General features: G+C 39.9%; 1 protein-coding gene across 1 annotated transcript; it reads left to right on the forward strand.

Annotated features, from left to right (window-relative positions):
* Positions 1-8,564: 8,564 nt before the first annotated feature.
* On the forward strand, positions 8,565-47,929 carry LOC140467344 (calcium/calmodulin-dependent protein kinase type 1B-like). Its single transcript, XM_072563643.1, has 13 exons — positions 8,565-8,697; positions 8,947-9,062; positions 14,629-14,754; positions 14,960-15,034; positions 18,042-18,180; positions 21,075-21,198; positions 24,581-24,656; positions 26,404-26,516; positions 33,841-33,919; positions 34,577-34,664; positions 37,184-37,617; positions 44,366-44,496; positions 47,060-47,929. Exons 2-12 carry the CDS (start codon positions 8,977-8,979, stop codon positions 44,454-44,456), a joined length of 1,431 nt encoding a protein of 476 aa, XP_072419744.1. The 5' UTR covers positions 8,565-8,697; positions 8,947-8,976; the 3' UTR covers positions 44,457-44,496; positions 47,060-47,929.
* The last annotated feature ends 4,109 nt before the right edge of the window (positions 47,930-52,038 follow it).

Consider the following 52,038-nt stretch of genomic DNA (forward strand, 5'->3'; position numbering starts at 1 on the left):
GCTGAACAAAGAGACCTTGAAGTGCAGGTTCATAGCTCCTTGAAAGTGAAGCCGCAGGTAGATAGGATAGTGAAGAAGGTGTTTGGTATGCTTTCCTTTATTGGACAGAGTATTGAGTACAGGAGTTGGGAGGTCATGTTGCGGCTGTACAGGACATTAGTTAGACCACTGTTGGAATATTGCATGCAATTCTGGTCTCCTTCCTATCGGAAATATGTTGTGAAACTTGAAAGGGTTCAGAAAAGATTTACAAGGATGTTGCCAGGATTGGAAGATTTGAGCTATAGGGAGAGGCTGAACAGGCTGGGGCTGTTTTCCCTGGAATGTCGGAGGCTGAGGGGTGACCTTATAGATATTTACAAAATTATGAGGGGCATGGATAGGGTAAATAGGCAAAGTCTTTTCCCTGGGGTCAGGGAGTCCAGAACTAGAGGGGAAAGATATAAAAGAGACCTACGGGCAATTTTTTCACACAGAGGGTGGTACGTGTATGGAATGAGCTGCCAGAGGAAGTGGTGGAGGCTGGTACAATTGCAAAATTTAAGAGGCATTTGGATGGGTATATGAATAGGAAGGGTTTGGAGGGATATGGGTTGGGTGCTGGCAGCTGGGACTAGATTGGGTTGGGATATCTGGTCGGCATGGACGGGTTGGACCGAAGTGTCTGTTTCCATGCTGTACATCTCTATGACTCTAATCAAGTGTGTCCCATAATGTTGTGGGAAGCTCAGGAAGAAATTGTGAGGCCCTAGCAGAGACATTTGTATCATCTATAGTTATGGCTGATGTACCAGAAAACTGAAAAGTGGCTAATCTCTGTAGCATGGGAACAGACCATTAGGTCCATTGAGTCCACACTCACCCCTCTGAAGGGCACCCCAACAGACCCACCTTACCCATGTAACTGCATTTCCCATGGCTAATCCATATAGCCTGCACATCCCTGGACACAACAGGCAATTTAACATGGCCAATCCACCGATCATGGACATCCTTGGACTATAGGACGAAACTGTAGCACCAAGCAGAAATCCTCATAGACTTGGGGAGAATATGTGAACTCCACACAGCCAGTCACCTGAGGCTGAAATTCAACCCAGGTCCTTGGTGATGTGAGGCAGTAGTGCTTAACACTGAACCCTGTGCCACTCCTGCTGTTGTGTCTTTACTTAAGAAACGCTCTAAGGAGATTCTTGGGAACTATAGACCAGTGAGTCTGATGTTAGTGATGAGTAAGTTGTTGGAGGGGATTCTGAGAGGCAAGATTATATGCATTTGGAGATACAAGGACTAATTAGGGATAGTCAGCAATGGCTTTGTGCTTGGAAAATCATGTCTCACAAACTTGATTGAGTTTTTGAGGATATGACCAAGAAGTTAGATGAGGGCATGAGTTATAAGGAGAAGTTGGATAGGCTGATACATTTTTTTCACTGGAGCATAGGAGATTAAGGGGTGACCTTCTTGAGGTTTATAAAATCATGAGGGGATTAGCAAAGGCCTTTTTCCAAGGGTAGGGGAGTTTAAAACTAGAAGGTATAATTTTAAGGTGAGAGGAGAAAAATTTAAAAGGGACCTGAGGGGCAACATTTTCACACAAGTGGTAGATGAAAGTAAGTTCACAACATTTAAAATACATTTGGACAGGTACATGAATAGGTAATGTTTAGAGGGAAATTGGATAAAATGCAGGCAAATAGAACTATTTTAGATTGAGAAACTTGATCGACATGGACAAGTTGGACCAAATGGTCTGTTTCTGTGCTGTATGACTCGATGAGTCTAAGTGAAGAAATCTTTCTTTCTTGAACACTTCAAGGTCAATGTTATGTATGCACTCATTCACCACTGGGCCTTGCCATTTTGAGAATGCATACAAGATTTGGTTTTGTTCACTGTTGGCTTTTAAGCCATAATAACAAGCTGCTTACAGTAATGAGCTGTTAAGGATACCCTTGCAGAAGTCAATGATTACAGGTTCACAACTTACTTTCGAGTCTCACAGCGTTGCAAAAAATACACTTGTGTAGTAAAACAGAAGTTGGTGGAATTATGAAGCAGGTGTCTAGCAGCATCTGTGAGAAATAAAATATAGTTATCGGCCAAATTTTCCTGGCCCATGAAGCCAGGTTTGGGAACATAGTGGGGAACCCCCAGCAGGATGGTTCCTGAAGACTGAGCTGCCTCTGGGTGACTTTACGGGGAACAGGCTGCTTTGGGAATTAACAGTCTGCTGCATGGAAGCCAATTAAAGCCTCAATTAACTTCCATTGTTTCAACTTCTGCGACGCCACATGCCTCCATTTCTCCATCACAGCACGACCATGATGCATCAGGAGTCCAAAAATATTGCTTTTGTAGAATGTCAGCCAAGCATGACTGGCTCGAATTAATTGGCAGCAGAGGGGTCATCACTTTTAGAGGGGTTCTTGTGATGCAGTAGTAGCATTCTTCCCTCTAAGCCCAGAAGGTCTGGGTTCAAATCCATGCTATCATGATGTGTCCAAACAGGTTGATTTATTTTTAGAAAAGCATTAATGCTTTCACAGGTTCATGATTTGAAGGTGTCAGTGTTGGACTGGGATGAGCAAAAGTAAAAATTGCACATCACCAGGGTATAGTTCAACAGGTTTATTTGGAAGCACTATCTTTCAGAGCACTGCTCCTTCATCAGGAGTATAAGATCGTAAGACAAAGAATTTAAGGCAAAAGTTTACAGTGTTTTGCAACTGAAATGATATATTGAAAAAGACCTGGATTGTTTGCTAAGTCTCCCATCTAATGATATGATCATTCTAAAAGATCCAGGTCTTTTTCAATATATCATTTCGGTTGCATCACACTGTAAACCTCTGTTATAAATTCTGTGTCTTTATGATCTTATACTCCACAACCACCTGATGATGGAGCAGCGCTCCGAAAGTTAGTGCTTCCAAATAAGCCTGTTGGACTATAACCTAGTGTTGTGTGACTTTTAACTTCACAGCTTCAGGAATGTATACAGGCAATCTTCTGGAAGAGTCACTCTCTTCCTGGAAACCCCACACTGTACCTTGTTCAACACTGAAGAGGAAGGCTTTTCTTAGCACCTTTATTTCGAGGTTTTCCTCAGCTCTCAGCCTTCTCAAACATCATTCAGTTCTCCCAATGAATCATAGAATCATAGAACCCCTACAGTGTGGAAACAGGCTATTTGGTCCAGCAGTTTTGAAAGTTCACAAAACTAAGCTGTTAACTCTGTTTCTATCTCCACAGATGCTATCTGACCTGCTGAGTTTCTCCAGCATTTTCTGTTTGTATTCCTACTGTATACTGTTTGTTATGATTTTTGCAAAGTCAAGGCAATAGTAGTAAAAGGCACTTCTGACTTTATGGATCATTTCACGTTGGAGGATTATCACTCATGCAGTCTCGTGCTCCGTCATCAAATATCATGAGTCTTTTCACTTCATTGTTGTCCAGTTTTTAAAAATCTCCAGACTTTTTAACTCTCAATGATTCCAAGGGTTTTACTTGTTCAAATTTAAATCGGCTGTGTTAAATTAAGCATGTCCAAGCTGAAAGTTTGTAAATTCCAAACTGGTTTTCCCCATTCTAGATAATTCTCAGTCCTCCTAGTTTTTCCCCACACACCCTGCAAGCATTTGTTTTGTGTGAGTGGTTCAACTCCCAGGATTTCCAAACAACCTTGGGCCAAGTGGCTATTCTTAATTATGCAGCATAAATGTTCTGTAGTTGTTCAGTTACTTGGGCATCACAGTGAAATATTTTTAAGGTTTTCTTTCACAGTCTTCCACAAAACCTCATTATGTTTAATGAGTAGCAGACCATGGACTTTCTGGGTTTGGAGGGTAGGATTTGCAATGTTATCAGAATTCAATATTTTTCTCTATTTAATTGCCTTGCTTTAAGGTAATTGAAACCCAGTTGTTATTTTAACCCAGACCTGCTAAAAGAAATTCATGTGGTCTCCTTCCCAAGACCAGAAGTCATGAATGAGAAACCTGGTAAAAAGTAGTGACATTTTTGCTGTTTCAGGCACTGCAAGGAATCCTTGGGTCTCCCATGCAATGAACAGTACCCTCCACGCCATTCTTGCCAGCTTTGAGCAGAAATCCATCCTGCAGGGTATTACTTAGAATCATAGAGTCATAGAAATGTTCAGCACAGAAACAGATTCTTTGGTCCAACTTGTCCATGTCGACCAGATATCTTAAATTAATCTAGTCCCTTTTACCAGCACTTGGCCCACATCCCTCTGAACCTTTCCTATTCATGTTTCCATCCAGGTGCCTTTTAATTATTGTAATTGTACCAGTCTCCACCATTTTGTCTGGCAGCTCATTCCATATACACACCACCCTATGCATGAAAATGTTGCCCCTTAGGACCCTTTTAAATTTTTCCCCTTTCACCCCAAAGCTATGCCCTCTAGTTCTGGACTCCCCCACCCCAGGGAAAAGACCTTGTCTAATTACTCTATCCAAGCCTCTCATGATATTAAAACCTCTATCAGGTCATCCCTCACGCTTCGATGCCCCAGGGAAAACAACCCCAGCTTATTCAGCCTCTCCATATAGCACACACCCTCCAAACCTGGCAACATCCTTGTCAATGTTTTCTGAACCTTGCTACTTCCAGTTGCTTCCAAACTGTTGCTAAGCCATGTGCCTCACAGTCCAGCCCATTCCACATTCCAGGATAATTAAAACAAGCCCCAGATTGCTGAGAGCTTTACTTTAAAGTCTTCTACCTAATCAACACTATTTTGTTCAGTGTATCGCAATCACTGCTGTTTATTATACTTCCCTGGTTTCCCTATTTGACTCTGAAAATTGCTGCTGCATAAAATCTGAACTATGGCCTAAGCAGCTCCAATGATTATTGCTGCTCTGTGCAACAAAAGCTGTTTGTAGGACAATTAAGATTATAAGGAATTTAGTAGCTTATGCTCACTGCTGCAAGCTTGGCACATCAGATTTAGAGATAAATCTGGTTCAGATTTTAACTAAACCAAAATATTGCAAGTGAATGTCTGCTTTATTTTCTGATTCATTTCACATTTATATCTATAGTAGTAATGAGCATTATGAGTAATTGTGAAACGTTGCCTTTTTTATTTAACTGAACATTATTGTTTTTGTTTGGTCAGCACTGCAAAAATGATGCATGTACTTTTGTTTTGGTAAAACTTGATTTCACACTTGTGCACCCTTTAAAATGAGCCCCCAAAGTTTCCTCAAACTTTTTGACCATTTCTGTAAACTGTCACCTGTCCTTTGCCTGTAGTGAAGTGAGAGCCAGTCAGTTGTGGAAGTGTTTCTTGGAGGATGGTGGGCATGCTCAGGGTGGTCAAGGGAGAAATGGTAAGTGTGCCAAATGTACTAGCCTCTGTGTCACACACCTTTGCTGGTGGCATTGATTTTTTTTTCTGACACCATTTGGCTGCACAGGGATTGAGGCGATAGGCTGGGGAACTTCCTGATGAAGGGCTTTTGCCCGAAACGTCAATTTCGAAGCTACTTGGATGCTGCCTGAACTGCTGTGCTCTTCCAGCGCCACTAATCCAGAATGGGGAACCTCCTCTCTGTGACACAAGTGACACACCTGAGTGACTTAATGGAATTGCATTCAGATTTCTGTACTTTCCGTCTTCTCTCTCCTCCAGGAGGATATGGAGTTCTACACTTGTAACATTTGATATTCTTCTCCTAGATGGTACCCCAAACTGTTGTCCCTATGTAGAAAGAGTGCTTGGTTGCATTAATTCTATTCCATTTTCATAAAACAAAAGATGTATAGTGCAGTGAGGTTTCTAAGAGTGAAAGAGCCAAGCATCATTCCTCTTGTCCATTTATCTCCCCATAGTTGCTGAGATGAGTGCATAAAACTTTTCTTATAGCTGCACAGCTCTGACGTGTACCCACTTCCCATGAATTTATACATGATCTACGTAAATAGCAATGCAAAAAAAAAACATTGACCTATACAGCATAAATAGAGCTGATGTCTTTTGAAAGAGCTCTCCAATTAGTCCCACTCCCCTGCTCTTGCCGTGTGACATTGGGAGCCTTGTTTAAATGCATCTGTTGGGCAAAAAGCTTGTTTTAATGAGACAGACGTGTCATAAATCAAAGTGTGGAAATTCTAGGCTTACGTCTATGCATATTTGTGCATTGATATCCACTTGAGGTTTCCACCTGTTGCTGAATAATTGTTTTGTTAGTACTTGCCTTCTATTTATTTATACAATGTAATGAGTTGTAAAAACATCAGTACTGCCATGTCACAAGGGAACTATTACCAAAAATTGCATTGAAACTGATAGCTTATTCTTGACCTTAAAACAGACAAAATTCTTCAACTATCAGATGATATGCATAATTGTAATAAAGACATTTTCCCTTTAATCATACACAGCAAACACTGTAAGTGACTACTAATTTGCCAATTTGAATGAGACTTTTTTCAGGTGAGCGCAGTGAATAAACGCCTGAAATTATATTTAACTTATGTGAGATCATACCTGACACAAAGATAAATAATTAATCCCATTAGCCTTCATATTACAAAATTCCTGACCCAGATCCGCAAGTGTATTAATTTAAATATAATCCTAAATATAAATCTTACGCAAGTATTTCTGGACATGCTAATCTTAGCAACCTCATAAATATAAAAATAAACACACCATGCTTTCGATCTATTTTGAGTTAGTTTGGACAATATATAATGTGAAAGGATCCATGCCTATGATTTGCATGTCAGTCACTTCCAGCTTGTAAACAATTGACACCAACAATTGACATGGTCTCTAATTTTCCTTTGGAATTCCACAGGATATGTGTCCCCAGCACATGTGGGTGGGTGGAATTGGAATGAGAGTCTTTCTTGGCAAAATTAGCTTTGTCACACCTGATCTAAGGTAATCAATAAGGATTAAGCCAGTTTTGCCAGTTTTGTTTATATGTCAAACGGTTGGAATTACATTCTGGGGGACAATTTCCATACCATCAGCTGACAGCTATTATCTTCTTTGGTGCAATCTACAATCTGATTGCAGTGTCTAAATATAATATTTCAGACCTTAATTCAATTTTTTTTAAACAGAGAACTGCTACAGAGACAAAATAACTGCAAGTGTAAATTCAGTGGCTGACTAGCAAAATGTTTGTGTGGAGTCAATGGGGTATCATACCTAGAGGTATCAAAGAAATTTCAAACTGATGGGAGGTGATCTCTTGTCATTATTATGAGGGGCTGATTACACCCCTGCTGAAAAAAATGACCACACCCTGCAGATTATCTCCCAAAGTGCAGGTACAGTTTGAGTTCTATCCTTTGGAGAATACACAAGGAGACGTATTAGGAAAGGTTTAGAGGGATATGGGCCAGGAGCAGGCAGGTGGGACCAGTTTAGTTTGGGATTATGTTTGGCATGAACTGGTTGGACCCAAAGCTCTGTTTTTGTATTGTATGACTCAAGGAGATGAATGAAATAGAGACATAGAGTCATAGAGATGTACAGCATGGAAACAGACCCTTCGGTCCAACCTCTCCATGCTGACCAGATATCCCAACCCAATCTAGTCCCACTTGCCAGCACCCAGCCCATATCCCTCCAAACCCTTCCTATTCATATACCCATCGAAATGCCTTTTAAATGTTGAAATTGTACCAACCTCCACCACTTCTTCTGGCAGCTCATTCCATACACATACCACCCTCTGCATGAAAAAGTTGCCCCTTAGGTCTCTTTTATATCTTTCCCCTCTCACCCTAAACCTATGCCTCTAGTTCTGGACTCCCTGACCCCATGGAAAAGACTTTGTTGATTTATCCTATGCATGCCCCTCATAATTTTGTAAACCTCTATAAGGTCACCCCTCAGCCTCCTACGCTCCAGGGAAAACAGCCCCAGCCTGTTCAGCCTCTCCCTATAGCTTAAATCCTCCAACCTTAGCAACATCCTTGTAAATCTTTTCTGAACCCTTTCAAGTTTCAAATGTTTTCTTTTTACAAGGATCTGGTGAGATCCAACACGCAACAAGTCCATTACACGGACTTTCCACACAAATATGCAGAAACTCTAACTATGGTAAGTTTCCAAGCGGATGTCCTGTTTCATTGAAATTTGGATTGGGACTGCCATCTGTACAATGTTGAAGATTGGGAGTACTGTCATGTTTGGGAGCAGGGAATCTCAGAAAAGATTCCTGATTAGAAAACGGAGGCTGTTCCACGTATCTCTGGGGGTTCTCCTATAGTTCCATTGCTTAGAGATAATCAGCAAAAAATCAGAAGATTGGTAGAATTAATTGCGGAAATCAGAAAACAAAGACGTTTTAAAAGATAGAGCTAGGATACTTTAACGCTTAGGGCAATCTGTTACTAAGACCCTGAATGATCCACACTAGGAAAAGCAGGAGAGGGCGTGAGTTTGTCATAGTTTATGAGCTATTGGGACTTTTCTCAATATCTCCTTCTCCTCCAGTTGTGCGTTTAGCGTGACCTTAACCCCCTCCTTTAAGGCGCTGATCTGTAACTTAGTGGCTTGGATTTGTTTTGTAATCTTTTTTATTGGAATTAATACTCAGCAGGGACACAGAAGGAGCTGGATTCGAAGCGAGGGACCATAGCAGACAAATTGCGAGTAGCATATTTATTGTCCTGTTCCATTTTTATGCAATATCTTTAGTAAGTATCCCAACGCTTGAAATTCCAAGTTATTAAATTTCACTGTCTCCTAGAATTCAAACAGGCGAACTGACTCCTGCTCCGAACAGACGGAGATTTCTTTGCTATTCAGCAGTTGATAACAAATTTTAAAACGTCTGGTTTTAGTTTCGAGTGTTAGCTTTTCATGGTTCATATCACGTGGAATTTTGTTTTCTCTCCTGGGAATTGTTGTGTCAGTTTATATCTGCCCCATTTCTATTTCGCCAGAGGTGCCCAGTCTGACGATTGGCAGAAACGATGGGCCGTAAGGAGGAGTGTATTTGCTGGAGGAAACAGACTCTGAACATCACCGACAGTTTCCAGTTAATGGAACAACTGGGGTCGTAAGTAGCTCTGCTTTGAGACATGTTTTGGGACTGCACACTATTCTGCAATTAAAATGGAAGCACTCAGTAGGTCAAAGCTGTGGAGAGAGAAACGTTGCAGGTGGACGAACCTTCCCGAAGTAACATCAAATATAAATTCCATTGAAGGTGGACAAAAGCCGCCAAGTAGTCAGTCTGAATTCACTGAGTACAGCTCGGGTACAATGACAGGGAGAATGCAGAGAACTTCAGTTTAACTCCTGCAAGTGTTTAAAAATAGACGAAGCAGACATTCGCCATTAGAACACCCTAATTTCAGTCCCATTGTTAATAGGTTGTCCACACTGTAAGTAATCTAATCTAAGTAATAGGAGGGCCGATCTACCTTAAATTTTAATTATTATCTGTTATAAAGTAGACAATATAATGTTAATCCTTGCAATGAAAGATATATTACTTCATCAATAGTAGTTGATTTTTCTTTTTTGCTTTTAAAATGACTAGAGGACTTTTTCAACCGCTTTCCACCTTACTAATGATGAGTCAGTCCGTTTATAAGGACTTGGATTCTGTGTGCTTGATTTGTGCACAGCTCTTTCAAAATTGGGTTGCACATTTCGGCCTGCCACCATCTGGTGTGGACTGTTATGTCAGTCACATGTCCTTCTCCGTGGGCAAACGTTGCCACTTGTCAGATACAATCAGTGCCCTGAGATAGCACAATATCTGTGCAGCAACAACCCAGTGTTTAGAAAGTGAGGTGAAGTTAGTACAAAATCCCTGCTGCCAGTTTTCTTTCTTGATGAAGTTCGAAGATCTTGACCAAGTTCTGGGTCCTGATAGGAAAACAGACCCTTTTCTTTCAGCCTCCTGCTTAGTCTCAGTGCAGATCAGGGAATTCATGGCAACTGAACGTAGATCATTTTCTGATAGATGTCAGTAGCTGTTTATCTTCCTGGTTAATGTCACTGTCAATCGGGAATTAACAGCTTGCTTACATCATCCCAGACTGTTGTGAGTTGAGCAAAAATATTAACTGGAACTATAAAATAATCCGGACATGTATGTTTGTTTCTATTTCTAAAAAGAATTCTGCCAGGGCTATTAAATAGGCTGCAACCCAAACCTTATCTTCATTGACAGCTGAAAACTATTCAACCATTGTTTCTGAATTAATCTGAAATTTAAATAGGTTCAAGATTTATTCTGTCCTCTGTCCTTGAACTTGAATCCACTTCTTCTGCCTGTCAGATGTTTCCATTTAATCGTGTGACTGAAGGACTTTGTCACTTGTCTTAATCACTTACCAGTTTTATTCCCAGACAATAATTCACAAGATAAAATTAAATCGATATACAGAAAACACATTATAACATTAACGGGATGTAGGTGTTGCCCTGTCAGCATCTGTTGCCCATCCTAATGCCATATTAGACCATTTCACCTTGCTGTGGAACAGTGGCTCAGCGGTTAGTAATGCTGCCTCACAGCACCAGGGACCCAGGTTTGATTCCAGCCTCGGGTGACTGTTTGTGTGGAGTTTACACATTCTCCCTGTGCCTGTGTGGGTTTCCTCCAGGTGCTCTGGTTTCCTCCTACAATCCAAAGATGTGTAGATTAGGTGAATTGGCCATGCTAAATTGCCCATAGCGTTCAGAGATGTATAGGTGAGGTGGAGGATAATAGGGTAGAGGAGTGAGTCTGGGTGGGTTACTTTTCAGAGGGTTGGTGTGGATATGGAGGGCAGAAGGGCCTGTTTCCACTCTGTAGGGATTCTATGATTCTTGAATCACATTTCGGTCAGACCAGGTAAAGAAAACAAATTTCTTTCCCTAAAGAACATTAGTGTATTAGATGGGTTTTACAACAATTTCACAGCAATAGCTTCATTGCCATCATTATTAAGATTAATTTTCAATTTTAGGTTTTATTACTTGAATTTAAGTTCCTCCAAATGCCTTGTTGAATGATTGCCTGCTTCTGCATCCTAGCAGATCTATTTAAATCAATGTTCAATAGTGGCTAGCATACTCATTTACATTTAAGGGAAGATGGTCATGTAGTGGTAGTGTTACAGGCTAGTAATCCAGATGCTCCTGGAGTTCTAAGACCCATCTTGCAGGCTGGAGGAACTTGGAATTCAAGCACTATTTGATGAAAAAATTGTTGTAGAAACACTCATAACTTTAACTTAGTAAACAAGCCTTAGAGATTCAATTAACAAAATAAAACTGATTTTTCTTTTATGGGAACAATGTTAGAGAAAAATCACGAATGAGTTGGAAGCAGAGGCATCAAACTGTATGAACATTAGATTGAGAAAAGAATAGAACGGAAGTATTAAAAAGGGGAGATAAGGAAGATGATGGTTACTGAACGAAAGATGCAATACATTTTGTGTATTTGTTGCGTAATTTTACTGGAGAGAACAATTGATAAATGATTACATGCTTTCAGAGCATTGTTTGTAATCTTTGATGCATGAAAATTCATGAAAATAGTTCAGGAGCAACCCAGAATGAGGATGATGGCTGTTTTAAAATTTGCATAAAACTTTGTTAAGTAATGGTACTACTCTAATTGGGCTGTTCTAACTAACAGCCCACCCACCTATTAAAGTTTTCTTTCACTGACAGTGTATGGGAGGATAACACACAAAAAATAACTTTCATCAGGGAATTCAAATTTGTAAAAACATGTAACCTTCACAGGAGGGCATTTTATTTAGATATCACAAAATCTTTTTTTTTTGTAACAATAATATTGTTTGAGTAACCACAGCAATGGAAAAGAGAATGTATTAAATCTTATGTTTTTATGTTGGTTAAGTACGAGCCAGGTCAAGTTTTTTTGGAGGGATTCTCACCATGAGGCCTGGTGAGATTTCTCACTGTAATTTACCAAACACACCCCATTAACTGAAAGCAACAAATACTGGAGATCACAACGGGTCAGGCATCATCCATGGAGAGAGAGCAAGTTAATATTTTGAGCCTAGATGACTCTTCAAGACTAATCATCTAGACTCACAATATTAGCTTAGTCCCTGTCCATGGATGCTGCCTGACCAGCTGTGATCTCCAGCATTTGTTGTTTTCAGTACAGATTCCAATATCTGCAGTAATTTGTTCCTATACCCCATTAACTATCTACCCTGCCCCTGTGGGGTGTCTCACATATGACTTTATCCCTATCTTACCATATATTATTCCCAAAACAATTTGTCACTCAGTGGTCATATGCCAAAAGATTGGCATACCTTGCACCTGCACCATCTTTGAAAGGCTGTTATACACATAGACAAGCATTGACAACCCATCGTTGCCACTTACTGGTACCATAATGGCACAATAACCTCAAAGCCCTGCTGCCCATAACACATTACTGGCATTGCTGACATTCCCTTGTACATTCTCTCACTCGAGTTGCTGATTAATCACCAGGCCTTCTGTTCTGAGCTACACCTATTTATTTTCTAGTCAACGTGATCAGGCATGTTACTACACATCTCTGGAGCAAGTGGGACTTTTACCTGGGCTTCTGAGTCGAAGTGTCAGGAAAGTACCACTGCACCATTGCACCACAAAAGTTACATTGTGTCCAAGCAGCCTCTCTGAGTCAACACTACTCTTCCTTCAAAGCCCAGTGGTCACCAACATCTTGGCATTGTCCATTAGGGAACATCACAGATAGGCAAACATATGGTCAAGTCCAACTATGAGATTTTATTTGTAACCACTGAAAGAGAACACAAAAGAAATGAGTACAGGCTACAGTTCACCCCCACAATGTGATCCAAGTCATGGGTTCTTGATCTTGACAGACTTGCACCCAAATCTCATCTACTGGAATTGGTGTCAATCAGCTCTCATCTACTGGAACTAGTTATCAATCACCTCATATCTGTCTCATAGTTCACACCTAAACTGAGCTCTGCCATTCACAAGGAGACCTTCCTCTAGCTCAGTGTCCTCATCCTCCTCCTTGGAAAACTGCTCCTACTCTCCTTGCTCCTGACCATCTAACACAGTACCTTGATGCCTACTCCAATTGTGTAGAACACAATGGGCCAGACTGATGTGGCAATACTGGAGGGTGACCCCAGAATTCACCTTCAATAGCCCTATCATCTGTTCTATCATTATCCAGTTCACAGCATGTGCACCATATGGTGAAGGTGCCACACCAGCTGATTGATCAGCACATTACATCCAGAAAGGAGTGCCTGCTTTTCTCTGACTCCCTTCCCATCCCAGACACACTTCAACCATTCCACTTCCCATTGCATTCATTAATGCCTATCATCATACTTACAATGATGTTCCTGTTGTCCCATGGCATCCTTGGACATTCCACAAATGGTGGGGTGCTTTCGCTCAGCATATCCTTTTAAGTTATTGCCACTAAATTCTGTGTCTCTAAGACAACAATGTTAGTTTAACTAGCACCAGTGGTATGGTGCAATCTGCCTTTGAAGTATTTTTGGTGCATCAGCACATCCACTCTGCATGCATTGCATGTATGTGAAGAAATGTTTACAAATGAAATAGCTAGAGTTTGCAAACCTATGCTTCATGTATTTGCCATAATGGTGATTATGGCCAATAGCCCCTATCTTGTGGCCTATCATGCCCCCTATTCCTCCATTCCCAAGGCTGTTCCACATACCCTTCATACATATGACTATCATCTGGTCACAGTCCTTATTCCCACCTCCACAAATACTTCTTCCTTCTCCCCAGTCCCAGCCCTGACACCCCCATTCCTTTTGGCAATGATCCCTTCTACTGCCCAAACAGGCCCCTCCCCTTGCACCCTTCTTAACAACCAAATGACAGACAGCAAGGATTGCATTGGCTGTACACCTCTAAGTGACAGTTAATGAGCTGTCCTTAGATATGACTAGACCCCTGACACTATGTTGCAACTGTCTGACCAATGATACACAACTTCCCCTAACTGCTGCTCTGGCCCTATAAGATAGACAATTGCCTGTTCCCTGGATTACAATCACATATATTCTGTGATGATGAGCATTTCAATTTGATGACTGACTGTGGCTAAGACCCTGTCTGTGTGTGGACTGTGCCCCTGACTGACAGTACCAGGACCCCCTATATGACTACATACCCCACTTAATAGGACTGAGGACTAGCCTCCCACTGAGTTCCAACATAGACAGCTTTCTTTTAGCTGTTTTCTCCAAAACAAAATGGAAGAGCTCCACTGAGCACAGATAAGTAGAGGCAATCTGACATAGCGAATCATTTTCTTATTGTGGAATCTGCCTGATTTTCATCTCTTTGATGTAATTGAAATGAGAACAGTGCAGGATCTATAACAAGAAGTGATGTTTTCCCGTATCAATATCTTTGTAGCAGAGGCAAACATTTAGTTCATATTCCTATATCTCTAGCAAGTCAATAAATGAGTTGTAAAATTGTGCTTAGTATTGAGCAGAGTATAGAAACAATCCCATTCCTACAGTGGGACACATCATTGTTTGAAAATAGCTGTATAATACCGATATCATTAAGTAGGCTGTTACTCATACATGTAATAAATGTTTGTTTTATCCTGACAGAGGAGCCTTTTCAGAAGTGTATTTGGCAAAAGAGAGGGCTACTGACAAAATGGTAGCTTTGAAGTGTGTTCAGAAAAGTGATGTAAATGACATCTCATTAGAAAATGAAATTGCTGTTTTGAGAAGGTAAGATTGCTTGTATTTTACTGACACATTGTTTGCAATTCAATTACTAACTTGCATAACTTAAATGAATGGACTATTGCAATGTTTTTGTATTCACTTATTGTGTGGGTCTTGCTGGCTGGGCCAGCATTTTATTGCCTATCCCCAATTGCCCTGGAGATTACAGAATGATTGCAATGTTTTTCCTTATCTTTCTGGATTTTAGGATAAAACATGAAAACATTGTAGCTCTGGAAGACATCTATGAAAGTCCCACTCACTTCTACTTAGTTATGCAACTGTGAGTAGCATTCAAATTCACTTTATGAACCATGATTCATATTCCATAATTTCATGAATTATGTGGCATCAGTGATGTAGATGCAACTGAGAGATTGGTGCTATGCTGTGTTGATTTAGCATGGTAAAACATTCCAAGGCACTGCACAATAGAGCCATAGATTCATACAGCACAGAAACAGAACCTTTGGCCCAACCAGTCCATGCCCACCATCATCCCAAACTGAATTAATCCCACCTGCCTGTGCTTGGCCCATATCCTCGAAATATTTCTTATTCGTGTATTTACCCAAATACCATCTAAATATTGTGACTGTATCCACATCCTCCACTTCCTCTGGAAATTCATTCCACTCACCACAAATAGTGATGTTTTGGCCCTTATATACCACACTCGGTCATTATCATCATGCCAAAAATCTGTTTATTGCATTTAAGAAAGCATGGCAATAGCAGAATGTGGTGCACCTAGTAAAACTACAATACAGGACTAGTCGTATGCATGGCAGTAGTATGAGCTATCAAATTTGACACATAACTAAGAAAGGAGACATTAGGACAGATGACTAAAACCTTAGTTTTGGAAGCAAGATTTATGCTGTATATTTAAAAAAAAAGCCAAAGAGGCATTAAGAGGTGGAAATGTTTCCAGAGGGAATTCCAGATCTTGGATCTAGATGACTCCATGGTTGGTGATATGCACAATTGAACAGCTACAATTGGAGGAACAGATAAAACCTTTACAGAACCTTTTCCAAGGGAGCTAATAAACATGGGATAACAATCAGGTTCACGCTGCCAGTAGAGAGTCTTTGGCATATCAAAAATGTTAGCATTTGCAATACATTATGTTCCACTTTAAATCATGCATAGCACTATGCATTCCTGATAGATTAGGTATCCTATCAAAAGCACAATGTTGGAAGATTATCCTCATTGTTTCTGCCTTACCTGGCAGATAAATATTTTCCATTCTTATGGTGCCAACTTGAAACTGCAGCTTTGTAATCATGAGATTAGCCAATAAATGTTTTTCTATGGAATACTCATTGGGTAAGCCAACAGAAACTGATCAGCACAACACCGATACCAACTGGAAGCCTGTGACGTAATCAAGCTTTTGACAGTTGGGTGTGTCAGACCTAGCTCAGTATATAGCACAAGTGGCTTTGAGTCAGAAGGTCATGGGTGAAAGTCCTAGTCCAAAAAAGTAGAGCATAACACTTCTTCTGACATTCCAGTGTCATACTAAGGGAGAACAGTGCTGTCAGAATCATTATCAAATGAGCTCTTCATTTGAGCTCCTTTCAGTTCTCTCAGATGTATGTAGAAGATCCCATGCTACTCTTTTTAAGAATGGGTCAATGGGCTAAAAAATAACAGATGAGGCGTACATCTGGATAAATTGCATTTCGGTACAACAAACAGGGTTAGGACTTACACAATTAGTGGTAGGGTGATGAGTAGTTTTGTAGAACAGAGTAATCCAGGGGTTCAGGTAGATAATTATTTGAAGTTTATGTCATATATAGACAGAATGGTTAAAAAAGCATTTAACATGCTTGCGTTCTTTGCTCAGTTCTTTGAGTATAAGAATGTTGAGGTTGTATAGGACATTGGTGAGGCCTCTTCTGAAATACTGTGTCCAGTTCTGGTTGGCCAGTTATAGGAAGGATTTTATCAAGCTGGAGAGGGTTCAGAAGAAATTTACCAGGATATTGCTGGGTATGGAAGTTTTGAGTTATAAGATGAGGCTGGATAGGCTGGGACTTTTTATCACTGGTGCACAGGAGGCTGAGAAGCGACTTTATAGAAATTTAAAAGACAATGAGCAGTATAGGTAGAGTTTAATGGTATTGTCTTTTTCTTATTGTCTTTGGGGTATTTCAAGACTAGGGGCATTTGAAGGTTAGAAGAAAGAGATTGAAAAAAGACATGACAGGCAAATGTTTTACACAGAGGATGGTTTGCGTGTGGAATTAATTTTCTGAGGAAGTGGTGAATGTGGGTACAATTGCAACATTTAAAAGACATTTGGATAAGGACATGAATAGGAAGGGTTTGAAGGGATATGGGCCAAGAAAAGGCAGGTGGGACTATTTTGTGATTATGTTCATTATGGTCTGGATGGACAAAAGGGTCTGTTCCTGTGCTGTACGACTCTATGACACTAAATGCAGTGGAGTTCTCCTTGGTATTTTGACCAAACTTTATCTCTCAAACAGACTTTTTAAAGGTAAATTAGTTGATTATAATCACATTGCTGTTTGTGGGAGTTGGCTGTGTGTATTTTGACTGGGAAGTTTCATATAAAATCGCAATTGCAATGTTTAAAAAATTAATCAATGGCTGGAGAGTGATTTTGAAAGTTCTGAGCTGTGAAAGGCTATTTGCTAGGCTTCTTTTTTCTTTATATCTGCAAGGTTACTATGAATATCAATAACTATCATGGAGCCATTAATGTAGGTCCAGATAGATTTTCTATAGGGATCTTTAGGTTCCCTTGATAGAAGATTGCAGAAATTCCAGAGAAATTATATAAATGGTTGTTCTAGAGTTTTATTCAGATTATTGTTGAGAAACAGGAGAATTCCATTGAGAAATGACTGCACTTGACTTTGTGCTATTATGAAATTATCTTAATGTCATAGTTCCCAAAACAGTTTGATGTCATGGAACTTATTACTCCATGCATTATTAGAAAAGTAGTAAATGGAGCATTGATTGTAACTCACAGTAATGGGGAAAGTATGTCTCAGTAAAGAATGTTTTGCCAATACAACGTTCTTGGTGATGGATAGTTCAGCATTATCATCACCATTTTATTGTTATGTTACTGATTTCTGCAGGAATGTATACGCTGCCAACAGACAAGATTAAGCTGGTTAGAGGACTCTGTGGCATTTGTTTCTTGGGAATAAAACAATGTTTCAAGTGAAGGGGTGTAAGCATTGTGAGTGTGTATTCCTTTTTATTGATAAAGCATATAAATTTACATTTATTTCCAGTGTGTTAGGAGGAGAACTTTTTGACAGGATTCTAGAGCGTGGAGTTTACACAGAGAAAGACGCCAGTATTCTGATTCAGCAAATACTTGATGCTGTAAAATACCTTCATGACAATGGAATTGTACATCGAGACTTAAAGGTATTAAGAGCATTTTGCTGATGGCAATATTTGAAAAAGCAATCATGAGCAAATAATGTTCTAATTTTGCAGGAAATATTAATTATTATATTTAATAATGTGGTATTCAGCCATTATATGAAGGCAAAATATCACGTAGAGATCTGCGTTTTCCACCTACAATGCCTTTGCAGCCTATGAAATAAATGTAGCTTTATGCACAGAGTATTCTGGAAAAACACCCTCTAGGTGGACTCTGAATTACCTTTCTCCTGGATGAGCACATCAATGTATTTCATGTCGCTCCAGAAGATAGAGTGTTGTTTTTTATTTTTCATTCATGGGATGTGGGCATCACTGGCTAGGCCAGAATTATTAGCCGTTCTTAATTGCCCAGTTAAAAGTCAACCATATTGCTCTTGGTGTGGAGTCACATGAAGGCCAGATCAGGTAAGCATAGCAGGTTTCTTTCCCTAAAGGTTTTTATGACAATTGAAAATGCCTACATTGTCAATTTTTCATTCTAGAACTTTTTTATTGAACTTAAAATTCACCATCTGATATGATGGGATTTGCACCCATGTACCTTAGCCTGGGTTCTGAATTTCTCGCACAGTGACGTTGTCAACCAGAAAAAAGCAGTTTTGTCCCTGTCTAAACTCATATAAGGGTTTAATAATGTAGAAGTGAAAGCAGCAGTACAAGCAAGTTAGTAAATGCTTTGATTAAAGATGTTCAAAGATAATAGTCTGGAGATGGCTTATAGATGTTTGGACAGAATATGACTCAGATGTGGTTGTTTGCAAACTGCATTGCAAAGCTTAGGATAAAATAAACCCTTTTCAGAAAGAGATAATAGTTCAATTCATGATGGAATTAACTGATTGAAAGGGATTATGTTGATCTTCAACGTGAACATGAAATTAACTCAGCCATGCTGCACTAAATGCTGTCAATTAGCTTTGAGCTCATTTCACTCCACAATTCAGCCCCACAATTTTTGTAGCATGCGCATTCTGTCCCCTCATTGTATGGTGTGTCCAATTCAAACTGTTGATACATGGATTCCTTGCTTATAATGATAAAATATTTTGAAGGTCGATTTGCAAAACAAAGGAAATCTAATTGAATCATAATAATCTAGAAATACAAAAGCATAGCAATGGAAATCTGCCTGTTTTTGAATTGTTTCATGAATCTTAATTAACATCCTGAGTCAAGGCATCCTTAGTCCAATTGATCAATTTTCAATAGGTTGTTACAATTATTTGTAACCATAGAAATATTCTCAATAGATTCTGTAATGAAAATATTTTCACAAATAAGTACCTGCATGCAATGGTCTTTTTGACAGGTAAGACACCCTGTACAAGCTGGACTAAGCCAGCTTGTTACCATTGGCACTGCTTTCTTTGCACATAAGTATTGTCACTGTATGAATATAATATAGAGCAAGAAGAGAGTCCTAGTAGCCCAAGCAGAAGCTTAAAAGAGGAAACAAAATATCACCAGAGTGCAATTTTGCAAAATCATTCCTCTTTATCTCTATCATTGGCTTAAAACTGAGCAATTCTTCAATGTACTCTAGTGTTACATTTTTTAAAAATCAAATAGTCGCCTTGCACCTAGCTTGTCATGCGACAGAGTATTTTAAAGATCTGAATCATGGGAGCAAATTGGCTTGATATTAAGGTTTATAGAAGTTCTATGTGAAGTAGATCGGGATAGTTTCAAGACAAATGCAAAATACTGGAGATCCTGTAAATTTGAAATAAATTTGAAAATTGAGTCAATATTACCTTTGGAGGGAGGAAAAAAAATAATGGCTGAGTTTGCCCAACCCTTTGGCAATGGGTTCAGAGGCAGGAAGGCTGGAGGCAGTTAGGCATTTGAGAAGATGTACAGGATTTGCTGCCTGTTGGGAGACTAATTAATCCTCTTTAGTGTCCAATTGAGGGCCATTAATCTCTCAAAGACATGTTGCCCATCTCAGGTTGGGAGGCCTGGCACTGCAGAGGGAGGCTGCCCAGTGAGCATTCTCCTAAAGGATTCTGTGTGCAAAACCCTACTTTCCATTGATGGGGACTCTGGTGGTAATGGCTGACCTCATGACAATGGATTTTCAGAAAGCCACCTCTCCCCTCCCTCCATCTCAATCTGCGGACCCTTCCCCCTAACCCTACCCACCTTTTTCTGAGCATGCCCAGCTCCTGAGACCTTCTCCCGGATTTTGAAGTTCCAACAAAGGCCATCCTTAGCAATAATGCTGCTAAGGTAGCTAAACTGCCAGCCTTCGATTGAATTGACATTTCTTCAGACAGAAGCAATTGTTTAGTTGTCATCCACTGGCAAATGTGCTTCCAAAGTCCTACTGCAGACTGGAACACCTCCTGTTTCAGATGGGACCTCTGCCATCACCATAATCCTCAGACATGCATTTCAGAGGTTTGTCAGATCGTCAACCTGAAACTTTAACATTGTTGAGTTTTCTGGACAATCTCAGTCTAGATTCTTGTGGTTTTCAATCATAGTCCCCAAATACCAAATCTCAACCTAAGATGATCAGTGTGGAAATGGGATAAATGTCAGATTAATAGGAGTGTTTTTTCTGTGGTTAGTTGTTGAGATACATTTGGCATGTCAAAATAGTGGAAACTTTATAATACACCTAATTCCCGATATCTAGCCAGAGTGTGTTTGATATTGATATCCAGGGCCTGAATTGGAAAATGTTCTGTTCCTCACAGCTACAGTCCTTAGTTTTCTATTCTGAATCTTGTCAGATAGATCCATATCCTTTTCAAAGCACCCGATAATGCCTAATAAATATTGCGATGTTCAAAATGTGTCTTCACCAGTGATCTATAGTGAGGAGTGTTATAGTACTGTTACTAATGTTACAATTTCTCTCATAGCCTGAAAACCTGCTGTACTACAGCTTGGATGAAAACTCCAAGATTATGATCAGTGACTTTGGTCTTTCAAAGATGCTGGACATGGGTGTAATGTCCACAGCATGTGGTACACCCGGCTACGTGGGTAGGGTTTGCATGTTTTATGAACTCAATTAGTTCATAATTAGACATTAGAACTTTGATAGCTGTCTATAGGATATTGTGATAGTTAATGAGACAAGATTGTGTCATTCCAGACTCTCGGTGATTCACTGCACAACAACCTTTACTAAATTCAAAAACTTCAACAATTATCTTGCATTATCAGTATTTTTTTTCCTCACGAATGGAATCAACTTTAAAAAGAGAGATTACATTACTGCAATGTTTCATCTTGTCTGAAGGCTTTTCAAGTTGCTTTATAATTAATGGGTTGTTTTTGGTGTGCAGTTATTGTTATTTAGGCAACCTTTTGCATGACACAAATATAAGGCCCAAACAATATTTATTCAGCATGATGAGCCACACTTGGAGTCTAATTAGCTCAGTTGGCTAAAGCCTAGCATATGGAATAGATTAACTCCAAGAACACCTATTTGATCCCTGTTATAGCTGAAGTAGACTTGGACTTGCTTATTCTCATACCTGCAGTAAACAAAATCACAGCGTTTTGCCATGGTTTAGCAAATATTCACCAAAGACCTGCCTTTAGTGCAGAAAACTCAAAAAATGGAAGCTACATATGGATCTTATGTTGTGCACTATAGCTCTGTTTCATGCATTGAAATTGTCTCCAATGTGATTGCTGATCTCTGATTAGTCAAATTAGTACTGTCATCTAAACCAATTGACAGCTGCCTCATTTACATTTGAAATAAGTACAAGAACTGATAGTGAGCTTAACTAGGCATGATCAAGAGAAAAATTGGGGAATGTGAAACAAGGATTAAAATCCAAAAACACGGATGAATCTGAGCTGAGGAAAACCGCTCTTCCTTCCTGTATTTGCACACCACTAAAGTAAGGCAGACTGTAAAATAAGACTTATCTAAAGTTATGGTAATTTTCTTCTGGGTCTTATACCTGGAGTTTCACTATTTTAAACAGAATTGAGAAAATTTAATTGAGCATTTTTGAATGGATGACACAGCACAAAAATCTGGATCTATAATTCCAACGTTAATGTTAAGAATATCAGATTTATGTTGTAGGTTGTTTTATGCATGCTAGCATCCTGGAATCTAACTTGTACAACATAAAACTGGTTTTGGATCTAAGATAGATGAGCTTATTTATTCTTAATAAAATTGCTAGTAAATTATTACTGACCCTAAAACAGTACAGATTAGTAGGCATATATGTGTTAAGAAGGAAGTACTGCCCCATTTGGTGGTTAGAATATACCTCTCAATAAGTAAAAAAGTAACATTTTAACCTGCATTTCACTTGCAGTGTGCTCAACCTTAGAGTATTTGAAGCTAACACTAGTTAAAAAAAGTTTCAATTTCCAAACACCCATTGTGATATTCAATAAATATAATTTAGAAAATCACAAATATCTGAAATACCATTTTTAAAAATTTCCTTTTTATACTTCAATAATGTTGATAACATGTTTAACTAGAACAGATGTTGAGTATTCACAGAATTTGATGGCAGAAATGCATTCATTATCACAGGGGCAGGCCTTTAAAATGATAGCAACACATTTAGAACATAAAAGGTAACAGCGCAGTACAGGCCCTTCAGCCTTCAATGTTGCGCCAACCTGTGAAACCAATCTGAAGCCCATCTAACCTACACTATTCCATTATTATCCTTATATTTATCCAATGACCTTAAATGCCCTTAAAGTTGGCGAGTCTACTACTGTTGCAGGCAGGACGTTCCACACCCTTACTACTCTGAGTAAAGAACCTACCTCTGATGTCTGTCCTATATCTATCACCACTCAATTTAAACCTATGTTGCTTCATGCTAGCCATCACTATTCGAGGAAAAAGACTATCACTGTCCACCCTAATTAATCCTCTGATCATCTTGAATGTTTCTATTAAGTCACCTCTCAACTTTCTTCATTCTAATGAAAACAGCCTCAAGTCTCTCAGCCTTTCCTCGTAAGACCTTCCTTCCATACCAGGCAACATCCTGATAAATCTCCTCTGCACCCTTTCTCATGCTTCCACATCCTTCCTATAATGTGATGACTAGAACTGTACGCAATACCCTAAGTGGGGCCACACCAGAGTTTTGTACAGCTGCAACATAACTTCATGGCTCCAAAACTCAATCCCTCTACCAATAAAAACGAACACAACTTACGCCTTCTTAACAACCTCTCAACCTGGGTGGCAATTTTCAGGGATCTATGCACATGGACTCTGAGATCCCTCTGCTCACCCTCACTACCAAGAATCTTACCATTTGCCCAGTACTCTGTATTGCTGTTACTCCTTCCAAAGTGAATCATCTCACACTTTTCCGCATTAAACCTCATTTGCCACCTCTTAGGCCAGCTCTGCGGTTTATCCATGTCCCTCTGTAACCTGCAATATCCTTCTGCACTGTCCACAACTCCACCAACCTTAGTGTTATCCGCAAATTTACTAAACCATCATTCTACGTATTCATCTAGGTCATTTATAAAAATGGCCCCAAAACAGATCCTTGCAGTACACCATTTGTAACTGAATCCCAGGATGAACATTTCCCATCAACCATCACCCTTTGTCTTCTTTCAGCTAGCCAATTTCTGATCCAAACTGCTAAATCACCCTCAATCCCATGCCTCTGTATTTTCTGCAATAGCATACTGTGGGGAACCTTATGAAATGCTTTACTGAATTCTATATACACCACATCAACTGCTTTATTGTCATCCACCTGTTTGGTCACCTTCTCAAAGAACTCAATATGATTTGTGAGGCACTAGCTACTCTTCACAAATCTTATTGACTATTCCTAATCAAATTATTCCTTTGTAGATGATTATAAATCCTATTCAACTAATGTGCATAGCTCTCCTGGTGATATTTCACATTACATGAAAATCTGTTTATTTATGTGTTTAAGTTTTGTACGTGGGAAACTCTTCTAGTGTCATACTCACTTCTTGTAATATTTCCCCCATTGCGATTTGGTGATATCTGCCCGATGGTGATCAAACAGTGTAATGTTAGACTCATTATGCATGAAGATATGGGAGAACTACATATTTCTGTCTAATATCTGTGCAGCTGTGTCTAGTGTCTGTTTTTCAGATGTTTTGGATGTCAAATTCAAATTAGCAGTAAAATGGAAACAAGATAATTAAAAATATGTGCAATTTATTTTTTACAAGTGTAATGCCCAAAATTACTCTTTAAAACTGTATCTATCAAACATCAACAAAGCTTTGAATTGATCATTAATGTCAGAACAATTAATCAAACATTCCCATAACAAAGACTGTAGTCTGAGATACTCATTCTGTTTATTTCACTAGAAACATCTTTTCACAGAAACTAATATATTTTATCTCTCTTAAGCTCCTGAAGTTCTGGACCAAAAACCATATGACAAAGCTGTTGACTGCTGGTCTATTGGAGTAATTGCATACATTCTGTGAGTTTCTGAAGATATGTTAAGAGTTTTGACTTGATTCCATCAGAAAAATTTATTGTGCTGACATATGTGCCATTTTATCAGCTGATTTTTAAAATTGCTGAAATAAAATCAGAAATTTCTGGTAACACTCAGCAGGTATGACAGCATAGAAACATAGAAAATAGGAACAGGAGTAGGCCTTGTCCCTGCTCTGCATTTATCCTGGATGATCATAGAATTCAATCTAACTCTCGCTTTTTTTATTCATATCCTGTAATCCCAAGTGCTATATCCAACTTCTTCCTTAAATCATATAATGTTTGGCTTTGACTGCTTTCTGTCATTCCAAATTCCACAGGCACACCACTGTCTGGGTGAAGACACTTCTTTTCTTCTCTGTCCTCAATGGTTTACCCCAAATCCTTCGTCTGTGACCCATGGTTCTGGATTCCCTTGTCAATAGAAACATCCTTTCTGCATCCACCCTGTCTCGTCCTGTTGGCAATTCTTAGATTTCTGTGACTCACCTCTCAATCCTCTAAACTCCAGCAAATATTACTCTAATTGGTTCAACTTCATACATCAGTCTTATCATTCTGGGAATCAGTCTGGTAAATCTTTGCTGCACTCTCTCTATAGCAATAACATCCATCCTCAGTGAGGAGACCAAAACTGCACACAGTATTCAAGGTGAGATCTCACCAAGGTCCTGTATAATTGTAACAGTGTAAGCTGTTCCTGTGTTAAAATCCTCTTGTTATGAAAACCAAAATACCATTTGCCTTCTTGATCACCTGCTGTAGCTGTATGCTCACCATCAGCAACTGGTGTACAAGGACACTCAGGACTCATTGCACATTCCCCTCTCTCAATTTATAGCTATTGGGATAGTAATCTGCCTTCCTGTTTTTGCTACCAAAGTGGAAACCTCACATTTATCCACATTAAACTGCATCTGCCAAGTATTTGCCCACTTACTCAACTTATCAAAATTATCTGAAGTATGTCTGAATCATCCTGACAGTTCGCCCTCCCACCCATCTTTGTGTCATCTGCAAATTTGGAAATATTACATTTAGTTCCCTCTTCAAAATCATTAATATATATTATGAGTAGCTGAGATCCCAGCTCTGATTCCCTGTGGTAACCTTAAGTCACTGCCTACCATTTGGAAAACAAGACTTGTTTATTCCATCTCCTTGTTTTCTGTCTGCCAACCAGTTTCTTTCTATCTCAAAACACTACCTCTCCAATCATATTGACTTTAATTTTTCATGCTCATCTCTTATGTGGGACTTTATCAAAAGCCTTCTGAAACTTAGATGCATTGTTTTTCTAATTACCCAAAACTGACAGGTTGCTTATAAAGAGGAAATGTATAGTATGCAAGTCCAATTGTGATGAAGAATTGGTTGTAAGATAGGTACAATTTGACATTGGGCACCAGTTCAGTAAATGTGTATATAAAACTAAAACTTAAATTGGGGTTTAGTGTTAGGGTGGTAGGAAGGGTCATTTTAAATAAATACATCCAACCAGAATCTGCTACAGTTGAAATTGGCACAAAAAAAATAGGGCACAGTGCAAAATGGGCATCAACTGCCGATGCTGGTCGTAAAAAACTATAATTCCTCCCTTGAAGTTTGAACATTAAATTGCATCTTTCCCAAAATAGCAGACAAATTACCAAATTATATGTAACTAGCAAGCTGCAAGCTACAAACCAAAAGGATTGAGACTAACAATTTTGCTTCAATTTTAATAGGTTATGTGGCTACCCTCCTTTCTATGAAGAGACTGAGACTAAACTGTTCGCTCGGATTTCAAATGCTGACTATGAATTTGACTCTCCATTCTGGGATGATATTTCTGAGCAAGGTGTGTGAGCAGTTGCAAGTGAAGTCTGTAAATATCGTAACACATTGAATGACTCCCATTTGCGAACCTATTAATGAAGGATATTCTGAATGCAGTTGCAAAAATAAGTTTGCAAATTATCTAGTATATTAAGGTATATTCCATATGTACCATAGTTTCAGGATTGAGATCTTGATTCCAATTAAATCATTAACATGCATTTTTATATTGTTGGACATTATAATGTCTGACATGTTACATGGAAAATTTTGTCCTGTATTCATGAAGTTTCATTCTGGTATTGCCAAGGTGCTTTGATAGTGCCACTTGGGACTTGGGAGAATTTCATTATCCTGTTATCCTGCATTTCACAGCCAATACTCCAAGGGACTCTGGATGCTTAACCTATGAGCATGTTCAAGACTGTGATGAATGTGCTTTGGATATTGAGAATCAAGGGATATGGGGAAGGTGCAGCTGAGTGGAAATTCAGTCACAGTTTGATGGTGGAGCAGATTGTAGGAACTCTCTAGCGTATTCCTGCTTGTATTTCTAATGCTCTTATGATAATCAGCTGACCTTCATATTAACCAGCTGCCTTGACCAACCTGATATTTCAAGCATGCAAGTGGCAGATTGGCTAGTTGGCATGTAAAAAGTCCTGGCAATATGATATGGAATCATGATACCTCTAGCAATAGGGCATTCCATCTCTAAAGCAGTGTGTTTAAAGGGTAACAGGAGGCAGTTGGCAAAAGCTGCATAAAACTGGTCACCAGGTCATCAATCTCAAAATGACCAGTATATATTTCTTAATGTTACCCCTGGGAGCACAAGTGTTTCATTCAGAGAACTGCTGCTTTGAAACAATATCAAGATGCTTATGAAATTTCTGTGGCTCCTGTGAGTGATGCTGTGAGTTCTTCAGTATACATGTATACTATAAGATCAAGTATCTGGAGAGCGTAAAAACCTAACCAAAATGTTTCTGATTTCAAAATAGCTCAGAAATTTGACCACCTTGTTTAGATAGCATTGCAGCACCAAGGCATTGTGATCATTGAAAGAATGCCCAATTGAGGACTCCTCCAGTAAGCAATCTAGAAGCAATCAGTGATTTAATGAAAGCCACCTCTTTTACCTGTTATTCTTGTTTTTAAAACCTTTGAAAAAATTTCACCATGCTAAATTAAGTAAATCTGATTAAGATTGAGATTAGGGTTCTGAAGAAGGACATTCTTGCTTTTGAAGGAGTCTAATGAACGTTCACCAGACTGATTCCCGGGATGGTAGGATTGACGTATGAAGAAAGACTGGAACGACTGGGCTTATACTCACTGGAATTGAGAAGAGTGAGGGGGCATCTAATAGAAACATAGAAAATCCTGATGGAACTGGACAGACTAGATGTGGGAAAAATATTCCCGATGTTAGGGAAGTCCAGAACTAGGAGCCTGAGCCTAAGAATAATGGGTAGGCCATTCAGGACTGAGATGAGGAAGAATTTCTTCACTCAGAGAGTTGTGGGCTTGTGGAATTCTCTACCACGGAAAGGTGTTCATTAGGTAGATCCAAAAGGGAGGTAGACGTAGCCCTTGCAGCTAAAGGGAACAAAGGGTATGAAAAAAAAGTAGGAATAGGATACTGAGATTGCACAATCAGCCATGATCATATTGAATGGTGGTGCAGGCTTGAAGGGCCGAATGGCCTACTCCCGCACCTTTTTTCTATGTTTTTATGTGAGTTTTCAATACCTTTCCAAGTTCATAATTACTACTAGACACACTGATTGGTTGTGAAAAGCAAATTCCACATTTGTGCAATGTCAATATTGTCTAGCACATTTAAAAATTTGAGCCATTTTAAATAATTATTTTCAAAGATTGTTTATGATATTTTCACTTTTTAATCTAATTGTAATCATTTAATTTGCAACATTTCAATATCTGTCAGTCCTCTTGACTTGGTGTCAAATTAGAACTGTCATTAAGAATAGGGAAATCTATGCCTCAGACTTCACTTTACATTTAGAGTCACAGAGTCATAGAGATGTACAGCACGGAAACAAACCCTTTGATCCAACTCGTCCATTCCAACTAGATATCTTAACCTAACCTAGTTCCATTTGCCAGCACTTGGCCAATATCCCTCTAAACCCTTCCTATTCATATACCTATCCAGATGCCTTTTAAATATTGTAACTGCACCAGCCTCCACAACTTCCTCTAATAGCTCATTCCATACACACACCACCCACTGTGTGAAAATGTTGCCCCTTAGGACTCTTTTATATCCCAACCCTGGAAAAAGACCTTGTCTACTTGTCCTATCCATGCCCCTCATAATTTTATAAACCTCTATAAGGTCACCCCTCAGCCTCCGATACTCCAGGGAAAACAGTCCCCACCTATTCAGCCTCACCTTATAGCTCAAATTTTCCAACTCTGGCAGCATCCTGTATATCTTTTCTGAACCCTTTCAAGTTTCACAAGTTTCCTTCCGATTCGAGAGAAACCAGAATTACATGCAATATTCCAAACGTGGCCTAACCAATGTCCTATACAGCTGCAACATAACCTCCCAACTCCATACTCAAAGCTCTGTCAAAAAAAGGAAAGCATACCAACAGCCTTCTTTGCTAACCTATCTACCTGAGACTCCACTTTCAAGGAGCTATGAACCTGCACTCCAAGGTCTCTTTGTTCAGCAATACTCCTCAGGACCTTACCATTAAGTGTATAAGTCCTGCCCTGATTTGTCTTTCCAAAATGCAACCCCTTACATCTATCTCAATTAAACTCCATCTATGACTCTTCAGCCCATTGGCTCATCTAATCAAGATCCCATTGTACTCTGAGGTAACCCTCTTCGCTGTCCACTACACCTCCAATTTTGGTGTCATCTCCAAACTTAATTACTATACCTCTTATGCTCACACCCAAATCATTTATATAAGTGACAGAAAGCTGGGTCCCAGCACTGATCTTTGTGGCACTTCACTGGTCACAGGTCTCCAGTTTAAAAAGCAACCCTCCACTACCACCCTCTGTTTTCTACCTTTGAGCCAGTTTTGTATCCAAATGGCTAGTTCGTCCTGTATTCCATGAGATCTAACCTTGCTAACCAGTCTAACATGAGGAACTTGTCGAATGCCTTACTGAAGTCCACATAGTACACGTCCACCATTCTGCCCTCATCAATCCTCTTGTTACTTTTTCAAAAACTCAATTAAGTTTGTGAGACATGATTTCCAACACACAAAGGCATGCTGACTATCCCTAATCAGTCCTTGCCTTTCCAAATACACGTAAACCTGTCCCTCACAATTCCCTCCAACAACTTGCCAACCACCAATGTCAGAGTCACTGGTCTATAGTTCCCTGGCTTTTCCTTACCACCTTTCTGAAATACTGGCATCACGTTCGCCAACCTTCAGTCTTCTAGCACCTCACCTGTGACTATCGATGATACAAAATCTCAGCAAGGGGCCCAACTATCACTGTCCTCGCTTCCCTCAGAGTTCCAAGGTCCATCTGATCAGGTCCTGGGGATTTATCTACTTTTATGCATTATCCAGCATCTCCTTCTCTGTAATATGGACATGTTTCAAGATTGTCACCATCTATTTCCCCACATTCTATATCTTTCATGTCTTTCTCCACAGTAAACACTGATGCAAAATACTTGTTTGGTATATCCTCCCTCTCCTGTGGTTCCACACATAGGCTGTCATGAGGGGCTCTGTTCTATCCCTAGTTTGTCCTTAATTTGTTTATAAAATCTCTTTGGATTCTCCTTGACCCTATTTGCCAAAGCTATCTCATGTCCCCTTTTTGCACTCCTGATTTCCCTCTTAAGTATACTCCTACTGCCTTTATACTCTTCTAAGAATTCGCTCGATCTCAGGTGTCCAAACCAAACATACGCTTCCTTTTTCTTCACAAATACCTCAAATTCTCTAGTCATTCAGCATTCCCTACACTTACCAGCCTTTCCTTTCACCCTAACAGGAATATACTGTCTCTGGACTCTCGTTCTCATTTTTGAAGGCTTCCCATTTTCCAGCCATCCCCTGACCTGTGAACATTTGCCCCCAGTAAGCTTTTGAAGGTTCTTGCCTAATACCATCAAAATTGGCCTTCCTCCAAATTAGAACTTCAACTTTTATATCCAGTCTATCCTTTTGCATCACTATTTTAAAACTAATAGATTTATGGTTACTGGCCCCAAAGTGCTCCCCCACTGACACCTCAGTCACCTGCCCTGCCTTATTTCCAAAGAGTAGGTCAAGTTTTGCGCATACTGAAGCAGAAAATTTTCTTGTACACACTTGACAAATTCATCTGCATTTAAACTCTTAACACTATGGCAGTCCCAGTCTATGTTTGGAAAGTTAAAATTCCCTACCATAACCACCTATTATTCTTACAGATAACTGAAATCACCTCACAAATTTATTTCTCAATTTTATGCAGACTGTTGGGGGGGGTCTATAATACAATCCCAATAAGGTGATCATGCCTTTCTTATCTCGGCAGAAGTGGATACTGCAGATGCTAGAGATTAGAGTCAAGACTAGTGTGGTGCTGGAAAAGCACAGCAGGTCAGGCAGCATTCGAGGAGCAGGAAAATTGACGTTTTGGGCAAAAGCCCTTTATCAGAATAACTTTCTTATTTCTCTGTTCCATCCAAATAGCTTCCCTGGATGTATTCCCAGGAATATCATTCCTAAGTACAGCAGTAATGCTATCCCTTATCAAAAATGCCACCCCGCACCCCCCACCCCCCCCCAACCAAACCCCCACCCTCCTCTCTTGCCTCCCTTTCTGTCCTTCCTGTGTCATTGGTATTCTGGAACATTAAGCTGCTAGTCCTGTCCATCCCTGAGCCACGTTTCTGTAATTGTTATGCCCTTAGCTCATCTGCCTTACCTGGTAGGCTTCTTGCATTGAAATAAATGCAGTTTAATTTATCAGTCTACCTTGTTCTCTGCTTTGTTCCTCCCTGCCCTGACTGTTTGACTCACTCCTTTTCCCAACTGTACCAGTCTCAGATTGATCTCTTTCCTCACTATTTCACTGGGCCCCACCTCCCCACCTTACCAGTTTAAATCCTCCTGAGCAGCTCTACCAAATCTCCCTGTCAGTATTTTAGTCTCCTTCTAATTCAGGTGCAGTCCGTCCTTCTTGTTCAGGTCACTTCTACTCCAAAAGTGATTGCATTGATCCAAAAATGTGAACCCTTCTCCCTTGCACCAGCTCCTCAGCCACACATTCATCTGCTCTATCCTCCTTTCCTACCCTCACGAGCTCATTACATTAGGAGTAATCTAGATATTACTATCCTCAAGGACCTTCTTTTTAAATTCTTGTCTAACTTCCTATATTCTCCCTTCAGAATCTCATCCTTTCCATTCCTATATCGTTAGTTCTAATGTGTACAATGACCTCCTGCTGGTCCCTCTCCCCTTTGAGAACATTCTGCACCCTCTTTGAGACATCCTTGATCCTGGCACCAGGGAAGCAAAATACCATTCTGAGTTTTTGCTGCTGGCCGCAAAACCATCCATCTATGTCTCTGACTAGAGAGTCCCCTATCACAATCGATCGCTTGGAACCTGAAATATCCCTGATTACATTTGAGCCAGTCACAATACCAGAAACTTTGCTTTTCGTGCTATATTCCCCTGAGAATCCATCATCCTCTACATTTGCCAGGGCAGCATATTCGTTTGAGATGGGGATAGCCACAGGAAACTTCTGCACTACCTGCCTACCCTTCCTAACTTTCCTGGAGTTAACCCATCTACCTGACTGTATCTTCGGCTTTTCTCCCTTCCTATAACTGACATCTATCACACCCCCTAGCTCTTGTAAATTCCTAATTGCCTCTAACTGCTGCTCCAACTGATCCATGCGATCTGATAGGAACCAAAGACACTTCCCGCAGACATAATCATCAGTAACATGGAAACTCTCACATCCAACAGGATCAGCACATCACTCTGTTAAAGGCCATCTTTGCTCATTCCCAATAGCACTGCCTTATTGCTCTAAAAAAAAGTGGTTCAGGCTAACTTAGTACTTATGGTTTATATATTTGAAATTTAATCAAGAGACAGATCTCAATAAAATATATAGTCAAGAAAGAACCCATTCTACTCACTACTGTAGACTTACAGCAAGGTTACATGTAAAAAAAACTATGCACTTACTCTCCCACACAGGGTCTTCGAAGGTCAGCTGTGAATTTCGCTGTTTGTTAATTTTTCGTAGGCACACCCCTTTGCCCAGAGATGCATGAATTCAAACAGCAAAGGCAGTAACTGTGCAGATTCATTTTTGTATCAGTTAGCAGTGTAGGTTTCTTTCTCTCTCTCCCTCACTGACCATGCCGTCGCTGCCTTTTGTCTGTCTTCCTCTTTTTAAAAGTGCCGTTGTTTTGATCTTTTTTTTACCCAAAGTTCCAAAACAATGCAACAGTAACTGCTGCTCCTGGAAGTCAAAGAAATCACCTCCAACTCCTAAAATATCTCAAAAAAGGAGCAGCTCTTACAGCCACAACTTCTTCCTGTCCTCCATCTTGGATTACCCAGAATCCTAGATGCTTTCAGAGTTGAGTGGCATTGACCACACAATCCAGCTTGCACACAATTGGAAAAGTACTTGCAAACTGAAATACTTGCAAAGAGTAAGCACTCTTCTTCAGTGGAAAAAGCTGCTGAGTTCCATATAGTTTCCAAACAACTGCATAGAATTGCTCAGTTAGTTGCTATTTTCTGAGCAATAAATGAACTGAAATGCATTGACAACTATCCACACAAACTAAAGGGGGAGTAAATTAAAGGATCTGGAAATTTGGATATATTTGCTTTCTGCTATAAATATGAAACACTTGTTTTCCCAGTAGAATGAAAAGAAGCTGCCACCTACTGAAAAGAAAATTATATGTGAAACTGGGCATTACTTTAACCATTAGCCATTTTGTTCTAGAATTATGTCAATGTAACTTATACTGCTGTTGTGCTTTTGTTAAATGAGTAATGTGTAGCAGCTTGTCAAGGAAGACTCATAGGAATTTCCTTTCTCTACTTCCATACCTATTGATGTCCATTGTAATAAATGTCAAGCTGCTTTTGCTTAAATTTATGAAGTGAATTAATTTCCTCAAGAATTGAACTGGTTTTTAAAGTGACTTTCTCAGTGCCTCTACATTGAACATAAAAATCAAAAGCTGTCAATACAATTTATTTTTACACTGAAATGTTTTACAATGTGTAAAATGATACTTTCTTATTACCAACTGACATTTCATTCTATTTCTTTTCTTCATTTCAAAATTTCAGCAAAATCTTTTGTCAGGCACTTGCTGGAAAAGGACCCAACAAAGCGCTTCACTTGTGAACAGGCTTTACGACACCCCTGGTAAACTAAATATGACAGCTTTGAGTCTGTGCAAATTGTTTTCCTCTCACCAAATTGAGAAAAGGAACCGTGTTAAAGAAAAAAAAATTACATTAATATCACACATTGTAATTGTTGAGGATTAATGCACATTTTCATTTGTTGAATGCTGTAGGTGAGTTAGGGGCTTTCCCACTAATGGAAAAATTACATTGCAGAGTATTTATAGATGATAATAAGAATTCAATCTGTGTTAGCGGTGTATTGGTTCACTTATTGATTCTCAGTAGAACCACAAAGCTTGCACCAATTACATTTCTGTGGAGTTCCTGGATGTCCACAAAGGTTTGTATTTGTTAGAATTCCTTGACCATCAAGAAAGGATGCAACTGTGAAATACAATGGGTCAGTCAAACTTAATAATATTATCCAAAGAATGGTGAATAGCAATTAATGGAAACCCGATCCCACGTTTGATGTGAATAATTAATGTAATTGCCGACAACAAATTAATAATGACTATTGTTAATACATACATTAATGAAATATCTCTAGTGATAGAAAGTAGTAGAAAAGTTCACTATGAAGAGGAGTGAACATTCTTGTGCGTAATGGTATTTTGCAGTTCTACAATCTCACAGATCTACGTAGTCACTGACCTTCTCTTTCTCTTAACAGGATCACAGAGAACATTGCCCCACTCCATGATATCTATCTTTCTGTCAGTGTTCAGATCACAAAGAACTTTGCAAGGAGTAATTGGAAGGTGAATCCTGCTGAGATAAACTTTAAAATTCTTGTAAAACCTATAAAGTGCAGTGGCCTTACTTACCTTTATTAAACAAAACTATGACATGTCATTGAGTCATACAGCATAGAAACAAGCCCTTTGGCCTACAAGTCTATGCTGACATATAAACACCAAACTACACTAATCTCATTTACCTGCACTTGGTTCATAGCCTACAATGCCTTGGCATTTAAATACTTATTGAGATGCTTCTTAATTGTTGGAGAGTATCTGCTTTGATCACTCTTTCCAGCACCATGTTCCTTATTTCTCCCACTCTCTGGGTGAAAATCTTCTTTTCTCATATTTTCTCTAAATCACTTTCTCACCTTAAACTTATATGCCCTCTGGTCTTAGACACATCTGCCAATTGGAATAAAATTTCAAGATCTTCTCTGTCTATGCCTCTCATTGTTTTGTATCTCTCAATCAGATCCCCTGTCAACCACCTCTGCTCACAGGAAACAAATGCAATGCATTTTCTATGTCTTCATAACTGAAAATTTTCATCACATACAACATCCCAATGAATTTCCTCTGCAGTGCAATCACATCCTTCCAAACATGTGGTGACCAGAACTGCATACAGTATTCTATCTTGTAACATAAAAAATGGTTTTTCAATATATAACAAAATTGCCTTGCTCCTATATTCTTTGCCCTGACTAATGAAGGCAAGCATCCTCATATGCCTTCTTCATCACCCTGTCTACCTACATTGATGACGTCAAAGAATTATGGGCTTCTAAACTAAGGTCCTTTTGTTCTTCAGTAGTCCTGAGGGACTTCTGATTATTGTATATGTCCTTCCTCTATTGGACCTCCCAAAATGCATCAGCTCACACTTATTAAGAATAAATATCATCTTTGACTTAGCTGTGTCCAATTTACTAGCTGATCAATATCAGACCATAGCTTGAGACATCCTCCTCACCATCAATGCCATCAACTTTTGTATCATCTGCAAACTTACTAATTATACCTTCTACATTTACATCCAAGTTGTTAATGTACATAACGAATACCAAAGGTCCCACCATCAATCCCTATAGTACGCCAGTGGTCACAGGCTTCCAATCACAAAACAAAATCCCTCTACTATTATTCTTTGCTTCCTACTTGTCAGCCAAATTTGGATACAGTTTGCCAACTTGCCTTGGAGCCCATAGGCTCCTATCTTTTAGACCAGCCTTCCATGTTGGAGCTTGTAAAAGGCCTTATTGAAGTCCATCATTGCCCTCATCAATATATTAAGTCACTTTTGCAAAGAATTCAATTACATTTGTTAGGACCATTTGGTAACAAATCTGTCTTGACTATCCCTGATCAATTGCTGCCTTTCCAATTACTGATTAATCCCATTGCTCAGAATTTTTTTCCAGTAATTTCCCATCACAGAAGTAAATTAATTGTTCTGTAATTACCTAACCTCACCCAACTGCCACTCTTGAACAAAGGAAACACATTAGCTCTCCTTCAGTTATCTGGCACTTCGGCTGTAGCCAGTGAAGTATTAAATATCTCTGCCAGGGCCACAGCAATCTCCTCCCTCACCTCCCGCAGCAATGTCATCAGTGTCATCTCATCAGGTCTTGGGGATTTGTGTACCTTTGTGCCCACGGAAATGCCTAATACTTCCGCCTTGTAAATCTTAACAAACTCTAGTACCTCACTTTCCCAAATGAAATCCCCAACTACAATGTCTTTCTCCTGCATAAATAGCAATGAAACTTATTCATTTAAGACCTCACCCACATCCTCAGGCTCCACATACAGGTTGCCCCTTTGGTCTCTAATAGGCTCTACTCTTTCCCTGATGATCCTTTTACTTTTAACATACTTACAAAAAGCCAAAAATCACTTGCTATTTATGAAAAGAAACTTTTATGGGATATCATAATGTGTGGTATAAATTAATACTTTTGGAAGGAATTATTTTTGTTCAAGGTTCCCACATTACAGTGCTAATCTCAGTCAGAATAAAATTGCAGATGAAGATTACCTGCTGATTTGATCACACATTTCCTGTCTTTCATTCAAGAAAAAAAATCTTCATTTTGATAGAATTAATGCATTAAATTGTCGAAAGTTAAAAAATCACACAACACCAGGTGGTAGCCACCTGATGAAGGAGCGACGCTCCGAAAGCTAGTGTGCTTCCAATTAAACCTGTTGGATTATAACCTGGTGTTGTGTGATTTTTAACTTTGTACACCCCAGTCCAACACCAGCATCTCCAAATTTGAATTGTCTAGTTCTGGCACTGCTATGCCACCAGAGGACAGTAGAGTACTTTGCTTTTCAAATATGCTGGCTCTGACTATGTTACACTGAAAGGATTAATGAATTTCCCTTTGTTACGCTGTATGTTATTGTCATTGTGCCATTAAGACCATTGTCTTACCAAGCTAATTAATTCTTTCGTAGGTGTACCTCATCCAGTCACAATTTCTGTATACTTGAGACTTAGTTATCTGACCTCTCTCTTTTCATAGCGAGCAATCAATGCTGCATTAGTCGTGAATTACATGAAGAAGATGCGATTATCGTCAAACCAACAATCACGGGAAAACAGTTGCAATTACGACCGGAGTGACTCCAAACAGTCATGCTTGCAGATTTCTAAGAATCTATCGCAACAATATACGACAGACCTTTCAGCAAAGGGGTCAGCACCATTAGTGACAAGCAAAGTTGCCAAACAGAGCATTGCATCGGACTATGTTGAAAAGGAACATCCTCACCAAAGCACGAGTGAGAGGGCATTAATTTGTGCAATATTAGATGTGAAGAAAAGCAACAGACAGGACATGGCTGCTAGTTATGCAGTAAATGGAAATGTGCACGCTGGCACCGCTAAGAAAAGAAAGGAGATGAAGATTTCCACTGCTGCAACCAAAACTCTTCCATCAAGTAAAGCTCAGGACCAGTAAGTAATGCTTGTTCAAATTTATTATTCAAATTGAAACAAGACTTCTAAGAAGGCTGAGTTGATTATTTGATAATATTTGTTTATTAATATGAACAGAGGCAAATACATTCATAGTCAGTTGTTGTTGCATGTGTTTTGGTGATGCTTTGTGGAGTTCTTAACCTAAGGTACTAAAGTATTGATATAGTTGGACATTTGGCTCATTTTTAAGGTAAGCTTTTATTTGCACATATTTCACTCTGTATGTAAGGTGTAAGCTGGTGCTTCTTCGCTAAAGTCTTCTCAACACCTGCCTGGCTTTTATAGTGGCCAGACAATCGTCACCCTAGCAGAGACGGGAATTGTAAGTTTTTGCAGAATCCAAAGGAATCACCCAAAATTGAAGATTTCTCTTAGAAACTCTCCCACATGTGGAACCCGCCAAATATCTCCATTTAAATTGGAGAATTCGATAAAATTAAGTAAATAGTTACTCAGGGAATATTAGACTATTAAAAACATAGATCTGAGTTATGATTCAACTGACCCCTCCCACCTCCCCATGCTTACCTTATAGACTCCCACTTACACCTCCCCCAGACCCTGACAAAATGTCCCTCCTAGACCCAGGCCTTGCCACTTGTTCAGAATCTGACACATCTCTTTCACTTGGGTCAGGACCCAGTTCCTTTCCCCACCATTGGACCCAAAACTCCTTTTCCGACTATAGTCTGGATATACCCTTCCCTGTTCCAAACCAGACATACCCCTCCCCCCTCTGGATTTGATAACCTTCACTTCTTCCTCCATTCAAGACCTGTTCCCTACCTTTTCCCACTCCAGAACTGCACCCCCTTTCCCAGTCTCTCGTCCTGTCACCCCATCACCGTTTGGGGTCAGAATAAATTTCCCCTGTTCTAGATCCTTTGCCCCACAGTGGGGCATGGCTTGCCTTCCCCCGTCATCTCTGCACCATGAGAGAATCGTCAGAATGCAAGTATAGCTTCACATACCTGCAGGAACTTAGATTGGAATCTCCTATCAGAAATATGGAACTCCCTTCTTTTATAAAAAAATCAAGAGGTGGAGAACGGCACGGTGGCAGAGTGGTTAGCACTGCTGCCTCACAGCACCAGAGACCCGGGTTCAATTCCCGCCTCAGGCGACTGACTGTGTGGAGTTTGCACATTCTCCCCGTGTCTGCGTGGGTTTCCTCCGGGTGCTCCGGTTTCCTCCCACACTCCAAAGATGTGCAGGTCAGGTGAATTGGCCATGCTAAATTGCCCGTAGTGTTAGGTAAGGGGTAGATGTAGGGGCATGGGTGGGTTACGCTTCGGCGGGGCGGTGTGTACTTGTTGGGCCGAAGGGCCTGTTTCCATACTGTAAGTAATCTAAACACACCTCTCTTATTCATACTCTGCTTTTGGCATACTATAAATGAATAATTTATTCATAAGACAAATAATGCCATCAATTCCTTCCGATATGTTGTTCTCTGAAATATCTCTGGTACGGATGTGATCCCAAAGGGTTAGGTAGTTTAAACGATAATATTCAAATGACATGATGAAAACATTCAGCGGAACACTGTTTAAGAAGGGTGGTAAGGACAAGCCAGGAAACTATAGACCAGTGAGCCTGACGTCGGTGGTGGGCAAGTTGTTGGAGGGAATCCTGAGGGACAGGATGTACATGTATTTGGAAAGGCAAGGACTGATTAGGGTTAGTCAACATGACTTTGTGCATGGGAAATCATGTCTCACAAACTTGATTGAGTTTTTTGAAGAAGTACCAAAGAGGATTGATGAGGGCAGAGTGGTAGATGTGATCTATATGGACTTCAATAAGGCGTTCGCCAAGGTTCCCCATGGGAGACTGGTTAGCAAGATTGGATCTCATGGAATGCAGGGAGAACTAGCCATTTGGATACAGAACTGGCTCAAAGGTAGGAGACAGATGGTGGTAGTGGTGATGGAGGGTTGTTCTTCAGACTGGAGGTCTGTGACCAGTGGAGTGCCACAAGGATCAATGATGGGTCCTCTACTTTTTGTCATTTATATAAATGATTTGGATGCGAGCATAAGAGATATAGTTAGTAAGTTTGCAGATGACACCAAAAGTGGACAACGAAGAAGGTTACTTCAGATTACAACAGGAGCTTGATCAAATTGTCCAATGGGCTGAGAAGTGGCTGGTGGAGTTTAATTTAGATAAACACGAGGTGCTGCATTTTGGGAAAGCAAATCTTAGCAGGACTTATACACTTAATGGTCCTAGGAATTGTTGCTGAACAAAGAGACGTTGGAGTACAAATTCACAGATCCTTAAAAATGGAGTTGCAGGTAGGTAGGATAGTGAAGAAGACGTTTGGTATGCTTTCCTTTATTGGTCAGAGTATTGAGTACTGGGGTTGGGAGGTCATGTTGCGGCTGTACTGGACATTGGTTAGGCCACTGTTGGAGAATTGCGTGCAATTCTGGTCTTCTTCCTATGGGAAAGATGTTGTGAAACTTGAAAGGGTTCAGAAAAGATTTGCAAGGATGTTGTCTGGGTTGGAGGATTTGAGCTACAATGAGAGGCTTAACAGGCTGGGACTGTTTTTCCTGGAGCGTTGGAGGCTGAGGGTTGACCTTATAGAGGTTTACAAAATTATGAGGGGCATGGATAGGGTAAATAAGTAAAGTCTTTTCCCTGGGGTCAGGCAGTCCAAAACTAAAGGACATAGGTTTAGGGTGAGAGGTGAAAGATACAAAAGAGACCTAAGGGGCAACATTTTCACGCAAAGGGTGGTATGTGTATGGAATGAGCTGCCAGAGGAAGTGGTGGAGGTTGGTACAATTGCAACATTTAAAAGGCATTTGGATGGGTAAATGAATAGGAAGGGTTTGGAGGGATATGGGTCGGGTTCTGGCAGATGGGACTAGATTGGGTTAGGATGTCTGGTCGGCATGGACAGGTTGGACTGAAGGGTCTGTTTCCATGCTGTACTCTATGACTGTATGACTCTATAACTGCCAGGATCTTCTACTTACATCCAGTTCTATACAGAGAGTAATCTTTGCAAGTTTTGCTCAACTTCAATCAATTAACACCATTGGGGTATTCTTCACATTCTATGGCAATACTCAATAGAGCAAGGTTGAGACAAATTAGATGGATTAAATGTATTAGATCAATTTGGTTTTGGGACAGGTACCAGACCAGAACATTAAATAAATTTGGTAACTAGTGAATGAATACATTGTTTAAATATCGCTTCAACTTCTTTATTCAGAAGGGGGTGTGGGTCTTTCCTGGTGTAAACAAACCACTGAGTTTGCATCTGCTGTCAACATGGGGTGGCATGCTACTTTAAGTTTGCCAAAATCCTTAAATAGGTTTAAGAATTTAAACCTGAGTTTACTGTTTTCATCTCTTTGACTCATGCACTTTGTAAATTTCAGATCCACACCATTCTGCTTAATGAGTATTTTTGGTTCTGGATTGTTGTGTTTCAAAGTTTTCGCTGTCTTTATATTTGATCTAGCCTTTGATCTTCGCTCTGATATCTCCGGGACCTTGTGTTCTAAATGATAATGGCTCTGTTATAATGTGACCACCTTATCTGAGAGAAAAGAAAGGCTGCTTTTGTGTCCAGTTTAAAATTGGAGGGTGTCCTTCAAACTCAGCATTAGCATGCTGGTATTTACCATCTTATTTCTTCATTTCTTTAAGGAAAGACAATTTCTTCATTGCCTGATCCTCTGATGGCTTCATTGAAGGCATTTCCCACTGCTTTGAAAGTACATTTTTTTAAGTGACACACTACTTTGAAATGAATGACTTTCCCAAAGGCAGTTTGGATGGGACCTTATTCCTAGACTATAGGAAGCATGAGAGGAACTCTTCTAAAATCCTGACCCACTATTCTGTCTCTGATTAAGTTCTTCTTCTTAGTGTTCAGTGCTGTAAATATCCCCCAAATGGTAGCGATCATTGATGAAGGAGTTGGTGTCTCTCCAAGACTTTGTTTCCCCTATTAATGTTTACTCAAATGAGAAAAATTTATGCTGAATCATAAAAATATGAATCAAAAGTTCCAGTTAGATCCTCGTGGGTGGCTATCTCTTGTTTATCCCATGCCTTGCAAGCACAGCATTGGTAATGACATCCACATTGTAAAAAAATTTTCTGAAAGATCCTTCTTTGCTAAGGCCATTAATTGGGGAGCACTTTGATAGCATATGAAACGTTTTCTCCAATCCTGTCATTGTTTGGCCTATCATGATACCTTGATGATTTTAAATGTGTCTTGAAGTGACAAGGTAAATTCCACACCTGCATGTTGCTCCAGTTTTATTTCCATATACCCACTCTGGTAGTCACTTGGGCTGTGCCTGCACTCTGAGGGTTTACTCACATGGGTATTCGTTGAGAGATTCCAGTTTCATTTGCTGCACCAGTTGGTTCACTATGAGCATAGCAGCCAACACGAGAGAGATTCTGCCTGTGATTGGAGGACCACCTGCTCAGTGATTCCCTCTATGCAATTTAAGGGGTAACTTTTTGCTAATTGGTCACCACCATGATTGAATTTTCCCAGGCATTTTGATACAGTTTAGGGGCAATCCCACCCACTACTCTTCTGTTTTGAGCACTACTTTCAGAATCTTCTCAACGTGATGTCTGTAATCACATGGTCATCATATGGTCATGGCATCATCAATGACATAGCTTTTTATGTACATTTTCAGAAGTTAACCCTTTATTCTACAAATGAGGTACAGGTCTGAGGTCTAGGCTGAATCCCCTACTTTGCTCATTTGCTGATTATAGATAATTTTCACGAAGCGTTTCCTGGGCCCTGCTCAGTGGCCCTCCCCCAAACAGGCAACTATCTGGACTCCGAATTTCCTTCACGTTTTATGCACCACCTCCATAAAATGCCTGGCACAGAGCCATCCACTCACTCTCTGTCTGCAGCAAGTAAATGACTCAATGTCAAAATATTTGAAAAGTAAAAGGCTTTTACAACCTGAATGATAAACATTAATTAGTCTTTAGTGCACCACGTTCCCTGTCTGTAGTCATGGAAAATATACTGTAATTTGGGATTGGATTGTAAATACTTATGCTGTTGTGTTTATGGCAAGGTGGAGCCACAAAATATGGTGAGTGTTCAGCTCTCCACCTTCCCACCCATCCCTGAACTGATCCTATAATACAGGATGTCAAAATCAGCAGCAATCCCTTGCCTCAATAACCATGTGTAAGTAAATAAATAAATCATGACAATTTAACTTCTTAAAGAACATGATCATAATTTTAATAATTGTTTGGATTGAAGCGATAGAATGAAATAAGTAATGATATTAAGCCTTTAATATCTCAAAATATATGTGCTAATGGTATCTATTGACCGCATATCAATACTTCATTAATTTTATTTATTATATTGGAAGGGACATCATTAATCAAATTAGAATGTTGAGAATAATTTGACTATTGGGCACTATTGCTGAAAATAGGTGCTTGCCTGGCTGATTTCAGAGGTTTAATTTTCTTGGTTTGTTGAGTAAGGACCAAAAGCAAACAGAAAGCTGCCTGAAGAGCTCACATCATCTATTTTGAGGGAATGCAAAGATTCCAGATTGAACCAAAACTGAGAAATGAGTATTATAATACACCATTTTACCATTTATCACTTCCAAACATCCATGAACAATGCTTACTATACTTTGTGACCATTTGATTTGATCCCAGATTCACTGATTTCTCTTGATCAATAAGTTTCTCAGGTGATAAACATAACCAAGTTATTACAAAGTACAGATGCAACTTTCAAAAGACTATTAGAACTAATTTTAAGGAAACATTCAGAATTAGGACAGACTGACTGCAGAAAGACTCAAATTGCCTGATATATACTATTCCTAGAAGTAACTCAATGGACTAAATTGTACCAGAAATCAGTTAATTGTCAATTTTTGTGGGTTCCTTGGAGGGTTACTTGGTGGGTTTTCCCGCACTAAATTCTGATACTTGCCTCATTAAGTGTACACCGTGTCTCTATGGAGTCCCACTCAATGTACCTTCCTAAGCACTGTTGGCAGAAATACTTGGCATCCTGAGGACCTCACATGATTTTTGACACCATCCAGTCAAATGTTGGCAGTCTGAAGATCCCTTGCATGGTTCCTGTCAATTGCCCCAACATGTTGAAAAGTGGGAAATTGGAACTCTCCTTTTCTGACTGAGAGCTGGAGGTCTGGGTGGACAGGAGATGCATGCTGCCATTGTTTATGGAGCATGCCCTGAAATGTTAGGGTCTAGTGTCCAAGATGGAGGGTCGAAGAAGTGAGTAGCAAGCTGGAGTCACCATCTTTCAAGTCAGTAATAACTTCTACTCAACAGGTGAGAAAATAGGAATATCAATGAGGTTAGATGGTAACACATTCTGATGCATGAAAATAGATCTCTCGCTTTCCCCCCCCAACCTCACTACCAAGAATCATATCTCAGCATTCAAAGCTTGGTTGAAAAATGTAACATTTTGCTCTTGACATCAGGAATCTCCTTACTGTTGATCTCATGCACTTTTCTCAAATTTCTCGCTGTGACCCATGTTGTTTCAGTGGCAGGAGAAATTCAACCCAATGTCTCCTACCCACTCAGAGTTATCAATGCAAAGTTAAATATAAAATGTGAAGCAGGAATGGTTTAAATGTTGCATGATAATTTCCTTTCTTTTTGTAACAAAACCTATACCTTTGATTTTTTTTGACAGATCAACTTCATATCCACATGTAAACCCAAAGAAATGGCATAAATTTCAACGGGGCACCAACATAAGGACAGGGGTATGCTTGATTATGTAGTGCATGGCATTGGAATGCACTAAGCTGCAGTCATGCACCTGTAAGTAGTTAACATTATGATATGGCATTAAACAGGAGAAGTCATAACTTGTTCCCTTGTGAAATTACAGTAAATAAATAAACTGCATATTCAATTAAGAAGTGAAGGGCCAAGGACATTATCATTGTGTTCAGTGCTTTTGACTCTTATCTAGTTTAAATATCACCCTCATCTGATATTTTTATTCATATTTCCTACAATGGAAAACTGATCAATTCATTTGTCATGTCTGATTGGTATCAGAGAATCTTGGTGTGTTACAAGGTGTGCTTGTAATTTTCTGATGCACTGTGTGGGAGGCCAGTTCTGTAACTATATTAAAACCAAGCACAGATAGATGTATATAAAGATCTTTTTACCTCAATAAAGATGGAGAGGGAGCAAAGAATAAAAAGGGGGAAAAAAATCAACAATTTTAATGAGCAATTCAATCTCTTTCTTTCTTAAGAAGGACTTTTCCCCCTTTGAAAGCATACTAAGGTAACTTCGCAATATGCTTTTCCCTATATGCATTTTCTAACTCCTGATAATATGGCAAGTTGAATTTCAAAGAGGATCATCTGCCAAACAGGAACATCCCTAATCAAGACCACCTCCTTAATAGTGGATGGTGTTCTGATTATCACTTGCGTTACAATACTTCATTCATAAAGTAAAGAAACACTGTAAGTGTAAATAAAAACTACCTGCTTTATATTAACAGTATTAATCCTCCTTTACATTTTATGGATATAAATTTATCCATAATTTGCATAATTAAGATTGTGTAGTATAACAACTTTGACCACACCACTAAATTGACCTTGATTTAACATAGACTGTACTGAAGTTAGGTGAAATGGTATCTAATTGAGCAACTTCATTAATGTAAAAGGGTAACATTAAGTGCTTTAACAGGCTTTGCTATTTTCACCTTATACTTTTCTACTAAGCTTTATAATGCATAAGATTTATGCTTGCACCATGTATATGGAATAAAACTAAAATACTGCACACATTGGAATTCTGAAACACAGAATGCTTGGGAAACTCGACAGGTTTGACAGCATCTGTGGAGAGAGAAACAGTTACTGTTTTGTGTTCGATATGACTTCTTCAGAACCAGAAGATTTTAAAATAGTGTTTTTTATATATTTAACAGAGGCAGAGGAGGAGCAAAGGAAACAGAGGTTATGGAGACGTAGTCCTAAACACACAGATTGCTAATTGTAGCAAAAGAAAAAAGGAGATGTAAAATGGGGGTTAATTTAGGTGTGGAAGGGTGAAAATGGGTCCTCTGGGCTGAGAGCAAAGTAAACAAGAATATACAAGGTAAGCCCATGGGAGAGACGGATTAAGAATATAGGAAAACTGGAGAACAGGTATCATTCTAGCAGGTTTTGAAGTTGTGGATTTCAGTATTACATCCAAGAAGTTGCTAAGTGCCTACATGAAAAATTAGGTGGTATTCTGCCAACTTGCATTGTGCTCCACTGGAACATTGCATCAGGCCTAGGACAGAAATGTTCACATGAAACCAAGGTGGTTAATTGAAATAGCAAGCAACTGGAAGGTTGGGGATGTCATGTAGAGCACGTGTTCCAAAAGCAGTTACCCGGTCTACATTCGGTCTTGCCAATGTAGAGTCGACCACCTTGTGAGCAGTGTGTAGTCAACTAGATTGAAAGAAGTACAAGCTAAATGTTGCTTCGCCTGACAGGTCTGTTTGGGGCTTTGGACAGTGAGGAGGGCAGAGTGGAGTGGAAAAGTCTTACACCTTCTGTATTTGCATGGGAAAGTGCCACGGGGAGTGAGGAAGTGTTAGGATTGAATGAGGAGGGAAACATCATGTCACAGAGGGAATGTCTATTTTGGATGCTGACAATTAGGGATAGTAAGATGTGTTTTGTGGTGGTATCCTGCTGACCTACACATCCACCTACAACTCTCTTTGATACATTGATGAATTCATTGGTGCTGTTTGCTGCTCTCATCTGGAATTGGAAAAATTAATCAGCTTTGTTTCCAATTTCCATCCTTCTTTCACCTTCATCTGGTCCATCTCTGACCCTTCCCTCCCATTCCTTGACTTCTCTCTTTCCATTTCTGGAGATAGGCTGCCCATCAATATCCATTGACTCCCAGAGCTACCTTGACTGCACTTCCTCACACCCCACTTTTTGCAAGGATTCCATTCAATTCTCATCTCCATCACATGTTCCGATGATACCATCTTCATCAGGGTGTTACCAGCGTGACCTGCTTTGTCTTCAGTTGAGGATTTCCTCCATAGTGGTTGACAGGCCCTCTTCTGTAGCTGACCAACCTCTTTCTCTTAAACCCTCAATCCCTTCCCTTGTCCGAGAATAACAATGTAGTTCCCCTTGTTCTTACTTTCTCCCCCACTAATCTCTGCATTAAAAGGAACGTCTTCTGCCCTTTCCACTATCTCGAGCAGGATGCCAAGTCTCATGTTTGCATAAATATGGATGTGGAGACTGTTAATTGTATGTTGCTAATGTCCAATCTTTGTATGTTGTGCTAAATTGATATTCTTTTAAACAAACAATATTTCTTATACTAGGTGGAACAATCATTTTTGGTTTTTCATGGAGAGAAAATTATTGCAGTCAACACAAGAGAAGATACATCACTGAAGTGAGAAAGGAGATGTGCAACAATGTTACTGGGGTTCACCATTGTGACTGTTGTTCCTCATTGAATTGGAGATTGCTGTTAGAGTTAATTCCAAAGAAATAAAATATTGGAAAGGGGTGTTCCACTAAATAGGTCACAAGTTTGAATTGGTCTGCGTCAATATAGCCAAGATAAGGTTTAATATAAAATATTTCTGTAATATTCAAATTCTGTTTAATTTCTTGTATTACATGTATTTTATTGAGCAATGCCAACAAAGTAGCAATATAACTGTAGAGCTACACAGCATTAATCTTTCACAGAAATGCAGGTACAATTATACAGAAAGGCCACATTTAGCATGCATTTTTTTCAAAAAATTAGTCAGAAAGTAATACATATGTTGTATTTTCTATTAGTGAAAAGCATACACAGTGAGATTCTACATTTGATATCTTGCCTATTGCTACATCATATATGCTTCTCAGGATTTCATAGGTTTAGATTTTATTACCTTTCAATTTTCTTCTCCCCCCGTGAGAACATGTTCAGGTTCTCCTTCATTACTGAGAATTATATGAACACAAATCGTCCAAGTCTTCCCATTGCATTATTCACTTTTAAAGACCACAAAGCCGAAATGGTGCAAAGAAGAGACTATTTTCTTCTTTGTCATGGATGCAGCCCATGACATTTGTCCAATGTGGCGACAAGGAAGGACAAAATATTTTCAAGATTGGAGATTGGGCGGCACGGTGGCACAGTGGTTAGCACTGCTGCCTCACAGCGCCAGAGACCCGGGTTCAATTCCCGCCTCAGGCGACTCTCTGTGTGGAGTTTGCACGTTCTCCCCGTGTCTGCGTGGGTTTCCTCCGGGTGCTCCGGTTTCCTCCCACACTCCAAAGATGTGCAGGTCAGGTGAATTGGCCATGCTAAATTGCCCGTAGTGTTAGGTAAGGGGTAGATGTAGGGGTATGGGTGGGTTGCGCTTCGGCGGGGCGGTGTGGACTTGTTGGGCCGAAGGGCCTGTTTCCACACTGTAAGTAATCTAAAAAAAAATTAGGCCCAAAAATTTGATCTAGACTGTGAAAATGGTGCTTCACTACAGTTAGTCAACATCTTGTTGACTATAACAGGTCACCAGAGAAAACCTGTTTGTTCAGGAAGCAGATATTGGGAACTCAACAAGAATGGATCAGCAGTAGGCCAGATGATTTTATTTTTGTTTTGACTGGGAGAGTACACCTACTGCTTTCGGCACCCCGCCCTCACCAAAATCTTATTTTTTCCTTAAGAACTTACCTTTTGAGGAGTCTTCCAGTCACTGTTTAAAGCTCACCAGTTCTTCACACCCAGAAATATTGGTTGTATATTCTCCCTGTTTCTCCATGAAAATTACAGTTAGAGTCACTGCAATGGTGTACTGCATACTTAGCGTCTCAGTTGCTTTTGGAACACCACTGAGCCTGTTTTGAAACTGGTTAGAAATATGGTTGCACAAAGACACCACCAGATATTCATCGCTGCAACTGACTTTGCAGGCAATAAACAGTCAGTGTTGGAAAATTGCCCCAATTTTGCAAATAGATCGTTGTCATGTACAGAATTAAAACTGCGTTAGGGAGCTGAATAGGTAACTGGCCTCAATGTTCCCATTTTGGCTAAGTGTCAATTTTGGGATGTTTCATGGATATTTTCTCTTCTTAAACTCTAACAACCTGTCTTACACAATTTTAGGCTGCACCCACACCTACAGCTCTGATCTAGCACTATCTGTCACTTGGCAGCAACGGATCTGTTTGTTGGTGCCGGGACTGGGTACTGTTACTGGGGCCATATTGAAACCACAGCTGCACACTGTTTCAAACATTGTGAGCCAGGAATTTCCCTGCATAGTCCATGAACAATTTAACAATTCCAAAGGAGGTGTCAGAAACAGGCAACTTGGCACCTCACTTTGCCAACAGGGACCTGGAGGCCCTTGTGGGTTAGGCTGGTGGAGAGGAAGGCCATTCTCATTCCTGTTGACCAGCAAATGAGACACTGGCACCAGACCCTGTTAATCTGGCCTAAAGCGGCCTGCCAGATCAGTATTATTTCACCGGTATGGAGAAACACACTGCAATGCTGCAAGAAAGTCAATGACCATTTGCACTCTCCAAGATTAAATATAATCATGTTCTGTCTGTTGACACATTCATGCAAACTCAGTCACTGCACCCATCTCCCACCAAGGCTTGTGATTTGCCAGTGTCATTACAGCCACTTTCATCTTGATCAAGATGCCTCCTTTTGTTTTATTACAGGAGGAGACAGCCTACAATGAGGCAGAGAGACCAGTGGTGGGGAGGCAGACATTCTTTTCCTCACATAGTATAAGGAAAGAATACTTGACCTCATGGAAGAGGATTAACATCCCTCATGTGGAGATGCCACAGCCTCCATGTCCTGGCAGTCAAATAAGATTCATTGTTTTGTGCTACTCCCTCATGACCACCACCATGAACATATTCTTAATATAATAAAGTCTGCACTTCTATTGCAACACAAATTATCTCTCTATCCTTTTTGAACATCACTGCCATCCACACAGCTTCCTTCCACAAGACACTTGCTCCTCTGGCCATCAGCTCCTCCTCCACCTCTGAGAATGAAGCCATAGAGACTGCGGAGGAAGCACAGGCAAGGCTATCTCCTGCACCCTTCATCAACTCTGACGCAACTGCCTGGATGGGTACGTTAGGTAGACTAGATTCAGGAGCATATGCTGATCAGCATATCATTGGCATGTCTTCACAACTGGTTGAGGAAGTAACATCCCAGATTAGCAAAACTGAGAGGACTACCAGAGACCAGACACCCGTTCAGCCCCAGGCAGTAGAGGACTCAAAGATGTCAGCCATTACTAACTTCATACAAATGCACAAACAGACACAGCAGCAGTGTAAGGCAGGTTTGTCACAACCACTTGGTAAACTGAATCGAACACTGGCAGAGTCCACTAAGGTCATCTGTATTTGGCTGTCTTCATGGACAAGTTGGCAGTTGTTACAGAGACCCAGGTGCAACAAAATGCTGAGTGGCTGATAGAAATTCAGAAGTGCCCAACCATTCCACGTCCACCAGAGACAGCTTTCCAGCAGCAACAAATGCACAGTAAATGAATGATCACTTCACCCATTTGGGTTCTCTTGGAACCAGCTGCCAACTCTATCCATGCAGCAGTTCAATCCGTCTACATCTGGGAATAATATTCTGAGTGTGCCTGGGCTCTCTTAGCCACAAATGTTGCCAGGGTTGTCTGCCCAAATCTTCAAAGTCAACAGGTTCCACTACAAGGCAGGCTACCTCCAGCCCAACTGCAGACACTGGGATTGCATTGTAATGGGAGGGCAAGAAAGGAAGAAACCTTCTAAAGGCACATTGGACGACACTTCATTGTACGTGGAATATCATATTTGTAAAAATGGTCATGATTTGGAGATGCCGGTGTTGGACTGGGGTGTATAAAGTTAAAAATCACACAACACCAGATTATAGTCCAACAGGTTTATTTGGAAGCACTAGCTTTCAGAGCGCTGCTCCTTCATCAGGTGGTTGATGAAACTTCTGATGAAGGTGCAGTGCTCCGAAAGCTAGTGCTTCCAAATAACCTGGTATTGTTTGACTTTTAACTTTAAAAATGGTGGCACTTTAAATCATTGCCTTTCTGATTGGCTGTCTTTTTAGGTGCAGGTACAAGAATGAAGCTACAGAGGATACCATTCCTTAGCACAATATGACATTAAAACTCTGTCTGAAGGAGGGTTCCTCTTTTTCATAGCAAAATGTCTTGTCATTCTGGAATAGTGAACCACCATGTTGTAAAGCCTTCAAACAGTGGTTCATTTTAATTCTTATTACACAACAGAAAAAAGTGAAGTAAGATCCAACAAAAAAAGCTGAATTTGTTTTGGAACCAAACCAGAGACAGCTTTCCAGCAGCAACAAATGCACAGTAAATGAATGATCACTTCACCCATTTGGGTTCTCTTGGAACCAGCTGCCAACTCCATCCCACCTAGCTTGTTGTGTCCCACACTGCACAATCCCATCGCAGTAACAGTGATGTTCCTCCTGCTCAATGTCCTCTTCCTTGTCCTGAAAAGACTATTGACAATCTTCCAGCTCTTAGCATCCACCACATCCATTCTTTGTCTATTCCAGTTGTACAGACCAGGCCCCTCACTCTCAGATGGATTTGGAAAGGGCAATCCAAGCAGATGACAGATTAGTCACTGAATTATCTCTGTGCAGCTCCCTGACTGACTTACTGCTACTTCCCAGAAATAGTTAGACTGAACCTACAGGACTGACCATTGTCCATTGTAGTGATATGGAGCTCCCAACCACACCAAGTGACCAATTTAGTCACCAAGTGACTAAGATTAGAAGCTGGCTTCAACCAGGTAAGGCAGAACTCCCAACTGATCATAGTCCCCTGATTTGGAGTAAAGCTTCCCCTTAGATCTTCAGACAGGACCATTTGTTTGAAGCACATGGTGTGATATTTTTAAATTCATTCATGGGATGTGAGTGTCGCTAGATGACCAGCATTTACTGCCCATCCCTAGCTGCCCTTGAACTGAATGCCTTGCTGGGCCATTTCAGAATGCAGTAGAGAGTCAACCACATTGGTGTGGGTCTGGGTTCACATGTAGGCCAGACCAGGTGAGGATAGCAGATTTCCTTCCATGAAGGACATTAGTAAACCAGATGTGTTTTTCTGACAATTGACAATGGTGTCATGGGCATTTGTAGATTCTTAATTCCAAATTATTATTGAATTCAAATTCCAATATCTACCATGGCAGGACTCAAACCCAGGTCCCCAGATTGACAGGTATGCTGCTGGCACATGCTGCTGCCACATATGGATGTAGCATG

The sequence above is a fragment of the Chiloscyllium punctatum genome, chromosome 45 (genome assembly GCF_047496795.1).
Source record: "Chiloscyllium punctatum isolate Juve2018m chromosome 45, sChiPun1.3, whole genome shotgun sequence".
Classification (NCBI taxonomy): domain Eukaryota; kingdom Metazoa; phylum Chordata; class Chondrichthyes; order Orectolobiformes; family Hemiscylliidae; genus Chiloscyllium; species Chiloscyllium punctatum.

What these genes read in the sequence shown, in the direction of transcription:
- LOC140467344 (XM_072563643.1), top strand. Translation starts at nt 8,977, where the DNA reads ATGGGCCGTAAGGAGGAGTGTATTTGCTGGAGGAAACAGACTCTGAAC. An exon ending in GAAATTGCTGTTTTGAGAAG is followed by an intron (nt 14,755 to 14,959) that starts GTAAGATTGCTT and finishes TCTGGATTTTAG; the next exon opens with GATAAAACATGAAAACATTG. An exon ending in TTCTACTTAGTTATGCAACT is followed by an intron (nt 15,035 to 18,041) that starts GTGAGTAGCATT and finishes ATTTATTTCCAG; the next exon opens with TGTGTTAGGAGGAGAACTTT.